The following is a 51961-nucleotide window of genomic DNA, read 5'->3' on the forward strand; positions in this document are numbered from 1 at the left end:
AATTGCCTTTAGGCAGCGACATATAACAACCCAAGCTCTACACATTGACATGTTCAGAAAGTAGTGGCATGCGAGATATTGGGCGGAGTTCAACACGATTTGACGGAGGGCAACACCAGTTACCTAAACTGCTATCAACTTAACTGTAAACCCTGTTACTGACACTGTCTTATTTCATTTTGTTTACACGTTCTAGTATAACATAACCTTAGATGAATTTTGTTTCTCTTTTAGTATATTATCTCACGGCAGTATGAATTTAGTGATGAATGTTAAAAAATTAAAGCGATGGTATCTGTTCGCAGAGACACTGTATGTTACTGCGTGGAGTTTGTTCTAACCGCTTGTTGGTGCAGCCATTGTAAAATAAGTTTCTCCCATTGTCCAGCATGTACCTTTCTTTTGAATAATTATGACGTCACCGGAGGCAATAAGTTCTTGGTGCTGAAAGTAAGCTTGTGGGGGAACTTAACATTATGAATTGGAAAAATTGTTTTAACTTCATTTTCCTAGCAAGCACATGAATTTCCAAAATGTCCATATGTAGAGCTTTTGTTACGTATCATTGACTAAATGCAATTTTGTTAGCGAGCATGACTGATTTTACAGAGAACTGAATATAGGCGAGTGGCTAAGAGAGACTATGGTTGGCTACATGGTCGAAGGCCTTTGTTAAACAAAGTGACAGAGCCCTAATGGGGCAATCCACGTATGAAATTTACCCAGCCGAATGGCTGAAAACCCTCAGATCTAGTTACTTCGAAAAGCTGCATTACACAGATCTCCATTTCAAATGCACCCAACTCTAACTTGGGTATTAAAATTTATATATATGTATATTTATATATATAAATTATAGGTAATGTTCAGTATATTACGCAGGAAGGATTTAGTGTTCTGCTGAAGGGAACCGACTATACGATATAAAGCGCGATTTCTTTTGTAGTAAAATGTACTGAAGAATTACGGTTAGGTCGACATTCCTGATATATCCGTTGTGATATTTTATAAATCACTGTTCACAATGTATAGCCGTGTTAAGCCGCTCACAGTTATTCCCCTGAAACTCAAACAGTATTGCTGATTCTTATGGAATATTGACTTAGTGAATAATGATTTCACGGTTCGCACTGAAAAGTCTTCCGATCTATATACAGTTCTTGCCGATCCTGGGAATGTAGTTGGTGTTTAATAGAATAACAGCATTGAATTAATTGGTGTAGATCCATATTTCTGTAGTGGCGTATCCAAATACTAGAGTTAAATATCGGTCTTATGCGCTACCAAAATACAAAAAGTTTTGCCTCCGGGTCTTCAGATTAATTGTTGATAGAGCAAAGCCTGTATTCTTGATCCCTGAAGTTCATACGACTTTTAACCAAAAAAAAGCTATAATATTGTGTACATGTACCGGAGAGTTGCTGTGTGTTTTACCCTTTATTGTACATATATATACATATATATACACACATACACACACACACTCTGGCGAATTCACCGATCTCAAAATCGCCAGAATTTTTACACACTGTATAGAATGGCTAATATTGTAAAACATTAGCAGAGGGGGAAAAAAAAACCAGAATGGATCTGCGAACAGCAGATCCTAGGCCGGGATCCCGGATCGGATCGATGACGTTTTCCCCTCCCAATAATACACGGCCCTTGTAACAGCAAGTTTATGTAAACGTGCCGAATGTGGTAAATCTGCCTTAGGACATTCTCTGAAAACGTGCATGTCCTGTGTTTGTTGACACTGATCAAAGATTTTTAGCACACAGAGTACATGTGCAGCACTTTGCACTCAGTGATGTTCAGCTTTACAGCTGTAATGGTTTTTTCTCTCACTAGACCTCAAAATATGGTGAAAAATTGCGCTTTTTCGCATTTTGATCGCAATTTGTGCCAAAATTGTACGTCACCGGAAAGAAATAAAGTTCAGATTCATGATCAGGACGTCAAACTACGTCGGATAGCATGCTTATAATGTTCGAGTGTTCATCCTAGTCGCAAATGCATTTAAAATGCATCATATGACACGGGGACGTCAAAGTGCCAAATGTAGGCAATTTTCCAAGCCCTGCAACTCCCACGTTTATTATGACAGTTCAACGACTTTCCGCACGCCTACAGTACCCATATAGCCCTTTGTACTCTGTCATTTTCAGTTCCACAGCTGCAGCGCTTTTGTGTCACGTGACCTCCAAACATGGGCAAAAATTGCACTTTTATGGCAATTGGCGACAAAACCGTGCGTCGGAGAAAGGAAAAACCACCATATTCGTCTGACATGACGGACAGGCGTCAGCGGTAAGAGAAAAAGAAAGAAAAAACAAAGTCTGTACTTTCGTCTCAATCCACGACCTGCCATGCACAGACTGATTGCTCTGATATCTAGGCCGTTGTCAGAAAGTCAAAACCTGGACCACGGCACATGTCCATATCTGTCAATCACCATGGCCTGGTTAGCGTATAGTAAAGACATGGCCTGCGCAAAACAAAGCTAACTTTTACAGGTCCACGTCGTTTGCTGTTGTAGTTAAAATTCTACGCCATCTAATAGAGTACTGTATAGCTAAATGTCATCCTACAACCGGTTCGGGAGATCACGGACATTGTAGCCGAAAGCATCGGTTCAAATACTATAAACCCAGTCCAGTCCCCATCTAACTCCATGTTAAAGCAATAGGATTCCCATCTTTTTCTGAACAAAAAACGGTGTTGTCATTTAAACGCTTGTGGCGTGAAAACTATTGATCGGAGGTCAAATCCGTTGACAAGTGCTCGAAAGAGCAGGTCTTGGGCTACAATTTGGTGTCGGTTGCACATTTCTAGCTCCCATAGTTAGAGTTACAGGTCATTGAAATGACGTAATTTTTAGTTTTTTTCCTTATATCTCAAAAAGTTAGATCAGCAGCTCAAGATACATCAGAATATGCGGAGAACAATTGACATTTTAGAACTTTGTGTGACGTCACAACTTCGACCAATGGCGAGCTTCCAGAGTTTTGACCGGAATTCAACCATTTTTGCAAACTTAAGAACTCGTGACCTAGCTGCATGTCAAATTTGAAAACTAAAAAACACAGACACGATTTATAGCTGCAACCCTTTATTGAAAGCTTAGAAACCAAAGCGTCAAACAGAACGCAACTCAAACGTTAGCCTTTCCGTTTTTCTTCCGATGCCAAAAGGCCTGCAACAAAAGAAATATTGCAAAGAAATTAAGGTGTCCATTGGCATTGTGCACAACATTTAATATTGCGTTACATGATTACAGTTTAAGGTTTGATTATTTAGCTTATTTTTCATTAAAAATAAAAAAAAAATAAAAAAAAAAATAAAAAAAAAAAAATCACCTAGCAAACCAATTTAAAAAAAAAAATAAAATAGATAAAAATACTTATTACAAGGAACCGTGGGTTCGGGCATTACGTTTTAATAACGTAAACAGCTTTTCGGAGTTGGACTTCTGTTCTGATGGGGGCCGTGAAGCGTCGTCCCGGGTACCATTCCCAGCAGGAGGCGGATCGTCCCGGGTACCATTCCCAGCAGGAGGCGGATCGTCCCGGGTACCATTCCCAGCAGGAGGCGGATCGTCCCGGGTACCATTCCCAGCAGGAGGCGGATCGTCCCGGGTACCATTCCCAGCAGGCGGTGGATTGTTCCGTTTCGAACCGTATCCCGGTGGATTATAGTCCCAAGTACCGTTTTGATCGAAATCTGCACCAGATGGCGTGGGAGGTGGCGATGGGAAAACCGGTGGTGGACCGTCAGCACTACGGATGCGTGCCAGGGTTTGCATTAGTTGACCCGTTTGATTGCCTAGAAATGAAAAGAATTCAGGAATCTTCAAATTCAAATTAATGCGAGTCGAATACTACATGGAGAAGGGCTTATGGGGGGGGGGGGGTCTGGAAGGGTTAAGCGTTTATATATATATATATATATATATATAACGACATGCAGTGCACTGCATATGAAACCAAAGCAGGCATAACCATAAAATGGTTACGCGTAACCGGTGAAATCAGACATGAACTTTGTTTACCTTCGGATGATTAGGACTGAACCTACACATTTATTTTTCACTAGACTTTCTCCAAGTAAGTCTAGTGAAAAATGAAAAATCTGTATGCCCGCAACCGCCCCACATCCCCCACCAAGGGAAGCGGGAGATTAAAACCTTTTCTGAATTTTGGAAATAAAATATTGTTACGATCTCCGATAAGCAGAAGAAAGGAATAGTTTAAAAATAGAGGAAATGGTTTGCCACTTAAATCTATAGCTGTTGACAAAATTTCTCACCAAGGAATAGCGGAAAAATATTGGCAATTTCTTCGTCATCTCCAAAGATTATGGCTCTCTCCACGTTCCAGATCATCTTGCCCAGTTCTTTCTGAATGATACCCAACGCATAGCTGGTGCCTTGGAAAATTTTGTAGACCATTTCTGGTTTGTTGGGTATCTGGCCCATATCGCCACAGGGAAACAGCGTTCTCATAATGCGTGCGGTGAAAGGCCATGGCCGAGCAAAGATCACCCTAGAGTGAAGAATGGATTAGCCCATTAACATTACATGTACACAAGATGCAGTCAGCTTTGGCAAAAATCACGGTTAACTAGGCACCTGAAAAGCATGTAAATGTTCTGTTACTTAAGTTTATGTTTCAATGAATGGCCTTAATTTTCTATCTGAAATGTCAGGTGATGAGCTGAAAACCTCCATCCCTCCTCCCCCCACCCCACCTCCATCCCAAGCGGAATACCTTCGTTTTAGAGTGGCTATTCTGGTGAGCAATTCCTGAAGAAAGGATTGCCTGGTTTTACACTGGAGGAGGTATTTTAACAGGGGGAAGACTATGGACGTCCCGTCTGTGGTTGTATTCATGGCCTCCTCTGTGGTGCCATTTGCCCTGCTAGACCTTAGGTTCCATCTTACAGCCATGAGCATGAAGTTTAACATTTCGTCAAATTCTGAAAGAAAGAACTTGCATCAAAAGTAAAAGAAAAAATGGAAACAATAGATTAATTTTTATAACCATGTAACAACCAGACACAAAAAACAAAAATGGTTTTTATCACGTAAAATCGGGCATCCTATGGAGTTCAAGATAGCCAGTAACTGCTTCGCTTTCAAAAGTTGAAGCCTAGATGAACCAAATATATACCCCAATATATTGCTAATGTAACTTATGTATGGCTGAAAAGGTAGAGATCTTGCTCATTTTTGTTAGCACATCATGGAAGATTGGATTCGTGTTTTAAGCCGTACTCTAGAATATTTCACTTATTACCCTGGGGGAGGAAACCGGACGGACAAAAAAAATCGCTTTGTCATTTTTGTATTCCTACTCTCCAACTAATGGAGCGCGTATAAAGCATTTGGAAGAATGTACCTTGAAATTCCTGGCCGAAAATAGTCCGGTTAACTTCGCCCAAGACTTCTTTCTTGATGGCGCCCACAAGTGAGTAGACATCTTCCCGCGGGGCAGCGCTCATTAGGCTCGACGAGACCGTATCCATTCTTTTGTTTACCCATCGAGTGAAACCCACTAAAATACAAATGTATAGCCAACTGTAAAACCGACATTTAACAGATTAAAAAAAAACGCCACCTAAATGCCCTAAATTGTGCAAGTTCTAATTATTTATGTATTTAAACTTTCTTTTTGATCACATTAAGGAGGTCTATTTTCTCCAGGATCAGAATGGATAAATTACAGTTTGCCATTTATGTTCTTTACTTCGACCTGATCCAGCATATTTGGAATTGGTTGGCATTACACTTCTCCGTATTTTACTGAAGTTGGTAAAATACAGGGTTAAACTGTGCTCAAAATGGTGGCTTTCAAAAACCTGGCGCTAAAACATTACGTCCATAAAGAACAAGGCGAATTTAGTAATATTTTTATTTTTAATGTCTGGTAGGCCTACATGGGAAATGTACGCTTGTCTTCGTAGAGATGTCCACATTTTTTCTTCAAAGCTAGCCAGCATCACACAAGTAGTAATGGTGGTGTTGGGGGGGGGGGGGGGGGGGGGGGGGGCTAAAAAATACTGCCTACCCCCTCCCCCCCCCCCCGGCAATGAAAATAAAAATTCAGAAACTATTTTAAATTACCAGAAATGAGTCTTTGCAGGACGTTTGTTGTACACCCAGCCCGCAGTCTATAGACGATTGGAGCGATAACTCTTGCTATTTTCTCGGGCGGAAATTCTTGCTGAATGCCAATTTTGAGCTCCTGTTGTATCATGGGCCCAATAGGGTCAAAGTCTATTTTATCTGAAATTAGAAAAAAAAAATACTGCATGGCAAATGAAACTCAAGCAACATCGGCAGTGCTATAACTGGTAAAAAGTTCATCTGGGGTAGTTCAAACTTATTCAAGTAAGGACTAGCAGTGACAGTAGTACTTTTAGTAAAAAAAGTTTATTGGTCTAGAAATAGTTTAACTACATAGAATGCTGGGTAGTAGTTTTCTTTGACAAAATAAATGAAAGCCGGGTGCAGCACGGTTATAGTATGTCTATAGCAAAGCCATTAAAGAGATTAATTGGAAGGTAAAAAAAACAACAAAAAAAAAAAACTGGCTTTTCACCTACCATAAATGCTTATGGACGGGCCAACAGCAGAGAGGTAAGCGGGAACAGTGTAAGATAATGGTTGTAAATCGTCCTCCAACATGGCCATCCAAGGCTGTACCTGCAACATGCCCATGGGGCCAAGTGCACCCTCCATACCACCGGGCATAGCGCCTGTGCCAAGCTTTTCAGCTATGCCCTTCAGCATTCCCAGCATCTTTTCTGAATTCGGAAAAAAACAGCCAATTTACGAACAGGTAATGATCGTAGAACACCAAGCTTGAAATCCAAATGTTATTCCAGCTAACGAGGTGGATAAAAAAAAAAAATCGATATATATTAGGATAAAAATACAAAATAAACCCATTTCAAACCAGCAGATTTACGCAAAAAATTTTTGGTAAATGGAATATTAGTACTGATCCCTCTCTTGGGATTATTTTATTTTACAGGACTGGCATTTCTAACGTTGTTAACTGAAAACAAAAATCCATTACCGAGGCCAGGCATTCCGCCGTCGCCCACGCCATTGTTGCCGCCAGGCATTCCGCCGTCGCCCACGCCATTGTTGCCGCCAGGCATTCCGCCGTCGCCCACGCCATTGTTGCCGCCAGGCATTCCGCCGTCGCCCACGCCATTGTTGCCGCCAGGCATTCCGCCGTCGCCCACGCCATTGTTGCCGCCAGGCATTCCGCCGTCGCCCACGCCATTGTTGCCGCCAGGCATTCCGCCGTCGCCCACGCCATTGTTGCCGCCAGGCATTCCGCCGTCGCCCACGCCATTGTTGCCGCCAGGCATTCCGCCGTCGCCCACGCCATTGTTGCCGCCAGGCATTCCGCCGTCGCCCACGCCATTGTTGCCGCCAGGCATTCCGCCGTCGCCCACGCCATTGTTGCCGCCAGGCATTCCGCCGTCGCCCACGCCATTGTTGCCGCCAGGCATTCCGCCATCGCCCACGCCATTGTTGCCGCCAGGCATTCCGCCATCGCCCACGCCATTGTTGCCGCCAGGCATTCCGCCAGACGGGCGATCTTTTGGTGGTCCGAATATCTTTGAGAAAAATCTGCCAAGCCCTCTCAAGTCTATATTGTCGTGATTCAGGTTACCCTCGGCAGGAGAAACCATATTACTGAAATAATCCATTCCGTCTACTCGCGCTGAAACACAACCGAAAAATAAGGCATTATGAATTCCTTCAGCTGCTATACCGACAAGCCAAATGTTAAAGTTCCAAATTTTTAATTAATTGTTAGACCGGATATAGTTTTTACGGAACACAAGACGCTATATTTGTACACTAGCTCTCAGACCAAAAGGCCTTTCTATATAAACACACCAAGCGTGAGAAGGACGAGAAGGATACAGTTTCCAGCAAGCCACATAATGACTTATGATTTACTCCTACGTTCACCGCTCCCCACCAAAAAGCCCACCAGTTCAACCGTCTTCGGGTCTGTTTTTATATCGGGTCAGTCACTCCCGTTCATTTGGATATGCAAAATTCCTGACTGGCTAATATGTTTATGAAATTCGTGTAACACTGCATGAAACTTGCAAAGCAGCGGTAAAGGAAAAAAAAAGAGTTACAGCAGTGTGATGGATGACATCTTATTCTAACTGACCTAGGAAGCCCACCTGTTCCTTAACAATACCTCTAAAATGCCTTTATTAGGCCAAGATTAATGGTACTTTTCAAACCCTGCCATACGCGTTTAGTCGCATCCGGTCGACAGGCTCAAACGCAGTCTGTGTCTAAATGCGATTTTACGTCACGTTTTACGTCACAACGGACTGCCGTTGTGTTAGTGAAGATCATTTGGGGGAATGTGAAAGATTTGATTTAATTTATCAATTTTCAAAACCACATATACAGATGAGCATTTGCCATATTTCTGCTATTCATGTACATGTGAACTATTTGTTGTTTATCAGTTCCTAAGTCGTTTGACAGTTACATCAATACATTTTACTGTATTATGCACCTTTTGTAGTCTAACATTTTATTTTTTTATTTATTTGACTGGTGTTTTACGCCGTGCTCAAGAATATTTCACTTATACGACTGCGGCCATCACTATGGTGGGAGGAAACCGGACATAACCCGAGGAAAACCCACGACCATCCGCAGGTTGCTGTAGACCTTTCCACGTACGGCAGGAGAGGAAGCCAGCATGAGGTGGACTTGAACCCACAGAGACCACATTGGCGAGAGGCTCCTGGGTTATATTGTATGTAAAGATAAAAGTATTCCTAATTTTATGCGACACCAGTACATATGTGGCCAGAAGATTCATCTTGATTTGACGTAAGAGATGAACTCAGAATGTCTTAGTTGTGAAAAAAAATTTCAGTCGAAAATCATCTTTTTTGGCGCAAACGGTTTAATGAGAATAATGGGAATATTATTTTTACATCAGTTAATACCGGGGTAACGCAAATACACGTCTTTTTGCAGATGTTTTCCGTTTTGGTGAGCTATTTCGTGTAGTGTTGCATGAATTCCATGGCCAGTAAGTTATGTCACTATTGATATTCAATCTAAAATGCGGTCACGTTTTAGCGAATATTGGCATAGCACTGTTATTTAAAATACTGGCGCGTGGCGTGGGTTAAGCCGTCCAACGACATGGATATAAAAGCCGAGATGTGGGCGAAAGGTTGTGTAGTTAGTTGGTTGACCGCGAGGCGTGATGTTGGCCATGTTGTTGTCTACAAGTTGTTTACTCTTCGTAGTTCTCGCCTACGGTAAGTGTTTCAGTGTATTATTACCTCCGTCAAACCAAGCTATTTAGTAGTCATTCAATCGTCTCTATATTAGCAAGGTTTTTACAAAAAAGGTGTGCACGGATTTGTATGAAATTTTGTAAGCCCTCACAGGCTGCTTCGGTTAAGAACCAATCCATTAAATTCTGGTAAGGATTCCTGTTGTGATCGGAGAATGCTATTAACCAATTCTTACCAATGGCGCGCAAGGCCGAAATGCTAACTATTATTTCCATTCTGTCTATGGTGAGACCGTTCGTAGTTTTACATTTGGCTTGTGCGGAGGTTAACTTCCAAGGAGTGCTATCTAGGCCTAGCTCCCCATTCTTTTTCATTCTCTCCCCCCCCCCCATTCTCCCTCAATAGTATAACTGACGTAAAAACCTTTTTTATGGTCTACTTTTCAGCGCGAGGAGACGGAAGTGAGAGTTCTGACAAATATGGTGGTCCATCGGAGAATGGTATTTTCAACAACGTCAATTTTGATTCCTTCCTGAAGGACCTGTTTCCAGACGATTGTGGCGAAAAACCATGCGGCGGCTCTACCAGTGATGGATCGGGGAAATCTAAGGACAACGGCCCGGGGCGAAACCCTCCTGGTGACTTTAAAGATCTAGGTAAAATATTTTTTTAAAACTGTTTAATTTTGCGTCAGATTTGTGAATGTTTCGTTTTATTCACCTCAAATCCGATACGTCCATATATGGACGTAGTAACAGGACCGTTAACGGTAAAAACGGTGAAGAGTATCTCCAGTCTAAGTTAAACTGAAATTTTTGTGATGAAGCACTAAGGTTGTACCAAAGCTGCATGTCTGTTTAGTTTCTTCCGTAGGTGGTCTAGAAATAGTAATATTTAGCAAACTGGCGCAAATCCTAAATACAAAATATCGTTTGCATGACCATCCCCCCTTAAATATGGTTGGGTTTACGTTTGCCTCTGTTTTCATTTGCATTTCACTGATTAAATCGTCAATAATCTTGGTTATCCTTCTTTCGAACCCAGTGTTACTGATAAGCTGTCTAAAAGCTGCTAGTTTCCCCCCACCATAATGCTGGCCGCCGTCGTATAAGTGAAATATTCTGGAGCGTAAAACCCCAATCCAATTAAAAAATAAATGGCTATTGCTCATTTATCAATCGGTTGTCTCACTCTGAACGTCTAAGAACTGGGGGGGGTGGGGGTGAACAATGTTACGGCCGGTATCCTAAACAGTACTTGAGCGTGTTGAGCAAATAACACATGTAGATCATAACAAAAGGAATGTTCGCTCTGCGCATATTCAGTACCGTAACTTGCAAAGTTTATTACTGTTAAGATCAGTGGTTAAGTGTGAAATGTGTTCTGAAGTATACATATATAGCGCAATGACGAGAGGGTGAAGTTTGTCACCGATGTTGCGTACATATTTACCATTAAATTACCTGTATTTTACTTCGGTAATTTATTTAGCTAGGATTTTGCATTCATCCGCCTCTTTTCGGTGAGTTCTTTCCACCAAATCTTAAGTTTTAAATGTAGAATCAAATGCAGTTTTGGAGATGTTCAAATTGAAAATAGATTTTACCGCATAGCCTACCATCAGGTGTATTTAGTTTTTGCACAAGTATTTGTTTTTACAGAGGAGCAGCTTGAAATGCTGAAGCACATAGCTGAAAAGATTAGCGCAGGCGCAATGCCTAGTGGTATGGGGAACCCATTGGCGCAGGGTATGTCGCCTATGGGCATGTTGCAGCCACAGCCTTGGATGGCCATGTTGGAGGACGATTTAAAACCGCTTCCCCCTTTCCGAATCCCATCATACCTCCCTGATGTTGGCCCATCACCAACCATTTACGGTAGTACACTTTACTTTTGCTTTAAATTTAGATTTGACGTCTTCATTGACTAATTTGCATAGGAAATTCGATAATTAGGCCATCGCAGATCTGAACGCTATGAATGTATGGACGAACGCTCATACAGTTCAGCTTTTCGTCATACCGTTGTTAACTTAGGTGGTGTAGCGAGTTTTAAAAAAAAAAAAAAAAAAAAAAATTTTCAACGAACCATGCGTAGAGGTGCCCCTAAAACGGTATTTGCTGGTATAGCGATACCGCATAACCACAACGTAACCTATTTCATCCAATCCTTTGTCTTCTCTGCAGACAAGATCGATTATGCAGCCATCCGTCCTACGCTGGAACCGGAACTCCTAGCCGCCATACAGGGTGTGGTGGATCCGATGGAAATGAGAAGAGTTGTCGCCCCTAAAGTTTATAAACTGAGGGCAGGATGCGCAGTTAACGTGATGCAAAGGCTTATTTCTGGTAGTAAAATTTTGGTTATTCGACATCGCTTAATTTTTTTCAGTCTACACATATTGCACGGGTGTCGTGCATGTTTAGTTTTTTAATGGTTCAGCTGGTTTTTTTAAAAAATGCACGTCATTTTTGTTTTTGCACGTTCACTATTATAGCTTGGCAGAAAATTTCTTAAACAGAAAATGCTCCTTGCAATATAATGAAGGACTGTATACTGCATTTCTCCATTTTTAAATTTGCCTTAATGTTTCAGCCGGATTGACCCGATGGGCTAACGAAGGTATGCATCACATAGCCATGGATATGGCTGAATTCGCACCTGGGGAAGACGTCTACCCACTTGTCGACGCCATCAGACTCGAAGTCATGGGCGAAATTAACCGAACTATATTTGGACCAGAATTCCAAGGTAAGTTTTCAAAAATTTTTTTTTCTAATTTACGTAAGTACTTTCATTCGGCAAATTCTGTCGAAACCGTACACCAGAGGCAGCGGAAATTACACGTAGGAGTACAAATGTATAACCTTCAACTCGTCCACAAATACAGCTATAGCCATTAATGGATCATCGCCTTTCATTCATAACCTTTTGGTTCTGTTAGCTGTTACATTTGAACACATTTTTTTTTTTTTTTTTTTTTTAATGCTTTTCCCAGAATTCGACGACTTGTTAAAATTCATCCAGATGGCTGTAAGATGGAACCTAAGATCTGGCAGGGCAAATGGCACCACAGAGGAGGCCATGAATACAACCACAGACGGGACGTCCATAGTCTTCCCCCTGTTAAAATACCTCCTCCAGTGTAAAACCAGGCAATCCTTTCTTCAGGAACTGCTCGCCAGAATAGCCACTCTAAAACGAAGGTATTCTTCTGAAAAATGATTTTTCCATAAAACGTCTCTAATTTAAAAAATGTATATATAAATTTTAGTATGTAAATTCTCTCTCCTAGCGTTAACCCATGTAATTCATTTTGTCCCCTCCCTAGAGTGCTATTTGCTCATCCGTGGCCATTCACCGCACGGATTATGAAGCCCCTGTTTCCCTGTGGCGATATGGGCCAGATACCCAATAAACAAGAAATGGTGTACAAGATTTTCCGAGGCACCAGCTATGCTCTGGGTATCATCCAAAAAGAACTGGGCAAGATGATCTGGAATGTAGAGAGGGCCATAATCTTCGGAGACGACGTAGAAATTTCCAACATTTTCCCGGAATTCTTGGGTAAGCAATTGAAGTGTGTAAAATAAGCTGCTAGTTTCATATTTCAAAACACTTCCTTCTGTGATTCGAACAGGTTTACCGTTATTTCAAATATCTGATGCGCTCTTCCTGGCCTCACAGCAGCTCCCCCCCCCCCCCCACCCCACTTGTGTTGAAGACTAAGTAGCACTACAATGTTGCATGGGGGGAGGGGATTCTCCCCGTGATACCATGTATAACTAAATTTTCAATCTAGTCAAATTATTTTCCAGGCAACCAAACTGGCCTACTAATGCGAACACTGACACTCATCCGGAATGCTGACGGTCCACCACCGGTTTTCCCGTCGCCACCTCCCACGCCATCTGGTCCAGATTTCGATCAAAACGGTACTTCGGACGATAATCCACAAGGAAACGGTACTACACCTCCAGGCAATGTTACTTGGGACAATCCACCTACAGGGAGCACTTCACCTCCCTCACAGACCCCCTCGCCGGATTATCCTACACAACGGAGATCCAACTCTGAAAAGTTTCTCACTATATTGCTAAAACGTAAGTTTAACTCCTGAGTAAACTGGTAAAATGTTTTAACCATGAACGTATTAATTGCGAGAAGTTTTACTTCATTACCCCAAAATATTTAACAGCACGTTTGAATTTCCCTATAATGAATGCTCAGAACGTAATGTTATGTCTAAGTTTAAAAGAACTTAGTGCAAAATACTTGCATCATCTACTCATGCTATCTTTTTATTTTTATACAGGTCTCTTGGCATCGGAAGGAAAGCGAAGCTTGCACGATTAACCTTACTTCGGTTTGTAAGCTTCCTCATTTTTTGTGCTGATATATATTGAGCGTTTTTCAATAAAGGGTTATAGCTTTACATTTTGTGTTTTTTTTATTCCCAAATATCTAATTTCTGTTTGCAAAAACCCCAGAAGTGGATTACTTCAGTCATACTGGTGAAACTCGGGAGAATGGCGTTAACCCCTGAAATTACTAAGACAGAATTACTCTTAGAAACCATTTCTGATAGTCAAGAGCTTTTTGATTTGCTTTCCAGATATCTAGAATTGTTTGTGCGGTTCAGGTACTACGCTTCGGTTATTGGCAACAAATGTGCAGTTCAGATTCACTTGTTGCAACTTCACCCTCCTTTTTTATTCACTAAAAAAAAAAAGTCATCCCCTTTAGTACACGGCTAAGATGGTCTTACAATCGCTAAGATCATTGGTTCAGTCCCAGCCTAGGACAAAGAATTGATTCTTTCACCTCCCACTGATCTACGAACCTAATTGTTTGCAATTAATGGCGTCCTAACGATAGTTTTGTAATAAGAGTGCGCTGTTTGTGACAGTCATTGTAAACGTAGAAATCCAATGGACTGCGTATATTTCTTTACAGAGTACATGTATTTGAAAGCCTCTCCGCATTCACACCCCAGACGTTAACCGTTCTTTCTGGTCCCCTTCATGTGGGCTTCCATGGAACTCGCGAAATCTTTCCTTTCACTTCGTAACTATACGGAGAATAACCTTCTACGATATAGCATGACCATTTTATTGGCGCGCAAGTGGCGGAGATCTGTTGGGATGGGTATGAGGCCATATGTCGGAATCGCAAACGACTTGAAATTGATCTAAACCTGTCCCGGTGGAGTCTGAAAGACGCCTGGAAGTCTTTCCATCGGCAAGACCCACGAAATAAGCTCAATCCCGGTGAGGAATTTTGATTTCCCCTCTACATCTGCGTGGGACCTTGAATAAGTGGCCTTTAATAAATAAGATCACTCCCTGAAAACCAATATAGTCCTCCCTTTTGAGGGTTCTTCCCTTTTTGAGTAAGGGTGGAGTGCGGCATCAACACTGTTCAAGAGATGGTGTTCACAAGAAAATGGCTTCAATGCACAGTTCGAAATGGACGTACAGACGAAGAAAAAAATGGAACCACGTCGCTGACAATATCTTTGTCAAATTATAAGTGTCGTATAGTTTTTGTGAACATAACTTCCACTGTTCAAGAGGAAGTGCTTACCGAGAAATGACTGGCAGAAAGAACAAATGAATGGCCAGCTGGACCTACGGCTAGACATGAAACGTTGATATTAAACATATTTTCATCTACACATCTGGGTTCATGCGTTATGTATTTGGTAATTTTTAAATACCGATTTCAATATTAACAAGTTTTTTTCATGAAGATTTTAGAAGCAGGACATGGTTCCGTAAAATCCATAGGGTTCGTCCTGATAAAGTGAGGTAAAAAGTTTGACTTTGGAGTAAGCTGTTCAGGAGATGGGACTAGGCGAGTCGAAAACGCACTCTTCATTAACACTGGTCTTTGGCAAGTCCCTATGCCGGTCTCCGTGACTTAAGTAATGGCACGACAACAGATACTATCGTAAAAGATCTTTGATTTATTTCGGATTAATTCTTTATCAGGTCCGGATTAATCCTTGATCGATGAAAATGCAACCCGTAATACTTCCGGTGAAGGAATTATAAGATTTTTATTGAGGGATGTTATAAGAGATGAAAGCAACGTATTTTTATTAAACCTGGTCTATACAATTTAAAAAAAAAAAAAAAAAAAAATTGTTTATATTCAAAATAAATTACTTAAACCCAACGGGTCTTACTTGAATGATAGATCCATCGACCAAAGAAACCAATGTCGTCATCAGGGACATTAACAGTACACTTATATAGGCTGCGGTTCTAGTCATTAAGTTAGTTACTAAGTGAGGTGTTCAGGCCAGATGATCACCCAGTCAAGGCCGTCTTGTCATATCGGTCGATTCGCGACCAAGACTGGCTGATCATTTAGCTTGGACACCTCAGCCAAGGGCTGTAACGGACTTGCACTGTGATTTCATTGTTTGGCAAGAGTCCTTGATTTCATGAAATCGCAGTTATAGCGACTAAAGTGGTACGAATTTTTCTAAATTTTAAAATTTGACATGTATGAGGTGCACATGTAAAGGCTTGTAAAACTATATTTCACTAATATATAAGCGATATTGATATTTTATATGAAGCTCAAGATGTTATCTATTACACATGGTGCCGTGACCAACTACATAGGTTTACCACATTTGCTTCGTATTATCGTTCATGTTCGCATTATCCAATTTAGTAAGACTTTCGAACAGATTTAAAGGTACCCAACAAGTTAACTAGCGTTAGCCCATAATAATGCTGCAGATTTGTTTTATTATATATATATATATATATATATATATATATATATATATATATATATATCCTACACTTTGCCAGAAGAGTTTGGTCTATTGAAGGACTAGAGCTAGAAAATATTTCTCAACACTGCATTTTCTCTGAACCACGGACCAAAAAAAATCCCAAACTTATCCGGCTTCCATGAAAAGGTGTAAAGGGATCAGCTTTCTTGTGCATATACCAGCAGTAGAAAGCGAGAACTACCCAGTAGCTCAGATGTTATACAGGTGGACTACGGACATTGAGATCCGATTTCAAATCCCGAGGAGTGAAGCAGCCACTTATTAAATGGAATCTGCGAAATTAGCACGTCACTTGAACACATGAGATTGGCTGACAAGCAGGTGGGTACGTAGGATGGGACCGGCCCAGATAGCACAGTTGGTAGAGTGTCAGCTTCGGGACCGGTAGATCCAGTATCAATCCTTGATCGAGTCACACCTAAGACTTTAAAAGAGGAAGTTGTAACTTCCTCGCTTGGCGTTCAGCATGAAGGGGATAGTGCAACGACTTGTTGACTCGTATCAGTATAATGGCCCAGGCGGGGCGCCTTACTTGCCTTCGGTAAGTCGCCTCAGTGAAGCAGCACTAAATAAAAGAGCGGTGGAAATCCCTCCTGCAACAAGGAGGCACAATACACGTACATGCACCCTAAGGATTCCTTCGTCGTCATATGACTGAAAAATTGCTGAGTATGACGTTAAACCTCAAGCACTCACTCACGTAGGATGGGAGCGCGGCAAACAATGAAAACAGTGCCAGTGGGTAAGGGTAGTCAGGTGCGCGCAACGTTACAAGCTCTTCGCAAAACCAACTCCAACGTTTCCGATCTACAAGCCAGATAGCTTTTTCGGATGGTACCTCAGTCCGCATGTGCGTAAGGTGTCGGAAGTGAGATACACAAAAGCACATGATCACTCACGCCTATGGAACAACATTGCAGTCTTTGGCAATAGAACTGAACTCCAATCCAAGTTCACAAAATGTATTGCTAAATTTTCGATTTGGTACTGTCCTTGAACCCATGTAAAGTCTCCGATGTCACAACGAGTGGAGTAAAATACACGAATGTTACAGAATTGTGTGTACCTGCCGAATGCTTTAACACGGTCACGTGGCTTTGTCCCGCAGCGATGAAGTCTCGATCATGCACACTGGAAACAGCTATCCAGCTTATTGGGGCGTCAGTTTATAGCCGGGTTGCTCTCCCCAAGTAAGGGATCCGCTTCTTTCCACGATTCTGGTAAGTATTTGTCCGGGTCCCGCGGTTTGGGTTTATCTAAGAGTTTATCATACTGAAATAAGAAGACAATGGTACTTAGGTTACTGTACAGGAAAAAGTTTGATCGTTGCCAAGAGGTTTAGCAGGAAACGGATTTGACTTTTTTCCATTAAAAGGAACCCCTTCAAACCCAAACGAATGAAACTATCACCAGTAGTTTGTAATACGTGACACATCTCAATTGGTTAGTCTTTCAGAATTGTAATCGGATACTTCTTTAAATACATTCTTTACCATTAATACAAATTTAAAATTAAGAGTAAGGGCACATAAGCGTTATGTCCGACAATCCTATACCATTCGTAGTCCGTAAAGGGCGTTCCAAGTCGATAATTGCAAGATCCATTTCCAAAACGTTTAACACTAGCTCCCAAAGACAAAAGTATGTAAGAAATTATACAAATAAGAAATAGAGCCAGTAACACACAAGAGGGAAGCGGTCATCAGTTTTCAATGATGCCGGGCAGACAGTGGATATTCCAGGCATGAATTCCATATTAAAGTTCAAATTCGTAGCCCATGACATTAGTCATGTTCAGCTGAGCTGGACTAACCCTTATTAATCACTGAAATGACTACCTCAAAAAAGTATATGAATATAGGTAAAATTTTACTGCCCATTTCCATCACAAGACTGCATAATTTTGCAGAGTTGCAAAGAACTCAAAACTACTGGATAGATTTTAAACACAATATGCAATGGGTGACACATCATATCAACTGTATGAAAATAGTGATGTAATTCTTTTTTCTTCGTAGCCTCTAGATTTGGATGAGGTTTATATGATTGGTAAGGAATTGCATATATCCTATTTCTCCCTGTTTGTTTTTTAAGGGTTTATGGGGTAGACAGAATAGACACGAGTCTGTTTCTTTTGACACGTTATCAGTTATATAGGCTGAGGCATCAAAGAAAACTTCGGTTCATTTATATAACGTGCGAGATATCGAAATTTATGACCAATGTTATATCATTTACATGTGAAAAGTATGGCTTAAATTTGATTAACTTAATTTGAAATGTACAAAAAAACCCCGTAAACATGCGTCAAAAGGAACTTTCAAAAATTTACTAATTCAGTAAACACAGTATATAACCGAATAAATGATTGATTTATTGCTACGTGGGAAGCCATATTGTGACCTGTGAAGATCTTTCTCAGCAGAATGGCTGCAGCACACCTACCTTACACCGATCACAAATACTAAGAATGACGGAGCTGAAAAATGCAGCCCCAGAGTTACAAGACAGGAATATAAGAACGTGCGACCATCTTTCGTGTTTCACAGCCTCGGTTAAACTGGGGGAAAAGAAAGTATACAATAACATGCAATTGGACATATCTGGGTATCCTGTTCAGCCGCTAGGATGACGCTTCCGATCTGGTCACATTAATTACACTAATTATATCCTCTACATTATCAGGACACGGCGGCAATTATCAGTATACCTGAATTGGTGCTCAAGATAATCTTCCACTGATGATTGGACTGTTTTTTTTTTTTGTTTTGTTTTTTTTTTGTTTATTTGTTATTTTCTTTTGTGAAGCTAGATTACTTAATTTTTTTACTTTTTATTTTCTTGAATTTTATCACTCCCATTTTGCAGGCCAAGATCTCCAGTTTATGACCATATGGATGTTGTTGAGTATTAAATGAAACGGGCGATGCACACACATGGAAACAGGGATCCAAAGTCCACATCGCAGTTTCTAAGCTGGCACTTTCAGATCCGGGCGTGTTTGAGTAGATCGTCAGTCCTGATATCTACCATCATGCCCTACTGGGGTTTTGCAATCACAGGTCCGTCAACAACAGGCTAATGTCACAAGATTTAAACTTGCAAGTTTAGGGGCATGTAAGTAAGGGGGAAATTAATTGCAGTCTAAGCTAAACAGACTGCAAAAAGACGAATCAGATCAGACGTTAAGCGTGACGAAGTTCCTAGCGGCAAAACAGGGAACTAATAATGTGTCTCATTCACAAATCTATCATGAAATTATGTATTTTCTAAGCGTACACACAACGGATGAACAATCATTCAGAAGCAGTAAGCCCCCATATTTATAGATATCTTGTTATTGGACAGTCAAATTTTAACTCAGATGTAGAACATTTATTAAAAGAAAACACTGCATAAATCTGAAGTGAGCATCAACAGAAAGGCCAATGAAATTTGTCTCTAAAAATATGTTAGTAATTTTTAAACATTTGTTTTTTTAAAATGAAATAATCGCAATCAAATGTTTGAACTGTAAGGCGGGCTTTAAGGACTATACCTCCAGTGACAAGTTTAAGCTGACTACTAGAATTACAAATCGGCGTTTCCTTTGGAAAGTCACTCGTACCTTTCCACATCTCCTAAGAGTTTACCAACGATCAGATTACTGATTCCCCGTCCCACATCCAGAATGCACGTGGTCAGTCCCATGGCCGTGCCCAAATAGGCCGCTCCCACAACTTTTGTCACTGAGGGCCACATGCTGATCTGAATAATGTATATGTTGGTACGGAGTTAGTTACATATAAACAATGGTCCAAGGGTATAGATTCAAAATCCAACATCTTGTTCTTTCCCGTTTGGTCCATGTATTTATGAGGCAAAGTGTTCAAACTCAGCAGGGGGCCTCCGTGGCTCAGTTGATTAGCGCGCTAGCGCAGCGTAATGACCCAGGAGCCTCTTACCAATGCGGTCCTTGTGAGTTCAAGTCCAGCTCATGCTGGCCTCCTCTCCGGCCGTACGTGGGAAGGTCTCCCAGCAACCTGTGGATGGCCGTGGGTTTCCTCTGAGGTCTGCCGGGTTTCCTCCCACCAAAATGCTGGCCTCCGTGGTATAAGTGAAATATTCCTGTGTACGGCGTAAAGCACCAATCAAATAAATCAAATAAATAAATCAAAACGGGAGTCTCAATTGCGCTGTAATTCCGCTGTAATTCCAACTGTTCATATATCCAATGTGGCGATCCGATTCAACACGATAAATATGCTACCCCCAGCCCCAGGCAACGCGGAATTAGACACAGTTGTGAAACAGTGTACGTTGACTTAACGAGAAATGAACAAAAAAGTAGCCTACATTGCTTGGTCCTACTTATTTTAGGCTGGCAATACTCCCCAATGCCGTGAAACATTTTGAGTGCGGTGTAAAACGGCAATCAAATACACCAAATTGTTTCCTGAAATCGACAATAGGTCGAAGCTAGTATGTGTCACAGTTTACTTCATAGAATAAAGGATTCTGGCTTCACGTCAATGGGCTATTCACTGAGAAATTCACGGAAATGACTTACTCAAAAAAGTATATGAATAGAGGTAAAATGAAACTGAATCAAACCCCAAGTTATCTACAACGAGAATATTGCACCATTTGCCATCCACTGGATTAAAGCTACAGAGCCCACGCAGTGACATACCACATAGCAGTGCAACACCTTGAGACCAACAATCGTCAGGGCGATGCGATAAGGCAGTACAAGTGAACTCTGATCCGACGTCAGCTTTATGCTGCCCAATTAAATCAGTCAAGGCAATAAGATTACTAGTTGGGATATTACATATGTTTTGACCGGATATGACTCCTAAGAAAACCATGGTAATCTTACAGCAGCCAAGGTGTAGGAAAGACCCAGGGTGACGGTTAAGATGACTGGGTACAGCTTTGTGAAGAGAAACGTCAGGTAAATCGGCACCAGGACTCCTGTACAGCACACAGCCACGATGCCGCGCCGGCCATATTTGTCCTGTGAAGCTTAACAACGCACACTTTGATAGGTAAAACAATCTTGCTTAACTTCACGCATACATGGTTGAATAGACACAAAGGTTTAAAAAAAAACAGATAAGCTTTTACATGAAAAGGTCGAAAAACAGTTCTTGGGCCATATTTGGTAACGACCACACTCTTGTTGCTGTTCTGGTTATATTGCATGTGTGTAGCGTTTTATATTCCATATATTACATATTTATTTCGATTTATTGCGAACTCATCGAAAAACTGAGACATCACTTTCTCCAGCTACCTCAATAAAGGCGGTGGTTTACTTTCTGATTCACGCAGCTATTATATAGTGGCATATGTCAAAATTTCTTGAGTATGCACCATTCAGCACAAAGCAGATAAATAAATAAATTAATAAATAAATAAATGCCGAGATAAACTGATCTTCATAAGAGAATATATGATGTAAACCACTCTACATGCAGATCGTTTATCTACTGAAGACATCGCTCTCTCCAGCTGCTTCAAGAAAGGCGGTGGTTTACTTTGGGTATTTCTGTTTAAATCGGCCATTATATCGTCTTATATTTGAAAATTTCTTGAGTATACAACATTCAGCATAAATCAGACAAATAAATAAATGCCGAGATAAGCTGATCTTCATAAGAGAATATATGATGTAAACCAGTTTACATGCAGATCGCGGCACTATATCAGCTCATCAAATAATAAGGCCTCCGTATAAGTTAAATATTCTTGAATACTGCGTAAAACTTCAGTAATACATCAAATAGTATACACGTTTTGATCAAAACAAATCGGATTCAAAGGGAAACAACTCCAACCCTGGAAATGAAAGTGAATCAACAACATTTAATCTAAACTTTCAACGATTAAAAAGTTTCCACATCAACCGTGACATACTTACAAGGGTAAGTCCAAATACCGGCGATAAGATCAGGGCTACGTCATACACCACACCGGCCGTGTAAGCGGAAACTGGCTTCGACAGCCCGTACTCATCCTGAAGAAATTTGCTATGAAAATAGAAGACAAGTAAAATACAAAAATTCCAAACTCATTCACTCTTAACAGAAAAAATGAATAAAATAGCCTTAGTTATTTCGAAAGAGGGGTTGAAACACACCTAAAAAGCTACAGTCATTTTATATTATGTGATTGGTAGCTCTACAAATCATTTTAATCTGGTATTTTTAAAGGGGTACAGAATCGATTCTGATTGGCTGGTGTGAAAGATAGAATGCCTTGCCTAAGCTGACTTTTAGGTATTCAAGCGTGACCAAGGCTGCCAGGTTTAACCCGGAAACACTATCTCAACTGTGAGCCAATCAGCGTCGATTCTTATCCCTTTAAGAGGCCTGAATGGTTATGATGTCATTCAAGCCAATGATGTATTCATCTGCAAAACCAAAAAAATAACATTATAAATCAGAAAAACCACCATAAACGCCTTATTTATTCAACAGTATGACACCCAACATATCGAGGGGATAGTGCAACGACTTGTTGACTCGTATCAGTATAATAGCTCGGGCGGGGCGCCTTACTTGCCTTCGGTAAGTCGTCTCAGTGAAGCAGATAAAAGAGCGGTGGAGATCCGTCCTGCGAAAAATTTAAAAAATTGTTCAGTACGATCAACCCCAAGCACACACTCACTCCAACATATCGATCTGTAGGGCTTCTGTTGTTAGGTGTCATTGATGAAGGCAATCTTTTTAGTGTACATGGGTGAATTTACACGTGGTGTAACATAGTCTGATTTAATGCGTGTAGCCTTTTCTGGTAGATACACGGTGGGTGAGATGGCAACCAACAACGAAGTTTTGTTTTACATTTATCTTGGAAATATAACTAAACAGGACTCACTTAGATATTGTTGACAAATAAATCAGTAACATAAACCATCAGCTGATCACAAGTAACAACACTGTAATATCTATGTAAGTATCCTACGTGTAAGATGACATGATCTTTCGCGCAAGATCGATTGGCATCTGGCGGTTGAAGGGCATGCGGGTGGTATAGCCTTCGATTGTGTATGATGGGCGCTTGTTGTTTCCATGACCTTATCATTAGATTGTCCGCACAACCATCATCGGGCCACCATCAACTCATCATCTACCAAAGATCGGCATGGGTTGTGGATGAGCTTAGGGAGAGCGGGACCATACCCATAACAACACTTGATGGAAAAATTAAAGTCGGATTGCACATGAAGTCTATACCTGGAATCCGCTACAAATGGCATGACGGCGCTGTAGAACAAGGTGATGGTGGCTACCAGCAGCCAAAACAGTCCCGGGAAATCACGAATGTGGGCCACTCGCTGTAAGATGATGAAAACGATTGTGAGACTTAAATGTAATCAGTTTAAGTAGCAATCATACAAATTCTAATTTTGTTATTTATCACTGTTCTCAAGAACTTCACCTGGACAAAAGTTTGAAGAAACGGAGGAAACCTAAGCGCTCCGTGTAAAGTATCAGCATTTGGCTAGTAACTGACAAAGCTTCCTCTTGCGACCCCACAGATATTCAGTTCTATGCAGAGAAAGATTAAGGCGTATTCCATAACGGTAGTATTATTTAAGCGAGTGATGTTCTATGTATGAGATCAACCAAACGAACCACACGTATATTTAAAAAACTAAGCTAGTTTTGACAGGATATATACGTGTACTAAAAAGTCTGAAACACAATCGATTGAAACAAGTCCTCGTTTTTGAAGGCATGTGTCATTCAAATGATGTTCGCCATTCTTCCATGGTATAGCTCATTTTTAGTAAGTACGAAAATATCCTCCGGCGACATTTACCACTTCCTTTGACTGTAGCGCTATCTGCTCCTCTTGACCCAGTTGTCGTATCCCGTGTCGGTCTAGAGCGCTGAGGATAATAGCGGAAAGGAATCCAAAACCGCACAAACCTGCTCCTACGAGAACAATGAACGGAGAGAATAGGTGAACAGAAATCAAAAATCATTATCCAGAATCCAGGACAGATTATTATCTCCCCTTGTATTCGGAATTCTTTCGTCAAGTTAATTTGGACACGTTAGCTGTTTCTAGGGAGTGTTTTAGCGACATGACTTACAACGATACCGCAATTTTAGGGAGCCATTTTTGTACACGTGTTGTAGAAAGTATTCATTTATTTATCTGATTGTTGTTTAACGCCATGCTCAACAATATTTCACTTAGATGGCAGCGAGCATTATGGATTGGGAAACCCGGTGTAAACCACAGACCTTTGGTAAGCCACTAATGTATAGATATGCAAACTATATTGGAGGCAATCATAATAATGCTGGCCGCCGTCGTATAAGTGAAATATTCTTGAGTACGGCGCAAAAGACAAATCAAATAAATAAATAAATAAACGAACGACTGCATAAACGTCCATATGGTCGTCGCCGACCGCTTATTGTCATCAGTAACATTGAGACGTACAACACAGAGAAGACCCACGAACAGTACGCGCATAAGAATGTACAAATTCGCCATGCAGGGCCGAGTTTAAAGCCGAAACTCGTGTGTCCTACCGATTGAAAGACAAGCACATTTTGACCACCCTAGACAGCGACCCGCTCTCTAGCTCAATAGGTTGTATGTGTTGTGTATGTGTGGTATGTACATGTGTTGTGCATATGTGTTGTCTATATGTGTTGTGTATATGTGCTGTGTATATGTGGCATGTACATGTGTTGTGTATATGTGTTGTGTATATGTGCTGTGCTTATGTATTGTCTACATGTGTTGTATATATGTGGTATGTACATGTGTTGTGCATATGTGTTGTGTATACGTGTTGTGCATATGTGTTGTGCATGTAATATTTCATAGTCGCAAAGATCCGTTTTCTATGAAATTAACTGAAAGTGGACAGCTACACTTCATCCAGGCACTTTACTTTCACGTACTTTCAAGTCATGGCGCCAAGATGTCTGCCCTGTGTAGAATGTTCAGCACTGCCACGAACACTTAGAGTAAAACTGGGGACGAAAAACACAAACTAGTTCACCTGATCCGTAGGGCAATAATAAGCACTTTCGCCTCTTCGTCGATACGTTTTATTCAAATCATTTTTCCATACCTTTCACGTTGCATGAAACACAGGTAATTCCCGAAAGCAGTTTTATCACATGCCAAGATAAGCAAGAGAGTTCCAATCCAAAGGGAAATAATAAGTAGAGATCCTGGTATTTTAGCTCCTGATATGCATCTCGTTAATTTAAACACAAAATTATGTCCAATACAAAAAACCATCATTGGTACTTCCGAAGAGCTCGAGGTTCTATTTCCAGAAATATAAAACACTTCTGATTTGGGTTCTTTTCTCTTTTTTACTGATATACCAACACACTGAGTGACAGGTCTGCAACGCTCACTGATCGGCCAGTGGCTTGCAAGAAAACCCGTTGTTTTAAGGTACATATTCAGAATAAATATTTACACGTTTACTAAGAAGGCTTATTTACTTGATCGATATTTTAACCTGTAGTCAGTATGGGTTTTCACTTAGGCCTATGCAGCCGAAGTGTCTATACCAATGTTCCGGCCGAAAGAGCAAGTCTGGACAAAATTGCTTTATCCTGTGAAAACTTTTTCGGTATCACCTGGTTGATGATATGACCTTGCAGTTGATTATTAATTCTTTCGTGATTCTTTTTATGAAAAAGCGTATCCCAGCAGCACTTACCTGCTCCAAAGGTCCACGCCATACCAAATCTATCGTACAGATACGTGGTGACGAAAAAGTTGAGGACACTTCCGAGTCTTGAAAATGACAGCATTATCCCGAACGCCATAGCTAATTCCTTATCCTTGAACCAAAATGCTGTTACTCTATCCTGGACGACTATAAACACATTGCATACATGTCTTATATGATTTATTTATTTATTTGATTGGTGTTTTACGCCGTACTCAAGAATATTTCACTTATACGACGGCGGCCAGCATTATGGTGGGTGGAAACCGGGCACAGCCCGGGGGAAACCCACGAACATCCGCACGTTGCTGGCAGACCTTCCCAAGTACGGCCGGAGAGGAAGCCAGGAAGCCTTTAAAAGGGATTAGGAACTTAGCATCATTAGTTATCATTTCCATTAAACTACATTTGCGACAGACTAAATTCGAGAATAAATCCATTCCTACTTGACGTCTGTACAGTATGTTGTATATGTGCGGCCAGAAATTTCAGGAAAAAGGACCTTTGCTAACAGTAATCTATATTCCTTACTTCTCATTCCTCCATTTCCGGAACCAAGCATCATCCTTCCAATTAGCATCAGAGGAAACATGGCCGACGTTGAGCGCAGGGAATTTATAGTTGTAACCGCGAATAAAGAGGTTCCGAATAGGGTGACAGAAGAATACAACAAAACAGCCGCTGAAAACATAAAATGTATGAGGTGCCATACATATATACAGTAAGAATGCCAGGAGACCGTGGCTTTCTCCACGTTTGCAGGCATATAAGTATTACAGGAAATTCATTCTTCGTCGCTGAAAACGTTTAATCACTGTAATTGTAATATATTTATTTTCTGAAGGTTATACAACTCAGTCAGTGTATTACTTGTCAGGAGCTGTTTAAAGATAATAGTGCCAAACCCATGTGTCTGAAGACATCACGTACCTAAATATCCTCGATTGTTTTGAATGGTATACGTTACCTGTGATTGTTTTAATTATTTAGAAGTGCTTGTTTAACGGCCGCTGGCCAAAGCTAGAGTACACCTTTCACTGTTACGTTGTCGATCAAGCCAAGAAGCGAATCATTTTCGAGAATATCAGTTACATGAAAGTGAGCTGATGAGTATGAAAGTCAAGAGCCTCCACTCGCCATCTCGTCATCTCACCCATGTCAAAATCTCATGTAAGAGCGAATTTTTACACGCGTATGGACCAAAACGACACAAGCACACTCGTTCGCGTGCTATTTCTACCGTAGGCATGCGAATATGAACTTGGTAAATTTCTTCCTGCACGTACCACGAAATCTCGCATGCACACGATAAAGCCAAAAGTCTGAATATACGCGGGAGTGTATAAAAACTCGGGCAAGTATGTGAGTTTTTGTCACATGTTTTTTCCTGCGGCAGTGCACGCCAGATTTCGTTGGACGTGCACGTAAAAATTTGCCACGCGCGAACTTTATTGTGTCCTTCTTGGTTCATACGCGTGTAATAAACTCGCGGGTACATGGGATTTGAATAGTCGAAATAGCAATGTGCGGAGTGGCCGCTTTCGGCTTCCATGAGCCCTGCAATTCTTGTGTAGTCCTAAAGATAATTTTTGATTACCTCTGTTGCCGAGCTTGTCTGTCAAAAAGCCAGTAAACAACACAGTTACTGCGTTCCTGGAAACAGAAATATATAATATATATTATTTTCTTAGTCGCCTTGTGCGACTGCCTCTTTATCTCAATTCATACTTCATTCTGTACCTCTGTCTCCCCTCCCATTTTTTCCTTGTCGGTATTATTTTACTCTGTCTGTTTAACTATGTTTCTGTCTGTTTCTTGTTCCCTTTATTTTTTTCTGCTGTCTATGTCAATCTTGATGTCTCCTCTGTCCTTTTCTTTGTGTATTGTCTTCTTTGTCTGTCTCTCGTACAGTCTTGGTCTGTCTGCCGTTTGTCTTTCTCCTGCCCAGTCTGTCATTCTCTTCTCCTGTCACTTGTTCTTTCCGTCTTTTGTCCTTTCCTGCTCTCTCTGTCTGTCGTTATCTTTGCCCTTCTTTATCTTTTCCGGCTTTACCAGTGTGTCGTTATCTTTGTCTGTCTCTAATGTTTTCATGCTCTATCTGTCGTTATCTCTGCCTGTCTCTTACTCTGCTCTGTTTGTCGTTCTCTTTGTCTCTTATCTTATCCTACTCTGTCTCTCGTTCTCCTTGTCTGTATCTTGTCCTTTCCTGTTCTGTTTGTGTGTTGTTATCTTTGTCCGTCTCTTGACTGTCCTGAATAAGAACCTACACGGACATTGTTTGTATTTATTTGTTTATTTCATTGGTGTTTTACGCCGCACTCAAGAACTCAATATTTCACTTATACGATGGCGGCCAGTATTATGGACCATCCGCAGGCTTCGTTTCTATTTGTCCATCAGTTCGTCTCGTCTTTGATTGTCTAATCCTTCATCCTTTCTGACAATTACGATGATCAATATTTACACCCATGAGAAGACGGCGAAGAGTAGATTGTACTGGGCTGGGGACAATCCAGTACAGTCCTCACAGCACTCTCCGGGTGTGGGGACAATCTCATGAGACTCGCATGTCTTGTTGGGGATCTGAAAGACAAGTAATGAAAGAACATAACAATATTAAACACATGGAGTAAAACGTAAGAACTGCTTTTTGCCTTTCTCGCTGAACCTTCATTGTACCATTACTTTCTTATATACTGAAAATATTACACTTTTTCTGATTTTATGAGCCATATACTCAAGAATGTTTCGCTTGTACGATAGACATTAGTATTTTAAGGAAAGAAGTGCCCCGGATAAACCGCATACGAAAATGCGCGAACACAGGCTGAGATGCATGTACATTTCAAAAATACACCAATTGTCAATAACAAGAACACCATCCCCAGCAACAACTAAGTAGTCATCCAACAAAGCTGCTCGTCCGGCTAAAACGTTTACATTTGTTAAAATCAAAGCCTCTGTGGCCGAGTGGTTAGCATGCTAGCGCTACGCAATGACTCATGAACCTCTCACCAATGCAGTCGCTAGGAGTTCTAGTCCGAGTCATGCTGGCTTCCTTATCTAAGAAGATCGCCAGCAACGTACGTATGTTTCGCCAGGACTCTGTCCAGCTTCCTTCCACTATAATGCTGGCCCTCGTCCTAAATGTGGAATATTTTTGAGTGTGACACTGAATTGTATAGCCTTCAGAAACAATTAAATAACATCCTTTGAGGTCTGTTACTATGGCTACCTAAGTCTTACCCCTTGAAGTTCATTCTGCAGAACAGTCGGCATGTCATAGCAGAAGTAAGGTCCAAATGTCAGGATGCAGTTGAAAAACAAAACGATAAATCGGAATGAACCTAGAAAGAGAAATTGATACACATTGACAATCAGTGTATTATTTGATTAGTTACAGTTACAGTTTGTTATTTATTTATTTATGTATTTATTTGTCTGATTAGAGTTTTACGACCCACCCAAGAATATTTCGTTTATACGACAGCATTATGGTGGGAAGAAACCGGGCAGAACCCGGGGAAGGCCACGATCATCCGCTGGTTGTTGACAGACCTTACCACGTACGGCCTTAGAGGAAGCCATCATGAGCTGGACTTTAACGCAAATGGTTATAATTTTGAGTTATACCGCATATACCACATCCGGATAATCAACAACTGGTAACATCTTATTTGACACAGTTATCAGTTGTTTTGATATGCGATACACTGTACAACATAAAGCCATACCCTGTAACTGATTGATTCAGAAGCCCACTTACACGATGATGGGTCCATTGTGGCCTTTCGGACACGGGTCCTACGTCCTTTTCCCACTTGCCGGTCGTTGTAGTTTGACAGGCTGTAGTTATCGCTGATGAAATATACTTCATTACGGGGCTCTCGTGGAGGGGACATCGCTCTTGTCAGAAGTGAGGCCAACACAACACAGCAATTTATTTACGGGAAATAAGTCGTTTTTAATACGGAGGATGGTCTGAAGGGAGGGATGCTTATATATCTACATTTTGCAATATCAGACTTATATTTTAATGATCTAAATGTCAGATATTGTGTAAAGGGACTATCGGTGTGTCAGCGTATATCTATAAATATCTTGCATGTTGTAGGGCCTACATCTAATGTGTACAGATCAGGAAGTTTTGAGTGTCAACCCTTGAGTTCAAAGGCCAGTCGCAATATTTTATAGTGCAGGCAGGTATACTAAAACTAGGTGAAGACGTACCACGCGATAGCAAGAAAACCTACCACGTGAAAACGCCTACTGGAGCTCTGCCATCAGCTTTACAGGAGCCATGAGATCTTCGATAATGTGGGGGCGTTGTCAACACGCGCTCGTACTCTTCGCGCATGCTTATACTGAGCGGGCTAATGTTTACACCGTCCGAAGTCAATTGGCATTGCACTACTGGTCGCAAGTTCAAATCCATCTCTCGTTGGTTAGAGATCATGCTTTCAGTCAAGACGGGCGGTTTTCTACAACTTAGTTGCATAGGTGGACAGACAGGTTTCTTATGGATAACAACTCCTGTGTTTATTAGCTGGTAATGTTTCGGTTTAGCTTCTAATACCGTTCTCAAACATGTGACATATTTTGGTTTAAATACTGGTTTTAGGGTCACTTTCCTGGCGGATATCGTGGTCCATCAAATCAGTGTTTTATTTGCCACATGACAAACAGCATAACTTATACATATATATACCTAACCAGAGTGATAAATGTTAAGAACAAGTATGGGCTGAAAATGTGAAAATTAGTCAGTTGAGATCAGCGTGAACAGGAACAAGTGAGTTGAGATCAGCAAGTACATGAAAGGTGTGAAAAAATATATAGTGAGTTGGGATCAGTGGATTACTGGGTGGAGGCGTTAAGGCGGTCTTTCTCCAGTTGGATGAGGTGGTCATAGGCACTCGGTAGGTGGTAACCTTCATCTCTGTTTAGCTGGGGGCGGTGTCGTTTTATCATTGTGGCGTCCAGTAGTTGGCGTTTCTTGTAGTCACTGTTGTTGGTTGGTAGTGGTTTGATGAAGTTTGTGATTTGGATGGGCAGCTATGTGGTCTTTTAATGCTGACTTTCCATCCATTTTTTGTACTGAGGTTTTATGTTCATTGATTCTGACGTTTAATGGTCTGCAGGTTTCTCGGGATATAATGTTGTTGGCAGTCATATTTTTTTCGGTGGATGCTTCCCTTGGGTTGCTTGTCGAACGTGGACTGGCGTTTTCCTGTGGCTTTCAGTTTTTCTTAGGCTTTTTAGCTTTGTAAGAAACCTGTCTGTTCACCTATACAACCCCAGCTCCTATATGCCCGAAACGTTACCGGCTAATAAACACAGGAGTTATTATCCATAAGAAACCTGTCTGTTCACCTATACAACCCCAGCTCCTATATGCCCGAAACGTTACCGGCTAATAAACACAGGAGTTATTATCAATAAGAAACCTGTCTGTTCACCTATACAGCCCCAGCTCCTATATGCCCGAAACGTTCTGTTCACCTATACAGCCCCAGCTCCTATATGCCCGAAACGTTCTGTTCACCTATACAGCCCCAGCTCCTATATGCCCGAAACGTTACCGGCTAATAAACACAGGAGTTATTACCCATAAGAAACCTGTTTGTTCACCTATACAACCTCAGCTCCTATATGCCTCAGAAAGAAAACTAAATTGCAGTCTAACAACTGCATATGATTTCTCCGTCTTCCGATCTAGCTAGTTCGACTTGCGAACGTGACCATCCGACATACCGTAAGAGCACAGTGTTTATATATGTATAACAGCGTCTGATTTACTTGTTTGTGTAACGGAAGCAGCTTTCCAGAAGCAGCTTTCGAGGGCATTTCTTTCAAGGGCTGGAGTTTGGCTGCTGACACCCGAGTTCGAATCTTTGTTTGATCGCCGTAGTGAAATCCTTTAGCCATTACTCTGGTGCCGTGTCTTTGGAGAGGGGAAGGTTTTAAGTGGGGAGGAGTGTAACGGGAGCAGCTTTTCACTGCTTATGCTTAGTGTGACTCGCGTATAGTGAACTCCTTCAACCATTACATTGGCAACGTTTAAGGAAGTGATGTTATACCCTATCAACTTCTAAATGCCTTATAGGATTATGTAAATATTATGTTACGATATTCAATTCGCGATCGTACATCTGTTGGCCATTTGTCTTTTACATGACTATTCGTGATATACATAAGGATAGAAAACATTAACAAATCTTATTCAACACTGGTAGAAATTATACAAATTGCGAAACAGGACAGTAATATACATAAGAAACGAAAACAGCTGGACGTAATTCGCCATTAACACAGCAGGGCTTTCACAAGTCCTTATGAGGTTTCCACATTAAAATACACAAGTAACGCTGGGGACTATTTTACGCAGAGCGGCCCCCGTGGCTCAGTTTGTTAGCGCGCTAGAGTAACGTAATGACCCAGAAGCCGCTAACAAATGCCGTCGCCTTGAGTTCAAGTCGTGTTGGTTTTCTCTCCGGCCATAAGTGAGAAGATCAACCAGCAACCTGCAGATAGTCGTGGGTTTCCTCAGGGGTCTGTCCGGTTTCCTCCCACCATACTGCTGGCCGCCGTCGTATAATTGAAATATTCTTGAGTACGACGTAAAACGAAATGTTACGTACATGGGTGACAAGTTGACACCATTGATCGTTTCTGAAACATTACTTGTTAAGCTGACAAGCATTCACTTACAGTGCTCGCCTTTCATTGACCGAGTATAATGTCGTGAATGTGTCATAGTATTAACTAATCGTTAATATTACCGTTGTTCTTATAAGTGAATAGTATCTTGGTACTTGTGTTTACAAACCTGATTATGCTATGTTTATACAAGCATATAGTTTTGGTCACAAATGATAAATATAGGCTTTATATAAAACCAAGCATGCAGGCTTTCAAAGCATAGAGTATCAGTTGGATTGCGATAATCTTGATTAAGTACTTTTTTGTTTCCTTTTATTATTTTTTTTTTTGGTCAATGACCATTTCAACCGTCCTTCACATATCCCTTTCTGTGCTAAAATTTTATGTCCAATATTTCATTCTCTTCTCTCAAAATACTGGTACCTATAGAGCAAAAAAACTCATTATCACTTCCTGTATATCTGTTTTCCTATTATATATATACAGGTTATATCCAAGCTATAAACATGGTACCGACTTTGTATCTTCTGATGAGAATAGTCTCGGAGCGGAAAAAAACGACCAGTAAGTTATGTACATGTGCGCTAAATTGTTGATGAATCACCTCATCAGAATTATTGTTCTAATTTTCCACTGAGCAGATTTTAAGATATCTGTAATGAAAGAAGACATAAAAATAGTTTTTAAAATGTATAACTTTACCAAGAAAAACAAATTCATTTGACAATCATTTTGACAAACATTTACCATTCTATGTTAAATTTTAAATTCTCACATTACAATTATAACCGTTCAGTGGGGAAGCTGTCCAGACGGAGGCGACCAAGGGTTATCCAGAACCTGAAAAGGAATATGCAGAAACGGACAATTCAACCCAATAAATACATACATATACGAAACTGCTACAAATAATTAACATAAAATTCTCATCCTTGGAGAGTAAGGCCTCTAGAAGTTATATACTGTGAATATGATCCACAAAGGCTGCTATAGAGATCAAACACCCAGGCGTATGTCATTCAGTGGAAAAGTTTTAAGCAAAAAATAAATGTGTCTTCTGTGGCAAAACTTCCCCTGGTCTGTCCGATAATGATTATGTTAATTTCAAGTTGGGGTTCAACCCCGGACTTGGGCAATTAATCTACATTCCTCCGCTCTCACCCTGTGTGGGGCTTAGGTGACCAGATTAGCGCTCGTCAGTAAGTTGCCAAAGATCATTGGTTTACTCCCGTGTATTCCGTTTCCTCAACCTGTAAAACTGATCGCCTTCGTCGAAGTAAAACATTCTAGACTATGGCGTTAAGGGACAACCAGGTAGATAGACAATGTTGTGTTTTGCCATTACAACTTACATATTAAGGCACACACAGAGACCCTCAAGGAAAACGTTATTTCTCTTAATTATGCATGCCGTTATTCCGTAGTATATAACTCTGACGACATGCACAGATTCCATTTTAAAATGCACAAGGCGGAGTAAGTTCATCTTTTACAGATTTTATTTCAAAGTTGACACCCATCAACCTGTCCCCAAATTTGTCCTCTCCCGCCAGTGCAAACAGTAGGTTTAATCGTTGCGAAAACCTTTCTGTATACTTGTCTCAGTCGTATTCTCTACATTATTTTGTCAGAGAAATTGTCGAATGAACTTACTGTATATCCAAATAACCCTATAATCGTACATTTGCATTAAGAAAACGGCTTTATTTGAAGAGGATGATATCTAAAACATCAACATATATGTACAGGCTTCATTAGGAATACTTTATCTTTTCTCAGGGAATCGCACTATCTGTCGTGTTGACCCCCATCATACATTTCAACTCTTTGATGGAGAAATACACTTAAAAGACGTAAGTTCATGTAAAATAGCGACACTATGTATTATATATGCCAGTAAACCTGTGCTATCTAACGCATTTCATTCACACATATTAAACAGGTTTGTTTATTTGTTAATGTTTGTCTAAATATCACAACGAATATTTTGTTGACTACTAATATCTAATCCATGTCTTTAAAGACCATATTTGTCGTAGACATTTAACAATAGCAATATAAATTTAGTTATTTAAGATAAAATAAGCATGTCACAAGACTGTATATAGTCTATAAATACGCTTGTCATTTCGCTGCTGCCTTACGCACTTTTGCTTAAGGAATAAATCAACCAATCAGCATATTGCGGTATAATGCAGAATTAATTTCACACCACGTAAAGGACTGATGTGATTGTATTTTACCACTCATACTATAATGCACTACTGTTTTTTTTCTTTACTCACAGGCTGCACCAAAGGGACAAGCGAGATATAGGGAGATATTGCTCGGTCCAGTAGCGAGGATTTTCACTGCTATCCGCGGCGTATTGGAGACCTACTTCAAAATGATTAATGTTTCAGCAACAGCTCTCAAATGGACTTTCGCGGCAAACGAATGTGGTACACCCAAGTTTCTAGGAGTCTGCTCTGAGGGGGTCAAACTTGCTGTGGTCCTGGTCCCAGATGAGGGCATAAATGTACAGGTCAAGCGTCTGGGACCAGTTAAAGGTTTGGTACGGGAGGTGACGTATCAGACCTACCATGTAACTTATAAGGGATTTGCCCTCAGAGATGAGGGTACAATTCTCTTATATGATACTAAGTAGATCTGATAATTCACCGGTCCTTTAGCAGGGAAGACCACATATTAACATTCCAATGTGAGTTTTTCATCCAGACACGTCCCTTGTTAACCGTTCCTGCTGAACAACTGCCATCTATACAAGTTTGTCACTTTTGTCTAAATTTCAATTTCTAATTCACTCAACTGTTAGAGTCTAGGAATAAGACTTTATTTCATTCGTACGACTAGTTATTTGTCATGCCAGTTTCTGACGACCTTGTACAGCTGGTTTCCGGCCTTGACCCTAATACCCCTTATGTAGCTCCCTCTGGTGCTGACCCCTAGACACTCTGCCACCATGAACCTGACATTCAGTCCAATTTGATTACTGTAATAAATAATACATCAGTTTATTACCACATTTTTATCACCCTGTGATGTATGTTTTATATAATTAAAAATTTATCATACAACAGAGTTGGTATCTCTTTACTTTTTCTGTACCGTATTCAAAGACATGAGTGTATTGTGTTTTTTGACGACATGCACTTTGCAAATCTCAAGAGGGATTGTTAGGTGATATGCGATGCTATTGAATTTGATTTTGTTTATTACATTTGTGTTTAACGCTATATACTGCGGAATGTTCCACTTATTGTGACGGCAATCAGCTTTGTGAGTGGAGAAAACCGGAGTGCTTGTAGAAAACCACAGCCGTTCGGCATCTACTTAGCAAACCTTATGGCGGAAATCTGAAGCCAAAGAAGCAAGATACAAAAGAACATGCTCTATACTTCCTATTGCTCCAACTTAACTATTTTGGCAACGATGTAGCTGAAGTACTGCCAATGTGGCGTTAAATTCTAACCATTCTCATTGAGAACAGCCCCGGCAAACTTGTATAAAATTAAAGAAACTTGCATTGTTAGGCATTTTTATTGCTTCAGTGCCCTGAGGCGGCCAGTTGAAAAAGTCTGCCAGTTGTTTTTCACAAACTCAATTAGATTAAATAAATACATTCATTTAGATTGCACATAACGAGCATGAAAACGTTCGCCGCCTGCAGGTCGCGCCATTTCTGAACAATCGCTGATCACCGTTTATCACCAAATACATACATGTAGCCTTGTGACAACAATGCTGTAATCGAGACCGCGCATGCACGAGGAAGCTGTATAGTGTAGGAGATGCAGTGAACCATTCGTCTCGAAAACAAGCTTATGGAGATTAACGTGATGAATTAGAAAAAGCATATATGCATATTTTCTTTATGTACAATGTGGACGTCCAGCTGTGACCTTCATGAGGAAGGTGGGTTGTCAAGCAAGGCATATTCCATATCCTTAGTTTAAGAGCCCGGTCGGCTGCCATTAGGTTATAACGATAAGAGTGAGTGAGTGCTTGGGGTTTTAACGTCGTACTCAACAATTTTTTAGTCATATGACGACGAATGAATCCTTAGAGTGTATGTAATGTGCCTCCTTTGTTGCAGGATGGATTTCAACCGCTCTTTTATTTAGTGCTACTTCAGTGAGACGCCTTACCGAAGTCAAGTAAGGCGCCCCGCCCGAGCCATTATACTGATACGGGTCAACCATTCGTTGTACTATCCCCTTCATGCTGAACGCCAAGCGATGTGATAATAAGAACTCATATACATAATTGGAGAAGCAGATCCCATCCATATTCTAAAGTGGAACGGTGAGTGACAGAACAGATCTTAAATCAAATCCCACAATTGTGGCTTATTAAATTATTGCGAGAAACAAAAATCTTATGCACTACTTTACAGTGTTCCAACTAATATTACGGTCTCTTCATCTGCAGTAAACACAAAAATACAACCATATACACACTAAAAATAGGTGTTTCGTTTGAAAGCATATTTCTGTTACAGTTTAGAAACGCGTCCTTGTGTTTATTCATGAAAACCTATGTTTACTATCTAAATAGATGTGGTTATCATAGTATTCACGTGAAATGTTGACACAGTAATGTGGTCGATATATAACACAAATAGTCCAGTAAATATTACTTTGTTTATATTAAGTAAACGTGACATGTTTTTCTATGAAGAGCACCAGGATGCGTTTTCCACACTGTAACAGAAATGTGTTTATTAAAATCGAAACTTATGTTTAGTGTGTACGTTCGCATGCAAAGGTGAAAATGTATAGACACAACGAACGATGAACGCACTTGCACCGTCTTACGTGCTTCTTATCCTGGCATAACCTATATATCGTATTAAGCCCATTGCCCTACCTTTAGAGGTATTACGTATGTGAGAAAAGTTATATGGTTCAACACAGTATAGGGCACTCTGTTATAATACCGGTATGTAATGGCAAAGATCTTGATGGCATCCAGCTCTCTCTCCTTATATGTCTGCCTCTTCTCACGCTCTCTCCGTTTTTCTGTCTGTCTATCTCTTTTCCCGCTCTCTCTGCTTACCTGTCTGTTTGTCTCTTCTCCCGCTCTCTCCGCTTATCTGTCTGTCTGCCTCTTCTTCCGGTCTCTCTGCTTACCTGTCTGTCTGCCTCTTCTTCCGGTCTCTCTGTTTACCTGTCTGTTCTTCCAGTCTCTTTGCTTATCTGTCTGTCTGTCTCTTCTCCCGCCCTCTCTGGTTATCTGTCTGTCTGTCTCTTCTCCCGCTCTCTCTGCTCATCTGTCTGTCTGTCTGTTGTTCCGCTCTCTCTGCTTATCTGTCTGTCTGTCCGTTGTTCCGCTCTCTGGTTATCTGTCTGTCTGCCTTTTGTTCCGCTCTCTCTGGTTATCTGTCTGTCTCTTGTTCCGCTCTCTCTGGTTATCTGTCTGTCTGTTTCTTGTTCCGCCCTCTCTGCTTATCTGTCTGTCTAATGTTCCTCTCTCCCTGCTTATCTGTCTGTCTGTCTCTTTTTACGCTATCTCTAGTATATCTGTCCAACCGTCTCTTGTTTCGCTCTCTCTCGCTCTCTCTCTCTCTCTCTCTCTCTCTCTATCTGCTTATCTGTCTGTTTCTTGTTCCGCACCCTCTACTTATCTATTCATCACTTGTTCCCCGCTCTTTGCTTATCTATCTGTCTGTCTCTTGTTCCACGCTCTCTATTTGTCTATCTGTCTGTTTGCCTCTTGTCCATGTCTGTATATTTCATTGCATAAATTCGCACTACCATATCTCTGTCTGTCCATCTGGCCTCGTCTTCTTTTACCTTCCCTGTTACTATTTCTGAAGATCGATCAAATCAGTATTTACACCCATAAGGAGAGCAGATGGTACTGGGACAATCCCGTACAGTCGTCACAGTCACCTGACACTCATTTTAAAAAATGAAAGAACAGTGATACGTGCAGAAAAAATATAAACTTTTCTACCCCCTCTTTGTATACAGAACCTTCGTACTCATCACTGTCTTTCTATTGTCCACTTTGTCCATTTTTTTTTCTTTTCCTATTTATTGACAATTTATTAGATTGTTCATAACCTCGGTTTTGAGTTAAGTATAGGCCTACATACCAACCAATTGTTTTATCATAAATATACATTCTGTTATCTTGGGCAATATAGTTTAACAAGTTCTTGAGAATGCATGCACTGCTAAATTCGCTCTGGAGACATTTCCAAAAGTGTATCATTTTACCGCAATTATTAGCCCACGATTGACTAGGACTTTACATTACATCGAGGCGAAGCTTAGATACAAGTATAAGGTAGGCCATGATTGACCAGGATTGCATAACATTACATCAAAGCGATGCTGAGATACAAGTATAGGCTAGACCATGATTAACGAGGACTTTCTGTTATATGGAGGAGAGGCCGAGATACATGTATAGGCTAGGCCTTGACTGACGAAAATTACATAATATTGCATAGGCGCAGCCGAGATAAAATGTGTTCTCCGAGTCAAACTGGGGCTAATTAGCCGCAATGTATCATACTGAACAAGTTGTGCTCCAGAGAATAAAACTTTCATACACAATAAGAACTACAGGGAAATCATGTGGAGCAAAAAATAATGGTATATGTGCTAAATAGGCAATGACGTACGTTGTCGTTGATATAATGCCATATAACACGACAATATTTACGAATAATTTACGCAGTTAATTTTGGAAAACTCTTTCTACATCAGGATTTTATGTCCCATTGGAATATAGTGGAAGTATTAAGGATGCAACCTATATTGACAAATGTTTAATTGGTTGGTTGTCAGAGCGGCTAGTCCTTATCCGTGTTCGCTGACAGTTATAATAAATCAGACATGTACGGTATTACTTTACATAGCCATTGAAACCACAGTGATGCAAGCGGCGATCCCCATACACAGGCCTTATGCCCAGGTTGCCGAAGGTCGAAAAGCAATACCGGATATCAGTGGCACATCACGCTCTAACAGTAAAGTCACGCGGAATCAGTTATTCGTCACATCCCACTTCGAATGGCACTGCTTCTCTTGACTCTAAACAAGGATCTGTTTTAGGGTGATGGTTTTATCGCCGAACTTGAGTTACAATGTTTGACGAACTCTTGCTGTTGTGCATTGAAAGATTGGGCAGAGGAGCGGGATTTACTGTACGTTTTTTACAAGGAATTGTTTCATACGAATACTGGGATTTTCACGTCGCAGCAAAGCATATCTGTCTTTTTCAAACCCCCTTATGTCGCGCTCTTCGACTGAGTAATTTTCCATGGCCCAGTGAACTGATGACTGTATACGGTATGGCAGAAAGAGTAAGTATAGTTATATGCCCACAAAACTGTGTGTCAGATAAGTTGATTAAAGTGGTGTTAAATAAATCCGCACAACTTGCATGGCTTCATTGTATAAAAACACCGCTGGACAATTAAGCTTTCCAACTCAATGTAATTCGGGCCTAAGCTGGGTATACTCTCTAAAAAATAATCTGTTAAATTTAAACGGAAGTCTGTTGTATGAGTAATGCTAGACAGTACAGCTATTGCAGCAGATTATACCGTTAAATATCACACACGTATTCTATTAATTCAACATTTTATTAGACTAATAGGATATTGTGCTGAATATAGCAGAATATTGTGTTATATTAACAGAATACATCTTAGCCACACTCTGACAACAGACTTTCTGCTAAATTTATACTCAGCTTAGGTTAAAATTAACAGATTACTTTTGTTGAGTGTAGCTTCATTCTTACCTTTGCGATGACGTTTTGTGTTCAGACTAGTGACGTATTAGTCATTTATTTAAAGAGACCTATGGTGAATTCATCTTGAACCCAGTCACCCATTGCGCGGGAAAAGGTATATGTCTACACCATTGTTTTTGAACATTTTTATACATCCAAGCTAGCGTCTGTTTCATCATTCGTTTTAGACCACTGTTTAAGCACAAATCCAGTTTCACTCAAACAAAGTATACAGTTCAATATCCACTAGCTTTTATGCGATGCCTAAAGTCGATTCCAGTTCGTTGAATTATATATAGGTATTTGGGAACATTTGATTCAAATGGCTGGGTTGAAATTCGTGGCCTATATATTTATTAAGGCGCAATGACCCAGGAGTCTCCCACCATTGCGGTCGCTGTGAGTTCGAGTCCAGTTCATGCTGGCTTCCTTTCCGGCCGTGAGAAGGTCTGGTATCATTCTACGGATGATCGGAGGTTCCTTCCCCTCACCCTCCCGCCTACCAGGTTCTCTCCGGTTTCCTCGCACCATAATGCTGGCCGCCGTCATGTAAGTGAACTATTCTTGAGTACGGCGTAAAACACCAATCATATAAATAAATAAATAAATAAACAAATAAATAAATAAATTCAATATAGGCCTTTTGTTCTAGAATGTTCATGTTGGGACATCATGTGGCCATGCTTTAATGTTATATAGATAATTCAGATTATCGAATTATACCTGCATTTTTGAATTGGATCATCCTCATTTATCCTTACACGGAGGTAGATAGCATGTAACAAATAGCTTGATTTTTAGTCCAAATAACTTTTTCATTCCATAGGATAAAGTTTTGAGAAACATTTATATATTGGGAAACTTCGTCGGTTTGGTCTTCTACCCTTTTGAATTCCTTCTACTACTAATGGAATGTCATCTGCTTGTTGGCTGGGATTGGATTGCTGTCCTCAACGTGATTGGTTGGATAGCGTGGTTATCTACAGAGGTCATCAAGTATGAACCAAAGATTGTTACAGTATTACGTATTATTTAATTAGCTACTGTTCCCAATTGTCAATATTTTAGAATACAACATATCCTGCAAGTACTTGAGGGCAAAAGTACTAATGAAAGAAGCTATGTAATATATAATTCTGATTATTTACAGTTCTCCAAAAAACTGAAATTCTGACACTTAGTGTTAATATTATTGTTGTGAGATATTTGTTCATGAAATTAATATTGAATTGTGTTAGACATTGGAAGTTACGGTTTTCGACAATGCGCAGTCTTATTTCTTGTAAACGAATGGCTTGCCTATAAGATACAACATTTCGTTCATTACATAGATTTCATGTTTGTGTTGTTTCTAATTTTGTTTAGGTCATCTCGGGAAGGCTACCTCGCACAAAAGCGTCTGGATGATGAGTATGTATCAGTTAGGTCTACCTTATTTTACAGCACCTTGATTTCCTTATGCGCTTCCATTTAAATTATGTATACCTCTGGTAGAGCTCCCCAAATACTGTTCATACATAATTTTAAAACGTCCTCATAAAGCATGCACGCCTGTTGCTATATTTTACCTCAACATATTTAAGGCGAGTAACGAATGAGAATAACGAAGTTGCATTATATCAAAACAGTTCAAAAGCTACATGTATATAAAAAATACCAGCGTGGGATGGAAATTTGTTCTTATTTTCTGTTTATTTCTGAACAGAATCAAATATATGTCAAAATATTTTTATTTTAATTCTAATCTATACGCATATATTTATTTCTAGTAATAATTTAAGTAAATCGCAGTTGATTAAAACGTAAATTAATAGACAGCATTGAATGGAATCCTTTTCAGACCTGAACCTATATTCTACCTCATCCGGAAAATGGCAATCGTCGCTTTGACCAGATGCATGTTGGACTTAACCATCGCTGTAAACTGGCTTCCGGGACAAGTGCTTTGGGCAGAATTAGTTCCGGTCTCGTGGGTAGGTGGTCTTGGCGTGACGTCCACCGTGTTGTGTTTATGCCACTTACATATGATGAGAAAGCAACGAAATATGGACTAAAATGAACAGACATTTACATTTCTCTAGTCCAACATTCTGTGCAGATTTCAAAATGAAGTCGATGGACTGAAGAATTCTAAGCCGGATAAAGACCAGAGAAACCCTTTAGCCATTGGCTGGTATTAGAGACACCTTGTTCCAAGCCTAAAACATCGATCCAACCAAGAGGAGATTTCACGTTTTACGAGCTGATCGGGAGCAGCAAGATCCACCTTTGCACCCAATGGGACACCAAGCACCAGGCTACCAATTACAATTATATTCATGTTGGTATTTCTTTGAGAAGACTTTTCTTAAGTTGTACATTTTTAATTCACAGATTATGAAATATGACGTATAAATAATCTGGTTGCTTTGTTGTCCTTTCGTGCATTCAGAATTCAGAATACAAGATTGGTTGTAGAACCGGTATGTATGTGTTCTCACTTTGAATAAATTTGGAATAAATTTATTTATTTATTTGATTTGAATTTTACGCCGTACTTAATAAATATTTCACTTATACGACGGCGGCCAGCATTATTATGGGAGGAAACCGAACAGAGCCCGGGGGTAAACCACGGCTTGCTGGAAGACATTCCCTCAGCCGGAGAGGAACCCAGTATGAGCTGAACTCACAGCGCCCGCATTGGTTACATGCTCCTATCATTGCGCCGCATTGGCGTGCTAACCACCTCGGCCACGTAGGAATAAAACCGGCATGTTTCCTCACTGTGTAAAAGTGGTATAGTGGAATAATACCGATGTTTCCTCACTATGTAATAGTGGTATAGTGGAATAACACCGGTATGTATGTTTTCTCCATATGAAATAGTGGTATAGGGGAATGAAACCGGTCTATACTTCCTTACTATGGAATAATGTCATACTGGAATAAAACCGGTATGTATGATTCCTCACCATGAAATAGTTGCATAATGAAATAAAACCGGTATGTATGATTCCTCACCATGAAATAGTTGCATAATGAAATAAAACTGGTATGTATGTTTCCTCACCATGAAATAGTTGCATAATGGAATAAAACCGGTATGTATGTTTCCTCACCATGAAATAGTTGCATAATGGAATAAAACCGTTATATATGTTTCCTCACCATGAAATAGTGGTATAATGGAATAAAAACAGTATATACTTCGTCAGTATTTCCTTGCGTGATTATATATTATTAGGGTTACAATTATGGCTAACAATAAAACATTACAGGCGGTGCCGATAATCTTAAATAATCTGACTTGTATATCACACTTTGTTCATGACAATTCACATTTCACTTGTAGGAACAGATAAAAACAGTTTATATCTCCCCTTTATAGTATAGATCTCACTTATGTTTTACACTAACGAACATCCATTTCGACTCCAGTATTAGAGGGGCCTCCGTGGCTCAGTCGGTTAGCGCGCTAGCGCAGCGTAATGACCCAGGAGTCTCTCACCAATGCGGTCGCTGTGAGTTCAAGTCCGGCTCATGCTGGCTTCCTCTCCGGCCGTGTGTGGGAAGGTCTGCATCAACCTGCGGATGGTCGTGGGTGTCCCCCGGGCTTTGCCCGGTTTCCTCCCACCATAATGCTGGCCGCCGTCGTATAAGTGAAATATTCTTGAGTACGGCGTATAACACCAATCAATTAAATAAATAAATAAATCCAGTAGTAGATTGTCCGAATTGCAACGTGACTTGGCACGCTTTTTCGTAGTGTTCATGCTACAGCTGATTAACAATCACTAACCCTATTTGGAGATCTCAGAAATGTAGGTTTGGTGTACAAACCCTGCACGTAGTACTCGTTCAAAAGATTTGTGCTGTCATCATTGTTTCCATACGTAATTTCTCCACACAGCTAAACGCCTGACAAGTGTGAAGTCAAATCAGATGGACGGTTGTGAAGAAAACTGGAAGACAGACATGCATACAGTAAGACAATCACAAAACACATAAAACCCTTTAACCCCATGACGTGAATGAAATTCGACAAGGTAACCTCATCCATACAGGCTTAGCAGGTCATGAGGCAGTGCCTATAGGGAAGTATCCAGCCACATCCCGCTTCAAAACAATCAGGCTATTTAATATTTCTAGTAGCATTTGAAATCACTCAGTCAAACAAGGTTTTTCAATTCGCAGTTTTTATAGTTCACATGTTGCTACATCAGAGTTTCGTACTACAAACAATATGACCATAAGGATTTAAAGAATTATGGGCTATATCACATTGCCCATTCCATAAGAACAAACATACATTTGTTTCTTTCATTTTCCTGTTATCATCTATACTACTTATAACGCTGTAGTGGATGCTTAAAAGACAGGAAGGACATGCTAATATAAGTATTTGGCTATTGTTTTCATCATTTCAGATGGCTTTCTATCTATTTGATTGGTTTTGTTCTCTCCAAGCTCGTAGTCCATGGCATCCCATTCATTATCTCTAAAAGAGAACAGACACCAACTCCAGCCATTCTCTTCCCACATATTCATGGTGTCTAGTAGATATTGGAGAGCGCCTGGAACCTCCCGTGACACACCAAACTCTCCCACGAAAATCATGCTAGATTGGATACTGTTTTCTTTCTGCCATTTTACCACAGGCTGAATGACTTCTCTTATTTTGTGTTCGTTCCACACGGGCCAGGCGTCAGCCCACTTATCTTTCCTCCATTTTGGCACTTTTCCAGGGTATGAAAATTGTCCATGATTTTCATGACGGAAAGTGTACAAACTTGGAGCGTAGAAATGAAAAGAGTAAACTACGTGAGGGTCATCAAGAGGTGTGATGAACGGAACCGTTCGGGGGCTCGCCCAGAAACTGCTCTCAACAATAACCATGGTTTCTTTGTCAACTGCTCGGATAGCCTTTAATGCTCTAACGTACAAGTCGTGCAACTTGTCCTTATATGAGGGAGACATGTCACAGTAGAAACTGAGATCCTTGTCATCTGGTGTGAATGGCTCGTTTATGATGTCAAAACCTACAATAAAGTCACTGAGGTCTGCAAGACCTTCAGCAATTGATCCCCAAAGATTGGCGATGCGTTGTCTGCACTTCTCGGACTGCCACATCCTGTCATCAGTGCTATCCCTAAACCGACGCCCAGGTAAGTCACACAGGGTCAAGATCACCTTAAGTCCACTCTCTCCAGCCGATATGACGGAATTCCTCAGGCGTTCCAGTGACAACTCCAAATGAACTCTGTCTGTCTCTAAATTTCCATCTGGGATGTCATTGATCAGGAAACCTAAATCCTTGGCATCATTGGTAGCGCCGAATCTGACAACGCTGGTACCGTAGGCACGCGCAGCGTCAAAATCGAGGGGAACAGGTTCAGCGCTCATGTTCAGACCGTGAATGCCCTCTGACCATATTTTAGATTTACTACGGACGCCTATCGACTCCTTTGGCAAAATAGGCCAAAATGTCCCATCTGGCCAACAAGTTCGTCTGAGTCTTTGATAAAAGTCACCCAGTTCTTCTAGAACGTAAGTCGGGAAGCTAGGAAAATAATCTGTATTGTTTCCATCATTTATATTTAATTGTACCTTCCAAATATGGGTTTTCATTTTCTGCTGAGCAATTAAAGATATTTGGAAATCTCCAATATTGTCCCATTTTTCACGTGAGGAAAATTGCTCACTTGAAATTAAAGACTGGGTCAAGACAAGTGTTGGAAACAAAGTACACCCCCTGTTCTGCACGAACAAGTGGACTTCCCGATCGGTTTGACCCTTGTTGTAATACTCTATATACCGTCCACTGGTCCAGAAAGCTGTCGTGTCGGCAAACGGTTTATGGGGGAAGAGTCTGAGACCTTGGCTACAGAGTATCATTGTGGATTCGTACTCTCTGAACTTCTCAACAAAATAATGAAGCTCTTTCGGTCCAAATGATATTCCGCCATCGACAAGAACTACACACGCTGGGGTCCAATGGTTAATCATCTGTTCAAAAAATAAAATAAATGAATCGAATTTAAAAGCAGAAAACGATGAAATTTTATAACACAAATACAGTTTTATGGTGGATTGTTGTCCTAATTTATATATTGTTTTTCTTTTTTTTATTATTTGAAACCATATTTCGGTCACTTTCCATGGATGTGTCATCGCAACTTGATTGTACTGATTTATATGTTATCCAGATTTAGATACCCGCAATTTCGTATTACTTTACTCTTATCAAAAATGTTAAAACCATTGGTCTAAAACTGCACAAGTTTACAGTATGCAACACAATCGTGAAATAAATCGGAAATTTATTAAAATTTATAAATCGGAAATATATAAAAAATCCGCATGGAGTCAGGTAAAGCGGGATAAGCGCTTTTTCGTTTACAACTACACATCGCGGAGTAAGTGCTTCCATATTTCGATTACAACTACACATCGCGGAATAAGAGCTTCCATAATTCGTTTACAACTACACATCGTGGGGTAAGTGCTTCCATAATTCGTTTACAACTACACATCGCGGGGTAAGTGCTTCCATACTTCGTTCACAACTACATATCGCGGTGTAAGTGCTTCCATAATTCGTATACAACTACACATTTGCAAATGTACTATATATTCTCTGTGATAATAAGACATTGCTATTTGTCAGGTTGTACAGCTGTTCAGTGAAAGAAGCTATTGCGCCTAGGGCAAGGATATCTTGTAACAGGTGGCTGCCAAAAGTCTTCCAGGACTGCTGTATTATGCAGTATATAACTTCTTTTCCTAATAAAGTGTATCATTACTGAGCTAAGGCACGGGAAAAGATCGAATGCGAATTATCATTTTGGCTAGCAAACTGTAGGCCGTCAGTGGGGATATTTTTACTTTCACCATTTCGTTACAACATTTGTACTTGTATATCACCTTGCAGCTTACCTTAGCAGCATCGCCTTGGCTGTTCAAGAAGCGCGTGTGTGATTGAGTGATGCGGATTAAGTGATGACTCTTTATCCGCATGACCGATCTCAAGTCAATGTCTGTCGAATTCCATATTACAAGAATGAATAACTCTTGCGTCGTGGCCTTGTCAAAGTTCTGGATCAGATCACGGAGGCTTGACACGAATTTTTTGTCATGGAAATCCACGACTAAAAGCGGGCAGTCACTTCTACGCTTTCCCTCCTCCATTGTTGATGTGCCGTCAAACGCCACTAACTTATATTCAATATAGCTATTATCGAGAAGTAACTCTGAACAGGATGTTCACGGCCTCAGTGACCAATGTCATTGGCAATGTAATCTGATGACTTAGGAACTAGGGCATGTCCTCCTTACACTTCGTGATCAGTCTCCAAAAGGATTTTTCATTCGACACCAAGTTTGTTTTGAAGTCTGTTATTGGTAGATCGTTGACCACTGTTTACTAGGTATTTGGAAATGGCGTGATGACATTTTTTCCCCCATCCCTGAAATCTGACTCCGCTCTAGTGCGTATTTAACGAAGGCTGTCCACATTTTCCTCTCCATCACCAAATCTTAAAGAAATACGTTTTCTCAAACTTTGAGACGAAAATGTCTGACGGACAACAAGAAAGTATGCTTTCAAGATGCCGTAAGTTGCGTTTGGAAAACCCAACATTATGGAGTCATCATTTTGGTGGCTGGACGCACACTGTGGGCTTGATTAAGCAGAATCTGTGCTGTGACGATGGGTTGTTATTTATTACATCTGCTGAAGACCTCGCTACAGAAGAAGCAAAGGTAAATGCATCTCTTTACTTGTTTTAATTTTTTTTTAATTTAGTCAACAAATAGATAGATATGCACGAGTGATTTTGATTATGACGTAATTATGTCATTAATTACCCGAAGAACAAAAGTCTCATTATGCATACGTATACAATATACTGATATTGTGGTGTGAGGGGACAATTCCAAATTAGGTATCATGATATTTACCCATGGATTTGTTGTATTGAACGCAATTTTTTTTTTCTTTGTGAAATGACACTCCGCCCAGCCACATTATACTGACACCGGGTCAACCAATCGTGTTTCCTTTGCTCCAACCTCTTACTGCTGAGCGCCAAGCTAGACAGCAGCAAGTACCATTTTTAAAGTCCTTTATATTATCCTACACGAGTTTGATTTTTTTTTTCTTTTGGTAACGACATATATGTCCTGTTACCAAAAATTCCATTACCGGTAAATGACGTATTAACAAAACAATTGTAGAATGATATCATGATGTATAATCCTATTTGTTGCAGGTAATATCTGAGCCATGGGTGGGTATGGTGCATCAAGTTCCCAAAAATAACTACGAATGGTTCCCAGATCTTAAAAGAATGGTTGTCGACACTACATTCCGGCAGTCGTTGATGCAGTGTAAGGGGTTGTTTTGCTTGTCTTCCGTAGTTTCGGATTTTCTTCGGGAGCACCTACCAGATGTTCCAGTGACGAGGCTGCTATATCCCTACACCCCCACCAACTCGAGGTTTAACAAGGTGGATTTCTTTTCGAGAAAAAACACCACCAGGGTGCTGTTCGTGGGGGAATATATGCGTAACTTTCAGTATTTCTTTGATCTTGACCTGCCACCTGGTTTTCAGAAGATTTTGTTACAGTCTCCTGACGTAAACATGAAAACAAATGGCATTGTCACCAATGACAGCGTTACTATTCGCCAATACGTCGGCAATGACGAGTACGATGCTTTGCTATGTAATTCTGTTGTCTTTCTAAATTTGTTTGACGCGGCGGCCAATACCACTGTTCTTGAATGTATAATCAGAAATACCCCCATCGTTGTCAACAGACTTCCCGGGTTAGAAGAATATTTGGGCAGGGATTATCCATTGTTTTACGACACTGCCATTGAGGCGCGTGAGCTGTTGACGTCAGATCAGGCTTTGCAAAAAGGAAGTGAGTATCTTGAAAACCTGCCTCTTAAAACTTCTCTTAATGACAACAGTTTTCTTCATGCATTGCAAAACAGTGCCACCTACCGCCTTTTACCGGTTCCAGCTTCTCAGAAGGCCATTTCTCAACGAATCCCTGAATACGACATAACTGTTATGATCTGTTCCTACAAGCGAGTATACAACATGGAGAATCTTCTTCAATGCTTTGTCAACCAGACCATTGATAAGAATGTCGAGATCATCGTTTGGAACAACAACTACTCTGCTAGAGACGAACTGCAATTGATCTGCGACGGCTTCAAAGGAAAGTTAGACATAAAAGTGATTCATAGTACAGAAAAACTATTACTGCATCGTGAGGTTGGCTGTGACAAGTCTTATGCGCAGTGACGTCCTGGTCATTTGCGATGATGACGTCGTACCGTCGCCTGTCTTTCTTGAAGGTTTGTTTATTTTTATGACACCCAGCTTAAGATGTTTTACAGCCTTACCAAAAAGCCTTTAAGGAAGTTTAAATAAATGTAGAAGATCTCCACTAAACTCAAAGGAATAAACAGAATAACAAATATTACTGTTCACTCATGGAACTTTACACTTCGATTTATTTTTTTATTAAATCTCATCACCATGTACACATGCTACATCACTAACATGGGATCTATGATGTATTTAAATTCATCATACATGCCATTTCAGTGATATTTGCAGATCTGAATTTCTTAACCTCCACAGAGTACATGACCAAGTACATGAAGTATGGGCCAGACACCGTTCTTTGCTGTAGAGGACACAAATTTTGGCGGCACGAGTTGAACGAAGAACATCCAGAAACAACATGGATGATGTATGAAGACTTGAAGTTTTACGACGAATCTGTGGAGGATATAAAGGTAGTTTACTGAAGTAATATGAAAATAATAATTTATTTCATATCGGCTGTTAAAGAATAACACCGTTATTATATTGAAATAATAACATTTCATGCTAATCTTGAGGACACTTCTTAAAAGCAGTGGGAGATATCTCTTTGTGACTTTGTACAGATTTATTGTTACCCTTGTGATTAGTTTACAAATGATCTTAAGAATCTTAAAACCATGTATAGACGTATTTATCAATCACTTCTGGCTTATCATTAATATTATTCTTATTTTCAGATCCATTTTCTTCACGCTGATACATGCTTGTTCCCAAAGCATAATCTTAGCTAAAGCGTTGCAATATCCGCTTCCAAATTATGACGTGATATTAGTTGACGATTATTGGTTTCGTACGGTCTTCTCCCATCTCCTCAGAGTTCCAATATGGAAAATCAACGGAGCAAACCTGTTCACATCAACACCTTGTGCAGAAGACGGCAACATCGCACTGTACAAGAATAGCCGGGTTCGCGAGGAAAGGGTTAATTTTTACGTGTATCATATGAGACATGGTTGGCCAAACAGCGTAGAATGTATTGGCGAAGATGATGATCAACCGTTCTAAAAGTGAAATGTGTTTGGACGTTCATAAAATAATAGAGTTAGCAATGCCTCAATAAAATTATATCCACAATGGAGAATCTTCCGTTAACAATTCAACCTGATTTGTGTTCTAACCTTAATTCCAATGTAACCGGATAATCGTTGATCGTCATACTTTGAGAGCAAATGTCTTACAAAGTTTGCTATCGATGCCTTAATTTAAGGCTGTACAATTTAAGACTCTCTGTCATCTGTCATCCTTATAAATCTAGCTTATTTCTGCGTTTAATGTCTTACAGTATTTCAAGTTTTTATTGCATATATCTGTTTAGCTTGAAATAAGTAGGACTAGTAAAGCTCATGGAGTCGTGACCTACTCGAAATGTGGAGATATCATCAAGTTTTAGATATTGCTCTTCAGAATCACTGGAGAAACTTGATAATGTTGTCGTATTTGCCTTGTACAATTTGCATACACACAATAAATCGTGAATCTCTTTAACTGATTTGTTCACTGGAATGTTTGAATTTGAACTTTTTGAGTGTTTTCTTCATGAAACGCGTGCTGAATATTGCAGTTTAATTGATTTACGCAAGTTTGTAGTTTGATACAATACTAAAGAATTTTACGCGTAGATGTGGTCTTTCGTGAAGGCTACTGCGCTAGAGGCTGGTGACTTATTGTCACCAATGTTCCACAAACAGTGGTCTCAGCAATTTAACGTTCAACTACTTCCTGCATGCCAGGCAATGACCTATACATGTAGTTTCTCTCTGAAAAGCAATTCTGAGCAAAAAATTCACAAGATGTGTACCACGGGCACACATTAATTATAACATGTGCACAGGCACATTAATTGTGTACATTGTTACAGATTTCATATGTAACAATATATCAAGCTGTTTAATGTAAAACTGACCACCATACTAGTTCTCGACGATAAGAAGAAAATTAATAAATAAAACAGAAGCTGATGCATTATTTCATGTCATGACCAAATGAATTTCACATGTTGGATTTGCTGATTTGGTTCAGAAAAGAATAATTATTTTGAAAAAGAAATTATTTAAAACAAAATTAACAATAAATTAGCAATACTGTATTGTCTCTTTTTTATTTACTTTTTGTGTAGCATTTTTAGCAGTGTCTATTCTATTCATAGATACTTCATCAGAGTCACTAAAACGGGGAGTTCAACCATGAAACCCTTGCAGTTTACAAGAGTTCGTTTAATTTAGCGAAATACATATTTTTAGTATTAGTTTCCAATATTTAGGATTAGTTTCCTATATTTAGTATTGGTTTTCTTATACAGCATCTAACTTAGAGGATACATCTGCAATCGTA

General features: G+C 40.2%; 3 protein-coding genes and 1 long non-coding RNA gene across 4 annotated transcripts; 2 read left to right on the plus strand and 2 right to left on the minus strand.

The window, feature by feature from the left end:
- Nucleotides 1–16941: 16941 nt before the first annotated feature.
- Nucleotides 16942–29731, minus strand: LOC135470782 (major facilitator superfamily domain-containing protein 1-like). The gene is made up of 13 exons (XM_064749824.1): nucleotides 29596–29731; nucleotides 29076–29176; nucleotides 28294–28412; nucleotides 27427–27482; nucleotides 26361–26510; nucleotides 25818–25976; nucleotides 23936–24051; nucleotides 23347–23447; nucleotides 22029–22137; nucleotides 20985–21122; nucleotides 19731–19870; nucleotides 18569–18683; nucleotides 16942–17395 (listed from the first exon to the last, which is right to left on the minus strand). Exons 1-13 carry the CDS (start codon nucleotides 29729–29731, stop codon nucleotides 17285–17287), a joined length of 1551 nt encoding a protein of 516 aa, XP_064605894.1. The 3' UTR covers nucleotides 16942–17284.
- A 9672-nt stretch (nucleotides 29732–39403) lies between these two features.
- Nucleotides 39404–42643, plus strand: LOC135471692 (uncharacterized). The gene is made up of 4 exons (XR_010444461.1): nucleotides 39404–39810; nucleotides 41071–41240; nucleotides 41610–41654; nucleotides 42085–42643. It is a non-coding gene; the product is annotated as an uncharacterized LOC135471692 (long non-coding RNA).
- Nucleotides 42644–44414: 1771 nt separating this feature from the next.
- Nucleotides 44415–47503, minus strand: LOC135471689 (uncharacterized). The gene is made up of 2 exons (XM_064751006.1): nucleotides 47163–47503; nucleotides 44415–46232 (listed from the first exon to the last, which is right to left on the minus strand). Exons 1-2 carry the CDS (start codon nucleotides 47412–47414, stop codon nucleotides 44616–44618), a joined length of 1869 nt encoding a protein of 622 aa, XP_064607076.1. The 5' UTR covers nucleotides 47415–47503; the 3' UTR covers nucleotides 44415–44615.
- A 220-nt stretch (nucleotides 47504–47723) lies between these two features.
- LOC135471691 (uncharacterized) lies at nucleotides 47724–51133 on the plus strand. The gene is made up of 4 exons (XM_064751008.1): nucleotides 47724–47987; nucleotides 48497–49593; nucleotides 49883–50040; nucleotides 50308–51133. The coding sequence occupies exons 1-2, from the start codon at nucleotides 47799–47801 to the stop codon at nucleotides 49538–49540; spliced, it is 1233 nt and encodes a 410-aa protein (XP_064607078.1). The 5' UTR covers nucleotides 47724–47798; the 3' UTR covers nucleotides 49541–49593; nucleotides 49883–50040; nucleotides 50308–51133.
- The last annotated feature ends 828 nt before the right edge of the window (nucleotides 51134–51961 follow it).

The sequence above is a fragment of the Liolophura sinensis genome, chromosome 7 (genome assembly GCF_032854445.1).
Source record: "Liolophura sinensis isolate JHLJ2023 chromosome 7, CUHK_Ljap_v2, whole genome shotgun sequence".
NCBI classification, from domain to species: Eukaryota; Metazoa; Mollusca; class Polyplacophora; order Chitonida; family Chitonidae; genus Liolophura; species Liolophura sinensis.

Coding starts and splice junctions, on each gene's coding strand:
- LOC135470782 (XM_064749824.1), bottom strand. CDS start 29,731: ATGTCCCCTCCACGAGAGCCCCGTAATGAAGTATATTTCATCAGCGAT. Junction 27,483..28,293: donor TTCGCCGTCTTCTCATGGGT/GTAAATATTGAT, acceptor TTCTGTTTCCAG/GAACGCAGTAACTGTGTTGT. Junction 17,396..18,568: donor GTATTTGTGATCGGTGTAAG/GTAGGTGTGCTG, acceptor TTCTTATTTCAG/TATGATAAACTCTTAGATAA.
- LOC135471689 (XM_064751006.1), bottom strand. CDS start 47,414: ATGGAGGAGGGAAAGCGTAGAAGTGACTGCCCGCTTTTAGTCGTGGAT. Junction 46,233..47,162: donor GCCAAGGCGATGCTGCTAAG/GTAAGCTGCAAG, acceptor TTTTTTGAACAG/ATGATTAACCATTGGACCCC.
- LOC135471691 (XM_064751008.1), top strand. CDS start 47,799: ATGTCTGACGGACAACAAGAAAGTATGCTTTCAAGATGCCGTAAGTTG. Junction 47,988..48,496: donor TCGCTACAGAAGAAGCAAAG/GTAAATGCATCT, acceptor TATTTGTTGCAG/GTAATATCTGAGCCATGGGT.